Here is a 72,089-nt window from a genome sequence, read left to right as displayed (position 1 = left end):
AAAAAAGAGAGAAGATTTTTAAACTTGTGATGTAAAATGAGACACATATATTTTATGTGGCTATAAATCATTGCATAAAAGTAAATTGTTTCTAAATAAGGAAAGAGAACATTCTTTTTGACACAGACCAAAAAGAAAATAGATCACATAAATTGAAACTGAGGCAATATCTTTTAAAGTCTTGTCCTTGACTCAAAAAAAAAGATAAGTATTTAAGAAACAAAAAAAAAAAAAAAAGAAGATGGAAAGTCTGAAAGCTAATTGTGATTGACAGGGCAAAAAAGCTACTACAACGTAACTTGCCCACATACAAAGACCAAAAGGCTCAAAGTTTCAAGTCAACAAAAATAGGAGATAAAAAGATCTCAACATATGCAGAGGCTGACAAGTTTAATTTTGTGTCTCGTATAATTTACACTAGTTATATAAAGCGTTTTTTTGTTTTACAAATATATGGACCCCAATCTTATACTTCTAGGTTCACAGAAATTTGAGTTCACAAAACTGTGAGACAAAAAAATTGCCTCATATAATTAGTGTAGTTATATGAGACAACACCCCACACTTAAACCATTGCTCGTCCTCGAGCAATCAAACTACACTTTTTTTTATAGACACGACCTTTTTAAACAATTCTCATAACTCATCACACCAAGAGTATTTAAAATTGACTAAACACAAAAGTGTAACATCTTCACCTCAAGATTTGACTCACAAGTACCACGCATTATTCACAACTCACCTACTTAATCTAACATAGAGGTCACTGACATTACCTTTCCTTCATGAATCAAGTGCCCTCACACAAAAAAAGAGAGTAGTTCCACACAATAAAATTTAAGAACAGTTAGGAACTTAAGCACTCTCAGAAATAACATTCATATGCCACAAAAAATGCACCATAAGCTTGCCCGTAGTGTACTACTCCACTAATCGAACTCATTCAATCTTGGATCAATTAAGACTTTATTTGGTTGTAATGTAGGCTACGGGACGGGTAGAATACATTTAGATATAAGAGTGGCTACACCTCCCTAAGCACTTTAATACATATACTTTAACATTCAAACCTCATACTTATGTCAAGCCAAACTCTACCTTCACATCAATATATATCAACTCCCAAATTATTTAAGCACAATTATATCAAGAGTCACCACTATCAAAGAATATATTTTTTTTCACAGCAATGCAACTATTTTTTTTCTTCTTTTCTTTGTCAATTCAAGTGGCTCTTGCTCTTTCAAATCGGTGCACTTTTCTCCTTATTTCATTGGTTCCACTCAAAAGCCAAATCAACCAACCCACACTTTAACTTTTACAAAGTTCATAACAATTCAAGTGCTCATGAGAGGTTACAATGGTTCAAATAGATGGTTAATTCAAACAAATGGGTAAGGCTTGTAATGTGGTTGCCAAAAAAACAGGATTACAGGCTCAAAGGGGTTAACTACGATATATAACAATTATGCGGGTAAAATATACATATCTGGCTCAACAAAGAAATGCCTATATCACTTCCTAGACTGAATAAAACTACTATTTCGCTTTGCAACTACACGGGGCAAGTTCTAGACATCAAATGCAATGCACAGAATACAACAAACCTCGCACACATATGACATATAACTCACTCAGGATTGGATTCACGGATACTCTAGTCAAAGCAGTTAAGCAATTTTAAGAACATACAATTTAAAGTACTTATACAATAGTCAAAAACTGAGCTTAAGCGTCACAACCAAAGTACTCACTATTCTCAAGGCATAACAAAGTCAAGAGATATTGCTTCACTTCAAAACACAACACAATGGCTCCTACTCCCAAAAAAACTAACTACACCCGGTTCAAATAAAACCTTTGGAAAAGAACCGTGGTTTAAAGAAAAACCAAGGGGTAATTATTACACTACCTAACAAAAGAAAATCTTTTTGTACTTTTTCTTTAGACTTAAATCCCTCAAGAAAATTGTCTAATAGATCCATCGTCGAGAAAAGTCCATTCTTTTCTATTTAAAAAAAATAATTACTCAATTACTAACACAACTAAAATAGCATAGAAAGTCACTCAGACAATCTCCTCACCCCACACTTAAAATTATGCATTGTCCCCAATGCACACCATAACTAATAAAAGGGTAAAAGAGACTCCCTGATAGGCCAAAGGCCGAAGCATTAGCAGCTCATGGGTAACTCAGACTTCTCCCAAGCTTGGTCCTTCGTACGGGTACCTCACACTTAGTTCCAACCATTTGGTTTGCTGTTGCATTCTTCCAATAGCTTTGCTTTCCATACTCCTAGAAAATTAAAAATCGACACTACAAACATAATACAATTAAAAATAAAAAAATAAAAAAAATAAAGCAGTAAAGTTGGGTTGCCTCCCAACAAGCGCTTGATTTAACGTCGCGGCACGACACGAATCACTTTTTGCCTCCACTTTGAACATATGAATTGGACCCCTAGTTTTGATTCAAGCTTATGATCATGATCATGGGGCGGTGGAATGAATCTAACTGGCCCAAGGAAATAATGTAGTATTCTGCACTCCTTGTCCTTTGTATGAGGTATGTAATCCCGACTTTCAGGCAAGAAGAATTCCAGAATGTAAGCACTTTGTTCCTCATTCCTTGACTCCTCAAATGGCTCAGACGACTCTATTTCCATATCATCATCTAAACACAATGTGTAAAAATGCTTGGAGTGAGGACCAATGCGCTCAACTACATGAACATTGGGACTGTCTACATTCTCAACACTAATGACAATAGAGTCAACTAAATATGTATCCTCAATATCCTTGGTTGACTCTAGTATCTCTTCTATAACATCGACATCTTCAAAATATAATGCGATTGATTGTTGGTGTTCTACTCTAGCCTCTTCCTCTAGCTCATCCTTGTATTTTTTTAAATCCTCCAGTAATATGACAATTTCTACAGCCCTTTCTTGCTCATATTGGCTACTATCCACAATGTCAACTTGTTGCGCTTTACCAGGTTCAATTAATTTATTCGCTTGAGCCTCCAAGTTGTGAATAATTGCCCCTTGCCTTTGTACCCGCAGTTGTATCTCATTATATTGTTTCGTAAGGAACTTTAGCATATCCTCGATCTCTTTCAGGTCCTCATACCTGGGTTCTTTGTTCCTATTAACTTCACCAAAAAAAGAAGAACCATCAAAGTAAGGGGTTGGGGGAAGGTAAGCAAGGGGTTGAGGGAAGGTAAGAAATATAAGCACAACCGTGAAAGTGACCATCTTGACCACCACACATATCACACACATTCCACACATAAGATTGAGTTGGTGCACAAAACTCGCTCTCGGAAATATTTTGATAATTTTGTCAAGGGTGGTTTTCATCACAATATGCATAAGGAGGATTAAAAGTAGAATTACCAACATCAAAACTTTCATAATTCCATGATGCCATGTTTTTTTAAATCAACAAGTAAAACAAAAAATAAAAGAAAAAAAAATCAAATACAAAAAAAATAAAAATAAAAGTTCAAACTTGAAACCTAGCAATATGTACACCCACAACTACACTGTTAGTTCCCCGGCAACGGCGCCAAAATTTGATCACGCCCAACTATGCCTTATAAAAAGGACAATACGGTCGTTGCAAATATAATCCGGTTCACAAGTCCAAAGTCGAATCCCACAGATAACTAAGGTTTAGCTACAACTGTTCACTATCACCAAGAAGACAAGCTTGAACAATTCCTAACTTATAGATATTTAGATTCTTGTGTTTAACTAATTAACTAACAAATTAAAATACTAAATTAACAACTAAATATACTAAGGGTTAGAGACAAGATTAAGGAGGTCTAGAGTTATGATTTCTCCAATTGTCGGAATCGTTCCCGCTATGTCTTCTATAATTTCGCCTAAGTATTCTCTACCGATCATGAACACTCTTACTACTGTAAATATCTCCCGAGTAATTACGACAATTTACTAGACACACTCTCCTGAGCTACGCTAGCTGGCTTTTAATACAACTCACTTCAGATCGCACCCAAGGCTTTGTTATTCCTAATCCCGCCTTTAAACCCGCAGTTATAGATCCCTCTTATACTTTGGGAGTGATGTTGTTCAACACTTACCTAAATATGCACTCTCTCCCGAGTTATGCATATTAAATAGGCACAGCTAATTGGGAGCTCTTCAATCAACCAGAATATAAACGTAGTTGAACAAAAGAGAAAAGCTATGGCTCAATTATATAAAAACATAACAAGAATTTATCCTACAAAAGGTTCTATCAAAACTCTAGATAACAATTTAGCTATTCATAATAGTATGTAAAACTACAATACTAAAAGTCATAACCAACAATGAAAAATAGGAAGAAGAAGGAAAAACTCGTGGAAGAATTCTCCGCCTTGCTCCCAATGCGTTCTTGTCTCCTTAGGTCGAATCTGTGTCTCAAATCTATCCTCTTCTCTTTCTTGGCCGGCTTCCTTGGTTTAATATAGGTTTAGGGCTTAAAATCCCGTGTTTTGCACTTTGGTCCCTAAAATTTACACATCATGCTGCGGTCCCACCGCGGTTACGCCGGGACCTCGGCCAAATAGGCCCTCTGAATCTGTAGCTCTGCTCTGCCGCGGTCCTACCGTAACCGCGGTTTTTCACCCTGTTCTGTTTGGAATTTAGAAAAATGTAAAACATGAAAGTTGTAGCCCTTTGAGTTATATTTCTAATCATATATTATGGATCCCAAATAGAGTTCTGCGCAAAACGTTATGTCTATTTTACTAGACAGTGCGCAATATACCTCTTCGAGTCTTCGTTCGTACTTAATTATCAAATTTGACCCCCGAACGCGATCCCGGCTTAATTCCTTGATCTCTTACTCAGACTTCAAAGCTCAAAATTACTTAATTTCATTCTATAATATCTATATAGCTCGGAATCACTCCTACAAGGCATAAAACACACCGTTAGTGCAAAACACTAGCGATTAAAGTGCAAACTCAACTAAAGTGCAGTAAATTAGAGTATAATAGTCGACTAAAATACGTAATTATAGCCTATCATCAAGACATAAAATAAAATTTTACCCCAGACGCTCATGTTGTACAAAAGTACAATAATTTTCTACAGTGGTTAAAAAAAGTAGATCGCTACCCAACTCTTGATTAAGTGACAAATGTCTCTGTGCATCACTACGGAGATTGATTTTACGCACAGTTAAGGACAAATCTTGAAAATAAGATTAATATGGAAGCTAAAAGGTTGGTGGTATACTCTTCAAAAACCCCCAGAACATCCTCTGTTTCTCATTGTCTGTTTTTCTCTGCTTTGAGGCTTCCAGATTGTTGCGGAATATCGTGGGTTAACTAGCACACAATCACACATAAAGCAAATAGAGAAGAAAAATCAACACAAGGATTTAACGAGGTTCGGCCAAGACTAATCCTCGGGGCAAAAATAGAGAGAGTTTTCCACTATCAATGAGAAAAGAAGCACAATACAATCTATAGAATCCCCAACTACAACCCCTATATATAGATCCCAAAAGGTCCCAAACATATATGAGAAATGTTTCCCAATTTGACAAGGACTATAAGTTTTCCTTTTCCAAATCTATTAGGACAATGGGTTTTCCTAAACCTATAGGGACTATAGGTTTCCTAAAAATACAAGGAAATAATTCAAGCCACAAATAACAAATCTTCCCCTTGGCTTGAATTCTCTTCATCAACAGGAACAACGTCTCTCTACCTTGACCTCAGCCCTTGCAAGGGCTCTATCCATTTTCGCACGCATCAACCAAGTCTAGGAAACACCTAAACTTGTTAAGAGACTCAATCTCTTTACTCATAGCACTAATCCGTCGATTTGGTTCTATACTCGGAATAGCTTCTAGATAGCTATAACACTCAAACGCATCAACGGTCTCTGCAACTGCCAAAGCAAATCCCACTGGATTCGTATATCCAAGAAGATTCCCATCAACTACGTTTGCAACCTTTGCGGTCGGTTGATCACTCTCTTCTCCCTGCCTGTTGCAATGCTATATGGTTGTTGTTGCGCAGGTGCATCAACATTATCATCTTGATCAATATTTTGCACCTCCTCCACTTCCTCTACTTTAGAACTACTAAGCTGAGCTAGTGGAGATTCAATTTCTAGCTCTATGCGGTCACTGACACCATGATCTGTTTCTGCTATTGCCTTCTCCCTCTGACAGTCTAGTGAGGCATATTCATTGAATGTTACATCCCTACTGATAATTACCCCTGTAGTCTTTTGATCTGTGCACCACAACTTATATCCTTTCACTCCAGTTGCATACCCTAGAAATATGCACTTCTTTGCCCTCGGCTCAAGTTTTCCATCCCTCACATGAGCATAAGCAGGACAACCAAATATCTTTAAATTTGAATAATCAGCAGGCGAACCGGACCATACCTCAAAAGGAGTTTTGAACTCAATAGCTGTGGATAGATATCTATTGACCAAATAACAAGCTGTATTGATTGCTTCAACCCAAAAATCTTTGCTAACACATGAGTGTGAAAGCATGTTTCGTGCCCTATCACAAAGCGTTCTATTCATACGTTCTGCAACACCATTTTGTTGTGGTGTTCCGACACAAGTGTGGTGTCTCACTATGCCCTCCCTGCTGCGGAAATTGTCGAACTCAGAATTGCAAAATTCCAACCCATTGTCAGTTCGAAGACGCTTAACTTTTCTTTCCGTCTGCCTTTCAACCATCGTCTTCCATTTAACAAATGTCGAAAATGCCTCATCTTTTGTTTTCAGAAAATACACCCACACCATCCTTGAGTAATCATCAATCAAAGTCATAAAATACCTGGCACCACTCTTGGAGGGAACTCTGTTTGGACCCCACAAGTCAGAGTGTATATAATCTAACTTGTCTCTAGTCTTGTGCTCGGCCTTCTTGATGAACTTTATCCTTGTCTGTTTACCAAACACACAATGCTCACAAAAATTCAAAGTTTGATTTTTGTACCCATTCAGCAAATTCTGCTTACTCAACAAAGACAATCCATTATCACTCATATGGACAAGTCGCAAGTGCCACAACTGAGACTGATTCAGATCACTTTTCCCCGAAGCTACAACAGCTTCCCCTTCAACTACACTAGCCTGAAGATGATACAATTTAGAATGTAGTTTACCCTTCATGAGTACCATGGAGCCTTTACACACTTTAAGTATTCCATTCTCGGGGTGAAATTTATACTCTTGATCATCCAAAGTCGAAAGAGAAATCAAATTTCTCTTTATCCGAGAAACATGCCAACACTCAATGTTTCTGATGATTCCGTCGAACATTCTCAATTTGATATTACCAACCCCCTCTACTGGTAATGGATTATCATCTCCCATATAGACAGTCCCACTCATTTGTTTGTAAGTTGCAAACCAATTCTTGTGTGGACTCATGTGGAAAGTAGCACCAGAATCACGAACCCAAGAATTTTGCCCATGACTAGAACTCACAGCACAAACTTCCCCTACATAATCACTATCATCAGAATTATTACCAGTGTCAACAATATTTGCCGAATTATCTATTTTCTGCTTCCCTCTTTTCTCCTTCAGCTTAGGACAATCTCTCTTGTAGTGACCTTGCTCCCCGCACTCATAACAGTTTTGCTTCTTTGCTCTAGACTTTGATCTTGCAGTTGACTTTTTCCTGTTAAAGTCCTTTTGTTGTGTTCTTCCTCTAATCACAAGACCCTCGCCCTCAATTCTGTTGTCTAGAAAGCTCTTTTTCAACTCTTTAGATTTTAGTGCATTACTAACATCTTCTAGTGAAATGCTATCTTTCCCATATAGCAGTGTATCACCAAAAGTATCATAAGATTGTGGTAAAGAACATAACACAATCAAGGCCCGATCCTCACTCTCAATTTTGATATCCACATTCTTCAGGTCCATTATAATTGAATTAAACTCATCAAGGTGAGTTTTAACAGGTCTATCTTATTTTATTCCTACTATTTTTTCAGATTAGTGGATACCATTTACTAGTGCGTGTTTTCTTTTTCTTGCAAGGTCAAAATTCGAGGACGAATTTTCTTCAAGAAGAGGGGAATGATAGCATCCTAGGAAGCTCAACTCTATTCAAGGACATGGATGAAGCTTTTGAATCTCAAAGATGGCCTTTAATAAGAGTTCAAGCTAAAGAATTACAAAACAAGATCATTAGACTTCAAGTGCAAATGAAGAAGTTATTAATTGGGAGGAAGAGCTCAAGGATAAAGGATGTGAATTGGCTAGGTGATAGCATCAAGGACAAGGATAGAGTTTTGGAAGCTCCAAGGCCATATACAAGATCTCAAGCTAAAGAGTTGCAAACTAAGGTTGCTAGACTTCAATGGCAAATAAAGAAGCTTTTAATTGTAGAGGAAGAGCTCAAGCCCAAAGGAGATGAATTGTCCAAGTTTTACAATTATTTGGTAGTCCAAATTGAAGTCCAAGAGGAGGAAGATTGGGTTACCAAATCAGCCCTTGAAGTCCACCAATAGGGCTCAAAATGACCTTAAAAGAGGTCCAAAAGGGGGTGTTTCAAAAGGAGCCCAATTGGAGTCCAAACCAATGGCCCAAACTAATAGTTTTAAGGCCCAAATCTGCCCCAAAAGGATTTGGCCGCCCCCACTTAATTTTGATGGCTTTTGTTACCCCTTAGGAGCCACCTACCTAAGTTTGATAGCTATTGTGACCCCTAACAGCCCCCTACCTAATTTAAATGACTTTTTAACAACCCCCTACATTATTTTAAGTGCTTTTAACTCCTATAAATAAGGAGTTCTTCTCATTCATAAGACACAACATTTATTGATTAAGTATATCATACTTTGAGAGTTCTTTTGAACCTTTGTTACTTGTGCTTTGAGATTTATCTTTCAACCTTTACTAGTTCTTAGTTCAAGGTAGTAAGATTACTTCTCTTTTATGATATCTTTGATTCCTTTGTGGTATTCTTAGAAGGCGATTAATACTAGTTATTAATTGTTGTCTCAAGTTACTCGTAAAGTGGTCAAGATCCGAATCTATTGTTTTGATTTGCTTTTTAAGTAAAGGCGTTTGATTTCTTCCATAAATCAAGACGTTGTTACTTTGATCTTGTCAAGGCTATAGAACTTGCGTTCTTGGAAGTTCTTGGAATTCTTTCCTTGAATTCTTCCCATATACTTTATTTTCATCTCTTTAATTCTAGTTGTTCAATTCCTTGTTGTTATTGCTTCCGCATTTACTCCTCAAATTCTTACTCTAGTTTGGATTTCCGACCTAGTTGTTATCAGTAACATCTCTTTAATTCTAGTTGTTCAATTCCTTGTTGTTATTGCTTCCGCATTTACTCCTCAAATTCTTACTCTAGTTTGGATTTCCGACCTAGTTGTTATCAGTAACGCTCATGAAGATCGCACTCAAAGCCCTCTCCTTCCGGTCTTCCTTCTTTGTCTCTTTCATATCTTCAGGAAAATCCTCATCAATTGCTTTCCATAATCCTTGTAACGCCAGAGACGATTTCATCCTAATCTTCCATAGACTGAAACTAGAACCTCCGTCAAATTTCTCTACTTCGTACTTTGTTGAAGATGATGAAGACATCTTAACCCTAATTATGTGTAGAAATCCGAACCTTGCTCTGATACCAATTGTTGCGGAATATCGTGGGTTAACTAGCACACAATCACACACAAAGCAAATAGAGAAGAAAAATCAACACAAGGATTTAACGAGGTTCGGCCAAGCCTAATCCTCGGGGCAAAAACAGAGAGAGTTTTCCACTATGAATGAGAAAAGAAGCACAATACAATCTATAGAATCCCCAACTACAACCCCTATATATAGATCCCAAAAGGTCCCAAACATATATGAGAAAGGTTTCCCAATTTAACAAGGACTATAAGTTTTCCTTTTCCAAATCTATTAGGACAATGAGTTTTCCTAAACCTATAGGGACTATGAGTTTCCTAAAAATACAAGGAAATAATTCAAGCCACAAATAACACAGATTTTCTCATCTCAACCTGGTAAGTTTGTCTTCCCTATTACGTTTCTCTGTCGTCGTGAATTTTTTGTGTTACGTAAACCCGCCAAAAGCATTAATATGGAGGAACAAGATAAGAAAATTTTCAAATCTTGTTGCACATTTCTCTCCGTGTGTGTTTTTTGGAAGTGAAGAAAATAACATGAAACACATCAGCAGTAATATTAACAATCCATTTTGCTTCTCTCTGTCAATAAGTTTATTTTGATTTCATCTGATGGTCAATAATACTGAAGAAAATTACAATGTTTTTGGAAGTATTTAACTTTTAGAGAACTATTCTTTTGGAGGATATTTGAAACTTTAACTGTTTATCTTAACCAAATAATTCGCACATATGATCAAATTACACTTACTCAATTGTGAAGCTCATAATGACATGTATAGTTATTCATTCTACTTTCCTTGGTTCCTTTACCTTTTCTTTGTGTGTTCTGATTCTTGCATTTCTAAATTTTTTTAGTATTAGTTCACGGTTAATTAAAACATAAGGAACCTCAAGTGACTAAGAATGTGTATTCCAATGGTTATACTACATATATAGTATACTAAATTATTTTATTCATTACTGTGCTTATGTGTTATTTTGGAGCTCAGTATCTACTTTCTTCTTAATTTTCCTACTAAATGGGGTCCATTGTGCCCGGTGGCGGAGCCACATGCATTCAAGGGGTGTCAGCCGACACCCCTTTGTCGGAAAATTAAACTGTGTAGTTAGGTATTTAAAAAAAAATATGTATATATACTATGTATTGACACCCCTTAATTTTTTGGTGAGTTTATTTTTTTATATTTTGACCCCCTTAATGAAAATCTTGGCTCCGCCACTGATTGTGCCACTGAAGGTTTGATTACAGTTTGAACGACATCTATCAAAGCGATACATTTTTACTGAGATGGATCGTGCAAAACAAAATAAAAAGTTTCTTTCCCAAACAAATAGGAATATCAAATGGCGTGAAAAATACAAAAACATGACAGCAGATGAAAAGCAAGCTTTGTCATCACAACGTAAATTCAAATATCAGGAATCAAAAAGACGTAGACTTCTTGAAAATGCAACTCCTCATAACCCAACTAGAATGGTACCCATTTCTGTATGTCCTATAAACTCTATAGAGCATCCATTTTGCACCTACGAAAAAGGTGAGTGTGTACAGTCCCGCATTACTCGGCACAATGTCGGCTAATATTTGGGCATGTTAAACAACTATCTTCTTGGCTTTAGGTTCAACATCAACGGCATCTGATAGACAACAAAATATAATATCCGAGCTAGCTATGTCGGGGGGTTTGTGTTGGTTCTCTGACCCAATCAAGACATCCTTCGCGGTTTGGTTTACTTTGTGTCTGATGTTATTTCAAATATACAGGCTGTAGGAGAACTATAGCGTTCCCTCCGAACATCTGTCGTCGACGATCAACTTATGTTCCACTTAAAAAAGTTCTTAATTGTAAATTTTTGTCGTGCAAAAAGATTTGAATATGAACCTCCTGGATTTTGTTGTGACAATGACACAGTCAAATTAACTTCTCATAAGATGCAAGTAAAATTACTGTATTGGAAAAAAACTGAATTTACATTGTAGGTGACGTGACATGACACGTGGACTGGTCAAACGGTCAAAACACAATAGATAGCCAAGAGGCACGGGCGACAACAGAAAAGGGAAAAAGAAAGCAACATAGGCGTGGACCGTTACTAAAATAGGTACGAGTCTCGTACCTATCCAAGTCATTTAAAGACTGAAGATCGGAAGAAGTTGAAGATACAAATCTGATGACGTAAAAGGGTCTAAATACAACATTAAATATCAAATACGTTAGAATATTTGAATTAAAAAGAAATGATTGTGTAACGTTTCTTTTAATGTCATTTATTGCTCATAATTGCCTCATTAAGACAAAGGCATTACATCTTCTCCTAGAATTAACTATAAAAGGAGAAGAACTCACCATCTGTAAGGATACGAAATACTATTGAGATCTTACTGAAATACAAAATTATTTACTGCTTTACCATCATTCTCAAAAACATTTTATTTTCGTCTCCTGATTATCAGTAACCCGAATTTCTTTTTGGCTTTGACCAAAGACTCAGATTTTTGGTTAAACAAATTGGTTCCGTTACCGGGAATCTGATAATCTTTTCTTTTGCGCTATATCTTGTCCATTGTTATCACCATGTCAAACAAAACCGACAATAACAGTAATAACCCATTGGGAAACCATGAAAATCAAATCCATCAAAATCAAGGTGACGTGGTCCCCTCCCCTCCAAATTCCCCACGTCAATCTCGTGAAGGCACTCATGTTACTGAATCCCGTGCCGATCAACAAGAACAATCTGAACACTTTGAAGGAGGCACAAATGATGCACATGTCGGCAAAGTTCTTCAGGCTCTAGTTAGTCGATTGCCTGCTGCACCACCCATACCAACTCCTAATAATAATACATTGGAGAATCCTCGTTCTGGTCTTGTTAATTCTGGAAATGGAGGAACCACCAGCGAACCACAGGAAGGGGGACCAGGTAATTTAAATAATTTCTATTTGCAAAATTTAGTACTAACCTTGCAGAAACAGATTAAGGAACAAAATGAGCGTATTGAGCAAATCCCTGGAGTTCCGCCTGTAATAAAAGGAGTAGACATAGACAAATACTCACAACAACCTTGGAAGCCAAGTGCTGCTCCCCTTCCAATTCCGAAAAAGTTCAAAATGCCTGACATCCCGAAATATGATGGTACTATAGACCCACGTGACCACGTGACTGCATTTATAACAGGCGTGAAAGGCAACGACTTGACCAAACAAGAAATAGAATCAGTACTGGTCAAGAAATTTGGAGAAACAATCACCAAGGGTGCATTAACCTGGTATTCTCTTTTATCTGAAAATTCTATAAATTCTTTTGCTGAGCTTGCAGATTCATTTATTAAAGCACATTCGGGAGCACAAAAGGTTGAGAAAAGAATGGAAGATATTTTTAAAATCAAACATGGGGATTCGGAGTTGCTTAGAGATTTTGTTGATAGATTCCAGCGTGAAAGAATGACTTTACCCCGTGTGCCTGACAACTGGGCTACAATAGCCTTTGTGAGTAATTTGAATGACAAAAGTTCTGAAGCCACGAGACGACTCAAAGAAAGCCTTCGAGAATTTCCTGCAACCACGTGGAATGATGTTTACAACCGGTATAGTACGAAGCTGCGAATTGAAGAAGATACCGTACCTAAGTTTCATCATGAAGAAAGGGGTGGTTCCAGAAGATCAGAAACTGAAAAAGATCGGGTAAAAACAGGTACGATCCATATATGGGACCCGCAGGAAAAGACCCACGGTCAAAACAAGATAGCCAGCAATATGATCAAAAATCGAGGAACAGGGACTCCGGTTCTTCTTCGAAATTCAGGAATGATCGGAACAGACAAGAGTCACGAGATGATGACAGAAGTTTAAAGGCACGATTCAGCGGATATAATTTTAATGTTTCTACCTCCGAGCTCGTGGCTGTTTTGAGAAGCATGGGAGATAAGGTACGATGGCCAAAATAGATGCGGTCAAATCCAAATAGCAATCCAGATCATTGGTGCGAATTCCACAATGATCACGGGCACAAAACTTCAGAATGTAGATTCTTGCAGAGTGAAGTAGATCATCTATTGAAGCAAGGGTACCTCACTGAGTTATTTAGTGAAAAAGGAAAACAAGCCTATACGAAAAATAGGCAAGAGCCACCAAAGCCTCCTTCACCCAAGAGAACGGTGAATGTAATAAGTGGGGGAGAAGATATTCACGACATAACCTACACAGCCTCCAACAAGGTTTCTAAAGTAACAATTACACACGGGAAACGGGTGCGGCAGGTTTTAGAAAATGAAAGTATTTCGTTCGATGATGCAGATACCGAAGGAGCGATAACTCCACATAATGACGCTCTAGTAATATCTTTACTTGTACATGATACTAATGTAAGACGAGTTTTGATTGATCCAGAGAGTTATGTAAATATTATACTACTAAGGGTATTACGTGAAATGCAAGCTGAAGACAAAGTGATACCCAAGGCGCACACCTTGTCAGGCTTCGACAATTCAAGTGTGATAACAAAAGGAGAGGTAATTCTAACAACTTTTGCTACAGGTGTTGTTAAAGAAACTAAATTTCAGGTAGTTGATATGGAAATGGCCTACAATATGATCATGTGGAGACCATGGATACATGATATGGATGTTGTCCCATCAACTCTACATCAAGTTATTAAATTCCCATCACCATGGGGAATTTGCCAAATTCGCGGGGATCAGCAAACAGTTAGAAGTATCAACACTGTAACAGGAATGAGCACCATAAATAAAGAAAAATAGCAATTACAGGAAGCAGTTGAGGTTGTAAAAGATCAAACTTCAGCTGAACAAGAAAAGATAGATTTGGACTCGAGGCCTGATACGATTCAAGAACCTGAAGAAAATGAAAGCATCAAAACAACAATTGAAGAGCTTGAGGCAGTGATATTATTTGAGCAATGTCCTGAACGGAAGGTTTATGTCGGAGCCAATTTAAGCTCAGACATGTGAGGTATGATAATTGAATTTTTAAAAGCTAACGTAGACTGCTTTGCTTGGTCCCACGCTGACATGACAGGGATACTACCAGATGTGATGACTCACAAGCTCAATGAGGACCCCTCTTTCACACCAATAAAACAAAAGAAAAGAAAGCAAGGTGCTTTCAAGAACCAGGTGATTCAGGATGAGGTCCAAAAATTATTAAAAATCGGGTCGATCCGCGAGATAAAATATCCTAATTGGTTAGCTAACACGGTGGCCGTACCCAAGAAAAATGGTAAGTGGCGCGTTTGTGTGGATTATACCGATCTAAACAAAGCCTGTCCAAAAGATTCTTTTCCTTTACCGCATATAGACCAACTAATTGATGCAACCGCAGGTCATGAACTTTTAAGCTTTTTATATGTATATTCAGGATATTATCAAATTAAAATGGATCCTGGTGATGAAGAAAAAACTTCTTTCATCACAGACAGGGGGACTTACTGTTATAAAGTAATGCCCTTTGGTCTCAAAAATGCTGGGGCAACCTATCAAAGGTTGGTCACCAAAATGTTCCAAGAACATTTAGGGAAGACAATGGAAGTATATATAGACGATATGCTCGTCAAAACCCAGCAGTCTCACGATCACATTTCTCATCTATCTGTTACATTTGATATTTTGCGAAAATTTAATATGAAACTCAACCCAGAAAAATGTGCATTTGGAGTTGCATCAGGTAAGTTTTTGTGTTTTCTTGTTTCTAACTGTGGTATTGAGGTAAATCCTTCTCAGATCAAAGCAATAGAAGAAATCCCTGATATCCTTACTAATAAGAAGGAAGTCCAAAGATTAACGGGAAGAATTGCAGCTTTGGGGAGATTTATTTCCAAATCCTCAGAAAAGTGTTTCAAGTTTTTCTCTGCACTCAAAAAGCAAGATCATTTCAAATGGAATGAAGATTGTCAACAAGCCCTTAGAAATTTGAAAGCTTATTTGTCAAAACCACTGTTATTGGCAAAACCAAAGGTGGGGGAAAAGCTTCTCATCTACCTGGCTGTATCTGAAGTTGCGGTCAGTGCTGTTTTAGTCCGAGAGGACCAAGGTAAACAATCTCCTATTTATTATGTAAGTAAGTCCTTATTAGATGCTGAGACACGATACCCACAGCTAGAAAAGTTAGCATTAGCTTTGATCATGACATCTAGAAAATTAAGACCTTATTTTCAATGTCATCCTATTATTGTAGTTACTGCTTTTCCGCTTCGAAATATTTTACATAAACACGAACTTTCAGGAAAATTAGCAAAATGGGCTATAGAACTAAGTGAATACGAAATCATTTATCAACCCAGGACCGCTATAAATCTCAAGTACTAGCTGATTTCGTGGCTGATTTTAGTCAGGGGATGCATTTAGAAGCAGAAAAAGAATTACAAGTTTTTAATGGTGCAAACCCGGGGACTTGGGTTTTATTCACTGATGGGTCATCTAATGTAAAAGGGGCAGGCCTAGGGATAGTCCTCGTACCACCTACGGGTGAGACTATTAGACAGGCTATAAAATGTCATTCTATAACTAACAATGAAGCAGAGTATGAGGCTGTACTTGCAGGTCTAGAATTGGCACGAGAACTCGGCATAACGCAGATTATAATCAAGAGTGATTCTCAACTCGTAGTCAATCAAATGCTGGGGACTTATACAGCCAGGGAGACGCAAATGCAAGAATACCTCGCGAAAGTACGGGAGTTAATAAAGCAATTCCAAACTTGGAAAGTAGTGCAGATCCCAAGAGATGAGAATGTAGAGGCAGATGCTTTAGCTAATCTCGCATCTGCAGCAGATATAGCAAACGATACAAATGCTTCAGTCATACATTTATTTCATTCCGTTCTCGAACCTGATAAAAATGAGGTAAATTTTAATCATTTAACATGGGATTGGAGAAACAAAATTGTTGTCTTTTTGCAGCACGGTACCGTGCCTAATAACAAAGGAAAGGCTCACGCGCTTCGCAAAAAAGCTGCTCGATATTGTTTATATCAAGGAAATCTTTATCGAAAGATGTTCGGTGGACCACTAGCAAGGTGTCTCGGACCCTCTCAAACAGAATATGTGATGAGAGAAGTGCACGAAGGACATTATGGAAATCATGCAGGGGGGAGGTCACTGGTAAGAACATTAATTTGCGCAGGATATTATTGGCCTAAGATGGAAGAAGAGGAAAACAGTTTCATGTCCAAATGTGATAAATGTCAAAGATACGGCAATAATATGCATAGACCAGCTGAGTTACTACACCCTGTTATAGCCCCGTGGCCCTTTATGAAATGGGGAATGGATATCGTAGGTCCACTTCCACTAGCAAAAGGTCAGGTAAAGTTTCTATTTGTACTTACAGATTATTTCACTAAATGGGTAGAAGCAGGAGCATTTAAACAGGTACGAGAGAAGGAAGTTAAAGACTTCATATGGCGAAATATAATATGCCGCTTTGGAGCACCAAAGGAGATCGTGTGTGACAATGGACCACAATTCATAGGAGCTCAAATCACAGAATTTCTTCGAAGTTGGCAGATTAAAAGGATAACGTCTACGCCATACCATCCAGTGGGTAATGGACAAGCGGAATCCACTAACAAAGTCATTATCAACAACTTGAAGAAGAGGTTACAAGATTCAAAAGGTAATTGGCCTGAGGTGTTACCTGGAGTATTATGGTCTTATCGTACAACGACAAAAGCAAGCACTGGAGAAACACCATTTTCAATGGTTTATGGTGCGGAAGCCTTAATTCCAGTTGAAATAGGTGAGCCAAGCACACGGTACGATTGAGCAACGGAGGAATCTAATGATGAAGATATGCGGGTCAACCTTGATTTGCTTGAAGGAAGAAGAGAAGCTGCATTTGATAAGAATGGCAGCACAAAAGTAAGTAATTGAACGATATTACAATAGGAAAGCACGCCTCAAATTTTTCAAAATTGGGGACTTCGTGCTTAAAAAGGTGCTCCAATCTGCAAAGGCTGCTAATTCAGGAAAGCTAAGTCCAACGTGGGAAGGACCGTACAAAGTTTGTGACATTGCGGGAAAAGGAGCATACGAGTTGGAGACAATGGACGGCAAAGTTTTACCCTCACATTGGAATGCCGTCCATTTAAAAAGATATTACTTCTGAGAAAGTACCCACGGTCAGGTATCACCATGTTAAAATTTCTCTCTTGAATTATTAATGTTTTACTAACGATTTTAGATGCTAGGCAAAAACCCTAACTCGTGCCAAATGATGAGTCACAACCTGCAAGGCAAAATGGAGTATTCTTAATTTCCTAGCCCAGGGTTACAATTAATATGATGGAAAAACACACGAGTTAGGCAGTCTTCATCTATAATCGCACCTCCGAGTCCCGTATATTTTTCTGTTTCAGGAAAAGGGCCAAAGTAAAATAAATAAACAAGTGCTCGAGGCTTCATACTTCACCGCTCAAACACTTGGGAGACTACATATTATACACAGATATATGTAGAAAAATAGATACGAATATCGAACAAAAGTTGGCCACAAAGAGACAAGTGTTGAGAAAAAGTTACGAAGTCTTCAGCATTCATGAGAACAACAGAGTCATCTCTCAAACTCATAAACAAATTCACCTCTCAAACCCTTCTTAATATGTAAAGATAGGGTCATGACTATATACTGAAACAGGTTATGAAGAAAAACCTTGTTTATTTTATGTTATGTACAAATCTGTTACAAGAAAAACAGTTACGAGAAAGTTATAGATGTATTGTAATACATGTAATAGTCAAACACTTGTTAAAGTTCATGAATAAAAACTTGCCAAAGTTGTTTCATACAAAAACATGTGTATTCCTATTTCTTTCATCGTATTATAACACCATTATGAAGTTGAGACGTCTTCTTCATTAAGTGTCGATAAGATAAAAGGGTCCTCTTTTATAAAGCCTCATGTTGATAATCCATGAGAAGAATCATAAAGCATTTTAAAAGGATAAAAATGCTAAGCTATTCTATAAGTCCTAGATAAATAGGCAAGAATAAAATATACAGAAGTACCGATAAAACCTCTTAATATAAAAGACTAAGTACGAACTTAGTCAGCAAAATATTTCTTTTTTACAAATGCCCCATTATGGTAACTGGGGACTTCGTCAAAAGATCCCTTAAAGTTGCCAAGGGATAACACCACCAATTTAAAAAAAACAGTAAAGTTTAAAATACATTCAACTAGTCACTGAAGGGGTTGGAACATCAGAAGTTGCAATCTCATTTTCAGGGGCAGTCACAGGCACGGTAACAACTTCTGAGGGAGCAGCAATAGGAGCGGTTTCAACTGGTCCTGGAGTGTGAAAATCACCGAGGGAAGCAAGAGTCACGGGAGCTTCAGCTTCCATGGACTGTGTCATAGAAGTTTCACCCTCGGGAGCCGGAATTGCAACTCCAATCGCCGTAGTATCCACTTCTTCATTTAAAAGCTCTTTTGTTACAGGAGCATCAAGTGTAGGAGAAGGAGTATCAACAGGTTGTTGACTTTTCTCGATAGTGTCTAAGACTTTGGCTAATTCAGATTGCAAATCAAAGCTTTCCTGAGCAGCTTCCATCAAAGTATCACGGCGAGATTTCAGGAAAGGCCAACTTACCTCTATGTTGAAGTTCTCCTCCAGAAGTCCATATTCCCTTTCCCACATAGCAAGATCGTTCTTCAATATTTGGTGTTCAGCTAAATGGGAATCAAGGGAAGCTTCAAGGGAGGCATGATAACTCTTCAAAGCTCGAATCTCGTCAGAGGAGGTCTGTAAGTCAACTTGAGCTTGAGTCAAGCTTTGCACTAATTCTCCTGCATACTCTTCTTTCTTGGCTAAAAGTGTCTTAAGCTCCCTGACTTCTTCACTAGCCTTTGATAGTTGTTCTGACAATGAGCACTCCAAAAGCTCTTTATCTCTTTTAAATTGGCTTGAAGAAGCCTTGGTAGTTGCAAGTTCAGAAGTCAAACCACGCTTTTGCTGCTCCAAGAGATTTCTACTTTCTTGCAACTCCTCTATGGTCCCCTGAGCATTCTCAAAGTGTTCTTTCCAATTAGCTGCTTCAAGCTGGGCTCCCCTGGCTATTTCCTCGGCTTCATGGATAGATTTTTCAGACTCACGGGTTTTTCTTTCCAGAAGGGAAATTCTTCCCATCAATTCTGTACTAATGAGGTTAGCCTACAAATACAACTCATAGAAATGAGGATTTGTAGATTAGAAACAAAAAACTTGTTGGTAAGGGAAAAATACCTTCAAAGTAGAATGAACTATGTCATTCATCAGAATCAGGCAGCTGTGGCTCTCCATCTTCTTCTTCTCAATATCACCGATTAGAGGCTCGAGCCAAACATCAGCTCTACCAGTCTTTCTCAAAAGGCTATGGTTGGCAGGAACTTCAAGAGTAACACTTCTCATAGCCATGGTTCTACTGCTAGAACCCGCCTCTGTATGCTGAACGAAGGGAGGAAGAGCCATGGAAGGAGGAGTAGTAGAAAAGGTAAACACATCAGCAGGAGTCATAGGAGTCAAAGAAGGGATGGAAGGAGAAGATGAAGAAACCAACACAGGAATGGAAGCAGGTGCAGTTGAAACTGGCAAAGGAATGGAGGAAATAGGAACGAATGAGGAGAGAGGAGCTTCATCAAAAACAGGGCCGAGCTCGCCACTCTCAAAACCACTATAAAAAAGACGTAGAATTGATTCATTAGTATCTCTTGGCACGGTATCCTCGTCAGAATGAATCAAAACAGGCTCGACGGATGAGATTTGAGCAGGGGTATCTTCAATTTCATCATTATTAATGACTCGTCTCCTAACTCTTGGCTTGGCAATTAAAGAGGTATCTTCCTCTTCCTCATTCTCAGAACTTTCTCCTATAGCTTTCCTTTTGGGAAGCGAAGCTCGAGCCTTATTCAAATCAAGAGCAGCATTAGCAGACATGCGAATGGCCATAGCTACATCAGCTGCCATTCCTCTAACACCAAATCCTGATTAAAAGAAGGATACATAATCAACATTGAGAAAAAGGTGCTTAACATGTAAAAAGACAAAAAGGAACATACCATGTGTTTTCACCTTTCAGCCATGTAAAGAAGAAATTGATTTCCAAGTTCTTTGATCCTTAGGAGCAATCTTCAAAATTGAATCTACCCAACCACGGAAGTCATGAATAAGTTCCACATCTCCCATGGTTGCTACAAAAAACCAAAAAGAGGCAAAGTTAGAAAAAGAATAAGAATTCTCAAAAATAGGTGCGGTAAATAAAAGGAAACTTACGTGCAAAATTCCACTTCTCAGGGAAGAGAATATTTGTTTCACCAAGTAAGTCCACCGTACGTACAACAACGTACCGGGTATATCATCCACGATCTCTGTCATCTTCAGGGTTTACCAAAACCTTTTTGCTTCTTGCAGTTAAGGTAAAAACCCCATGGCGCATTAAGTTGGGATGGTATAAATGAATAAGGTGAGAAAAGGTAAAGTTGACATTGGCTTTGGCAGATAAGTATCTCAGACAAGCCACTGCTCTCCACACTAGGGGACCGACTTGGGCCAAACAGATTTTAAAGAAACGGCAAAAGTCAATAATGACTGGGTCAACCTGAGGATTAAAACCCAAAGTAAAGGGGTAAGTATAAACAAAAGAGTAACCACTTTTAAAGGAAGAAATTCTTTGATTTGGGGAAGGAATTGACATTCGAAGACTATTGGTCCAGTTACAATCCCTTCTGATTGTAGGAATTGTAAGCTCGGTTACTAATGAAGGATAAGTGTCAGCTTTTTCTAAATTTACAATTTGCTTTTGAAGAGACGTTCTATCACTCCCAAAAGACAAATCACTAGGAACAATTTCATCGACTAAAGGTTCTTGAGAAGAATCAAGGATTTCTTTACCTTTAGAAGAAGGGGTCTTCGGAATAGAACTCCCGATACTAGGAGAAAAAGAAGCAGGACCAGATAAACCATCACGAGCGGACCCTAGGCCCAAGCTCCGAAGCCTACCTCGTCTGCCTCTCCTATGTCTTGTGGGGCCATTGGGGAAGTGATCGAGAATTGAAACTTTTCTAGGGTTAGGGTTTGGAGATAACATTGTTAAAGAAGGATGTACTAAAGGGGAGAGAAAATACAAGTAAGTAAGAAATTGCTTGTTGAAGATCTATGAAGAAGAAGGTAAACGAAAGAGGATTAAAAATGCTTATAATGACAACCGTCAAACTTAGAAGTGCAATGATGAAAAGCCTATTATAAAGGCAACTATCATTTTGTGAATAGTGTGAATGAAGAAGTCTCAAAAAAGGGTGTAGAATTGCAGAACCAATCAGAAGATGACACGTATGTAAAACATTAAATGGAAGGGACAATTGAAGCGTCCGTATTTGTCATAATATTAATTACGGCAAAAATTCCCTTTTTATAAAGATCCACTTCCCAATTATTTACTTGATAAATAAATGGAAAGTGGGGGGACTATCTGTATTGGAAAAAAAACTGAATTTACATTGTAGGTGACGTGGCATGACACGTGGACTGGTCAAATGGTCAAAAAACAATAAATAGCCAAGAGGCACGGGCGACAACAGATAAGGGAAAAAGAAATCAACATAGGTGTGGACCGTTACTAAAATAGGTACGAGTCTCGTACCTATCCAAGTCATTTAAAGACCAAAGATCGGAAGAAGTTGAAGATACGAATCAGATGACGTAAAAGAGTCTAAATACAGCATTAAATATCAAATACGTTAGAATATTTGAATTAAAAAGAAATGATTGTGTAACGTTTCTCTTAATGTCATTTATTGCTCATAATTGCCTCATTAAGACAAAGACATTATATTTTCTCCTAGAATTAACTATAAAAGGAGAAGAACTCACCATCTGTAAGGATACGAAATACTATTAAGATCTTACTAAAATACAAAATTATTTACTGCTTTACCATCATTCTCAAAAACATTTTATTTTCGTCTCCTGATTATCAGTAACCCGAATTTCTTTTTAGCTTTGACCAAAGACTCAGATTTTTGGTTAAACAATTACGGAATCTGTATTTTGGAAATAGTAAAGAGTGTAAACACTTCTGAACGTATATAATGTCATGGGCTGCTTTCCAGACACGCACCATGACCCCTTGGCCGCGCCCCATGGCGGGCTAGCAAGCCTCACAATGCCTAGCGCCATGGTTGGCCCCGTGGTCTTGGCTGCGCCAAGTGACAAGCGCGCATGCGCCTCTGTCGCCCCACCGATGCCTCTCGCCAGCGCCCAAGGGCTGGCCATTAAAAACAGTGTCGCGCGCCCTGACAATGTCGCGCGCGCAGATCCTGATGCCTCGCCAGCGCCCAGCTGCAGGCCCATTCCAGCAGCGCCTCGCGCACAGACCCTGATGCCAAGCACCAGTGCCCAGCCTCAGGCCAGCACATCAAGTGTCGCGCGCGCCCACAGCAACGCGCGCGCAGACCCGCAAGACAAAGACAAAGATGCTGCCATCGGACTTAGTTTTACCTTGTAATAATCTAAGTCCTTTTCATTGTAATCATAGGCTAGTTTACATCATTTTCATTTCAGTGTGCTTCTACAGCTTTATTAGGACTAGTCTTGTAATGTTGGTTTATTTTTTTAAGCATTATTAAGGGGGACCAAACAATCAAACATTTCAAGCAAGCATTTTCTGGTGTCTCTCCCCCTCGACACCACATCTTTGTAATCAGCATTTTCATTCATCAATAAAATCATCATCATCATTCAAAACCCAATTCTCTCTCAGCTTCCGCAATTGCTCATGACATTGGTTTTCCCGCACGACACTGACAATCTAGTCTAGCGTGCGGAGGGGACCTCATTGGCGGACAACAACCGCACTGACATCGGTTGCTTAGCCTTACGTTGCCCTTCCAAAGAACATCAGGAAGGCGTTGCGTAACAATAAGCACGTATATAATAACCTCTTTGCATTTACATCGCTCGGTGCAAAATATGATAAAGATCTAGCTAAAAGAAACCGTGGTGTATATATTTTCAAAGTTCAAGGACAAATGTATCATTTGATGGATAATTTGTATTCACGAGATGGAAAACCAAAAAACCTACTACTGTACTTCTACGATAATAGTAATGAATTAACATACAGAATGGCTTGTTCTAGTAAAGTCCATGAAACAATAGTGAAGGAACTGATGGACATTTTATCAATCAATCCATATTCTATCTTTCTACGATCTCTGGTAAATATTTCTAACCTTGAGGACTTGTATATTGCTCTTAAAAGTGACTCAGGTTTAGACCAACGAGTATATAATCTGCCTACCTCAACTGAGATTGCAGCAATATGGGTTGAAGGAAATGATGGTAGTGCTATTCGTGCACCGCACATTCAAATCTATACTCACATCAAATATATACAAAGAGTAAATTATTACTATGGATGCTATGATGCTTTACAATACTTGTTGTTATTTCCGTATGGTCAAAGTGGGTGGCATTGTGGTATTAAGAAGATTTATATGACAGAAAGCATTTCTAGATATCCTAGAAATTTTGAAAATGAAGAGATACCAAATATAAGAAATGTTTGCTCTCTTGACGAATATCTTGAAATAGAGGCTGAAATTCTACAAAAAGGAAAGCGAAAAAAGGAAAACAGTGTCTGTCCATGAATATTATTGTTACAAACTACAAATGAGAGATGATGAAATCTTAACTGGAAGAATATTTCAACAATATACGGTCGACGAATATATAAAACTTGAAACACAAAGGTTGGATTTTATTTGGTTTAATCAGGATTTATTCAGAACAAATGTACTACAGAGACTCATTGATATTTTGAGATTTGGTAAAAGAGATGCTTCAAATATCGGGAAAAAGAAATTTCTTTCAAATTCTTTTATTGGTGGGCTTAGAGATATGCATCAACGGTATATGGATGCTATCGCGTTAGTTCAGCACTTTGGTAAACCTGATTTATTTATAACCATGACATGTAATCCATCTTGGCCAGAGATAAAGGAACATTTAGCATTAGTGGATGAAGCACAAAATAGACCTGATCTCATTAGCCAGGTGTTTAGAGTAAAAATAGAAGAATTAAAAACGGATATCCTAAAGTGAAATGAAAGGTTGCAGCTTTTATCTATGCAGTAGAATTTCAAAAACGTGATTTACCTCATGCTCATTTCCTTCTAATACTAGCTAATGAATACAAGTTGCTAACGCCAGAAGATTACGACAATATTATTATCGCAGAAATACCTGATGAAGATGTAGAACCAGATTTATACTCATTCGTTATTTGACACATGATGCATAGTCCTTGTGGTAATCTTAACCCTACAAATTCTTGTATGAAAACAGACGGTAGTTGTAAGTTTAAATACCCAAAAAGCTTTGCTAATCACACTTCAAAAGGAGTCAATTCTTATCCAGTTTACAAAAGGCGAAATACAGGAGTAAGTTTTAATAAGAGAACAATTTTTGGACAACTCTTGGGTTGTTCCATACAACCCTTTTTTGCTTGGTAAATTTGATTTTCATATTAATGTTGAAGTATGCTCTGACATTAAGGTCGTTAAGTACCTTTACAAGTACATTTGTAAAGGACATGACAAGATTGCATTTTATATGCATACCAACGAGACAAATGTAGAAATAGATGAAATAAAGGAATATCTATCATCTAGATGGGTGTCGCCACCGGAAGCTACATGGCGCTTGTTTGGTTTTTCTATTAGTGAAATGTCTCCGAGTGTATGTTCTCTTCAGGTTCATCTTGAAGGACAACAATTTATTTCATTTAAAAGCAGTGCCGATATACGTACTATTGTAATAACCCAATGAATAAACAAACTATGCTAACAGAATTCTTTTACATGAGTAGAACAGACAAGGATGCTAAAGAACTAAAGTTGTTGTATCAGGAATTTCCTGAATATTTTGTATGGTCGTCTAAAGATCGAACTTGGACACGTTGACAAAAAGGATGTACTATTGGTCGTGTTGTGACATGTCATCCGACAGAAGGCGAGCGATACTATCTCAGGTTGTTATTAATGAATGTTAGAGGCCCAAAATCTTACGAAGATTTACGATATGTCAATGGAGAACCATGTAATACCTTTAGAGAATCTGTTGAAAAACGAGGAATGTTACAATGTGATAACAGTTTGATTGAATGCATGTTAGAAGCAACAAGTTACCAAATGCCACACAGCTTAAGAGGTTTGTTCGCTACGTTATTAGTATATTGTAATCCTGTGAACCCAAGAGAATTGTGGGAACAATTTGAGGAACCAATGTCTGAAGATCATAAGCTACTAGCCAACATTGGAAGAAATGAGATCCGGCTTCAAGTTTTAAACCATATTAATGACATATTGCATTCTATGGATGCTGACATAAATGACTACAAAATTGTTCAAGAAACAATCAGGCCTTCGACCACTGCGAAGGAAGCAAAGGAAGTTCATTTTGAGAGGACGATTATTGTCAATGAACAAGACATATTATTTTGCAAGAAGTTAAATAGAGACCAAATTAAAGCATACAATACAATTATTGAAAGAATATTCTCATGTAGAGCAGGAGCATTTTTCATTGATGGTCCAGGAGGAACATGAAAAACATTCTTATATCGTGCTTTACTTGCAACTATACGGTCTAAAGGATATATAACATTGACAACAACTACTTCTGGTGTAGCTGCTTTCATTCTTCCTGGTGGACGAACTGCACATTCACGGTTCAAAATCCCAATAAATATTAATAATAATTTCAGTTGCAACAGTAGCAAACAAAGCGCACTTGCCTGCTTAATTCGAGAAGCAAAATTGATTGGATGGGATGAAGTGTCTATGGCAAATAAAAGAACGATTCAGGCTTTTGATTTGCTCTTGAAAGACCTCATGGATACAAATACAATTTTTGGTGGAAAAGTAGTGGTTTTTGGAGGTGACTTCAGGCTTTTGATTTGCTCTTGAAAGACCTCATGGATACAAATACAATTTTTGGTGGAAAAGTAGTGGTTTTTGGAGGTGACTTCAGACAAACGCTTCCTGTTGTTCGTAATGGGAAGAAAGAAAATTTTATTAATGAAAATTTATTATACTCTGATATTTGGGAAGAACTTGAAAGATTGAAATTATCTGAAAATATGAGAGCAAAGACCAGATCCTCTATTTTGTGATTATTTAATGAGAATTGGAAATGGACAAGAAAAACCAAACTCTACAAATATAATTGAGATACCAGATACTTTAACTATTCCATTTACTACTGAAAGAGAATCATTAGAAAAATTATTCACAGTAACGTATCCAAATATGCACACATTCTTTTCAGCATCATCTTACCCAAGTTCTCGTGTTATTCTCACAACGAAGAATGATTTCGTCAATGAAATGAATGATATGCTTATAGATCGATTTCAAGGGACACTAAAAACTTTTGTTGGTATTGATGAAACCACTGAACCTAATGATCAGGCACAATTTGAGGACCTACTGCATACTTTTAATCCCGCTGGTTTGCCACCGCATAAATTATCTTTGAAGGAGAATTGTCCGATTATATTATTAAGAAATCTAAATTCATGTGAGGGCTTCTGTAATCAGAGGCGGATCTAGGATTTGAAGGTGGCAGGTGCCACCATAATTTTTTTAATGTACACTCTGTAATAATTAATATAGAGTTTGTTCGGTTCATTTTTTTGGTTTATTCGGGTAATTTAATAGGCATTTTTTTATTTGAAAATATGAAAATTACATCTCTATCTCCTACCCTACTTGTGAGATTTCACTAGCTATTTTGTTGTTATATGAAATTACATCTCAAACGTCAAGAAGCAAATGTAGTTAGCATTTTAAAAAAAGAATCACACCTTTACTATTAACAATTCAAGTACAATTAATATTTTCACTTGGGAACTACATCTTTTTGTGTGCTAAAAATAAATTTGCACAAGTAAAATAACATCTTCAAAAGGGAATTTCACCAATCAAAATTAGAAAAATATAAAAAATATATATCTCCAATAGATGCAGAATTAGATAAACTACAAGATCCGAAAAATTAAAATGATAAATCTCATATTTTTCTAGGCAATCCTTGCAACATAGTCATCATAATTTAATAGTAAAGAGATTTAAGTTGTATTTAATAATTATAGAATCACATGATTTTTTATGTTATAATTAAAAATATAAAAATTAAATTTGATCTCAATCCAAAATTCCGATCAAGACCCAAGTTTTTGATTTTGAAAGGAAAAACTTAAATGATTTGAAATTAAGAGAGATGCTTATTTTATGAAATTTTAATTTTTGGAGGCTCTTTTTTGAGTGTTCTTGTTAAAGATTACAGATAAAATAATAGAATACAGGGAAAAACTATAAAAAATAATGAACGAAAAATAGGAAATTAGGAGGTAGCCAAAAAGAAAAATAATTGGGACAAAGGAAATAAAAAGCACAACGAAAAGGGAAAGTGAGATAAGGTTCAAGATAAATTCGAACTTGAATTTTGCACACGAGAAATTAAAGCTTTCAAAAAGGTGTACTAGCCATGACACCTTTGTTTAGTCTGCAATTAAGGGTGACAGGATCAAATATTTAACCTAATTTAAAAAAATTTCTACATAAATATATAATAATTTTACCAACATAGCGGGTGCCATACCACCCCCACCTTAAAGGATGGATCCGCCACTGTATGTAATGGTACACGGTTGACTTGCTGTGACTTTAAAATACATGTTATAAGTGCTAAAATTTCATCAGGTGATTTTAAAGATACACATGTATTTATACCAAGAATTCCATTATTATCATCTTAAGATGAAAAATTTCCTATTCCATTTAAGAGGACCCAATTTCCTATACGATTATGTTTTGCTATGACTATAAATAAAGCACAAGGTCAAACATTAGACTTTGTTGGAATTTATTTGCTAGAACCTATTTTTTCGCATGGTCAATTTTATGTTGCTTTATCAAGAGCAAAGAGCTCAAACTGTGTGAAAATGCTAATCTGACCACCAATAGCTTCTAACCATGATGACCACTCTACATATAATGTAGTTTACGATGAAACCATTCAAAAAGCTGTTTTGCAAAGTTGATATAGCGTGACCAAGTATTGCTTTGTTCTTTTCCTGTTTTATAATTCTTTACATGTTTACTATTCAACATACTAATCATAGCTTCTTTTACTCTTTTCCTTCCTGGCAGTGACTGCTACAAAGTATGGAGTATAGACTTAATATAAGTGACATAACTCCACAAACTAGCGAGTGGACCTGTAAGGTCCAGGTTATTGAGAAAGCTAGAGCAAGGCAGAGTAAGGATGGGCGAACAAGATTTCAAATTGCGATTGTGCAATATCAGATGGTAATCTAGCCGCTATAATGTGTAGTTGCAATTCCAATATTATATAAATACTCTCATTTTTTCCACAGTAAATATTACATAAAATATAAAAGAAGACAAAATTTGTCCTTTTAGATGAAATGAAGAAAATAAAGTTATCTTGATATTGGAAAAAATATTCTGATTTGGCACTTTATTTTGAGTTGTGCAATTGGATTTATACATACTAGAAAAATAAAATATATTCAGTTAAATGTTGTAGAATATTTAACTAATTACAATAACAACTGTAGGAAGAACAAGTTGCTGTTGCTTTGTATGGGGATGACATAGAAAAATATCAAAACAAGTTCACTCCCTTTTGCACATATCTGATATCAACTGCAAAAGTTAGAACCCCTTTGCCGTATGGAATTCCTGTCAATAGATTTGAATGAGTTCTGGACAGATTCACAGTTGTTGAAAGAATAAAAGAAGACAACATGGACGATCCGCCATTGCCAGCTCCAACGAGATTAAACATAGTATCTTTGGCGAATCTGGACCAACAACCACGGAATGCTGAATTTGGTAAGTAATATTTTGTGTAAACTGTAACAAGTAATACAACAATATCATTATATCATATTATTTTAGGTCTTATATATGTTGTATTGCAAAATAATATTTACAAGCCCCTATAAACAGACATCCTTGCTATTGTTGTAAGTTGCGGTGCCATAAAGATCGCTGGCGTCCACGGCAATAAATGTCGACAAATCATTGTTATGGATACAGAGTAAGTTTAAAACATTCAACTTATTTAAAAAATTTCAGTGGCTTTAGGCAATGCTAAAGCAATTTAGCCAATCATATTGAATTTACTATTATACTTGATTCAATATATTCATGTGTTGAGCTTGTGATTTGAGTGGATTATTTGTGGATCTCAGAACTAAATTTCAAATGCGACTCAGTTACTTTTTACAAGATTTAAAATGATTTGAGATCAATTTTCTGCAAGTTTTTGCTTATTGGATTGCAGATTTCCCGATAGATGATATTGTGTGTTGCTACTTCTTTTTTCTGCCTTTTCTGAGCGTCAAAAAATAACATGAGGACATGTTTGTGATCCTCCTTTAGTTAGTCATTTTATGGACTATAAATTCACTAAAAAAGGAGAAGCATCTTAACTGATTTAATTATGGTTCAAATAACATGGACATTTCTTTGATACAGAAAGAGAACCCAAAATGTATCTTAGATTTAGAACATGTACTAATTTAGGCTGCGAAGTTTCTGATAGAACTCGACAAAGGCATTTTTCAACTTTTCTTCAACCACGTTTAGTTCCTCTTGACTAAAGCTACACTCTTTCTCTGTGGTACCAAGTAATAGTTTTTCTATCGATGATTTCGGACCATCATATGTATTTTGAATTTGGACACATTCAAGAACATCCTAGGGAGTTCGTCCACGTTCTTTTAATGAAGGATCTTCATTATTGCTCGAAGAAGCTAGTATTATGTTGTTCTCACAAGACATGTCCGCTTCTTTTGTGAAGTCCAGTTAATCTTTCTCTGCATTTAAACATCTAATTAGTGCAAATTTAATCATATGAAATAGAAGCTTATAATTAGAATGTCAACAAGCCACTACAAGAAGGAAGGCTTTTGTCAACAATATTTTGTTGAAGTTTGGCAAATTCTTTGTCCCACATCGGTGGGCTCTTGAGTTTGGGGGGGATTTTCCCCCTATAAAAGAAGACCTAATGTTTAGGATTTAAACACACCTCTCATTTGCCTTCTCATCTGTTTAAGGCATTTGTATCTTCTCTCTTTAATATTATTTCACTTGTATTTTTGGAGTGGAATAAAATATTGGTTGTGTCCGAGGAGTAGACAAAATTAGCCGAACCTCGTAAATTCTGGTGTTCCCTTTATTGTTACTTTATTGTCTTATTTATTATTTGGTGGCTGTCATAATTTTTGGTATAATAGTTGTGACTTATTCACACTATATTCATTTGGCTTCCGCAACAATTGGTATCAGAGCCAAGATACTGTCTAAGTATTCTCTATGGTTGCAGCATAGTCTGATCTTCCACATCAGAAAAGATTTATCTTGGTAACTGAGTCAAAGTTCTGTCTGAGTATGCTCTGTGGTTGCAGCTTAGTCTGATCTTCTACATAAGAAAGGAAATAATCTTGATTTGTGTCGTCAGCTATTAAATAATATTTATGTCAAATATGGGAGACAATAAACAAGAAGAATCTACATCAAGTGTCAACAATACGTCATCATTGACATCTTCGCTTATGACAAGAATTGTGTCAAATGCGAAATTTGCGGTAGAAATTTTTGACGGGTCTGGGCATTTTGGGATGTGGCAAGGTGAGGTTCTAGATGTCCTTTTTCAACAAGGGCTATATCTTGCCATTGAAGAAAAAAAACCAGATGTTATTGGAGAAGAAGATTGAAAAATTATCAATCGTGTTGCTTGCGGTACCATTCGATCCTACCTTGCTAGAGAGCAGAAATATCCATACACAAAGGAAACTTCTGCAAGTAAATTATGGAAAGCACTGGAGGATAAATTTTTGAAGAAAAATAGTCAAAATAAATTGTACATGAAGAAGAGACTGTTTCACTTCACCTATGTTCCTGGTACCACGATGAATGAACATATCACCAGTTTCAATAAGTTGGTCACAGATTTGCAAAATATGGATACAACTTATGATGATGGTGACTTGGCCTTGATGTTGTTGGCGTCACTTCCTGATGAGTACGAGCACCTTGAAACTACTCTACTCCATGGAAATGACGAAGTTTCTCTCAGAGAAGTTTGTTCGGCTTTGTACAACTATGAACAAAGAAAGCGAGAAAAACAGAAGGGCGGAGAAGGAGAAGCACTATTTGTGAGGGGTCATCCTCAAAATCAAACGAGGACAAAGAAGGGAAGATCCAAGTCAAGATCCAGACCCAGCAAAGATGAATGTGCCTTTTGTCGAGAAAAAGGGCACTGGAAGAAAGACTGTCCGAAGTTGAAGAATAAGGCCAAACATAACAATGGAAAGGCCATTATGGATTCAAATGTAGCTGATTGTGATGATTCAGACTTCTCATTAGTTACAACAGAGTCATCAACATCATCAGACATATGGTTGATGGACTCGGCTTGTAGCTATCATATGTGTCCCAACAGGGACTGGTTCGTGGAATTTCAAGAAGGAGAATATGGAGTCATCCACACAGCGGATAACAACTTTCTTACCTCATATGGCATTGGTTCAATACGATTAAGGAACCATGATGGAATGATCAGAACATTAACAGATGTTCGATTTGTACCGAATTTGAAGAAGAATCTCATCTCTGTAGGAGCCCTAGAATCAAAAGGGTTCAAAATCATTGCAGAAAATGGAGTGATGAGAGTATGCTCCGGTGCACTAGTGGTAATGAAGGCTAATCGGAAGAATAATAATATGTACCGCTATCGTGGCAGTACAGTTATTGGGACAGCGACAGTGACATCCAGTGACGACAAAGAGGCAGAAGCAACCAAGCTATGGCACATGCGCTTGGGACATGCTGGAGGAAAATCCTTGAAAACTCTATCAGATCAAGGATTGTTAAAAGGAGTAAAGGCTTGCAACTTGGAGTTTTGTGAGCATTGTGTCAAAGGGAAACAGACAAGGGTTAAATTTGGTACAGCGATCCATAATACTAAAGGCATTTTGGATTATGTACACTCTGATGTTTGGGGTCCTTCCAAAACACCTTCATTGGGTGGGAAGCACTATTTTGTAACCTTTGTTGATGATTTTTCCCGAAGAGTATGGGTGTATACAATGAAAAACAAAGATGAAGTGCTGGGAATTTTTCTCAAATGGAAGACGATGGTGGAGAATCAAACAGGCAGGAGGATCAAGTGTATTCGCACAGACAATGGAGGTGAATACAAAAATGATCATTTCAATAAGGTCTGTGAAAATGATGGCATCGTCCGACACTTCACTGTTAGACATACACCACAACAGAATGGAGTGGCAGAACGTATGAACCGGACCTTGCTGGAGAAGGTACGGTGTATGTTGTCCAATGCTGGCTTGGGCAAAGAATTTTGGGCTGAGGCAATTACATATGCATGCCACCTCATTAATCGTCTACCATCTGCTGCTATTGATGGCAAGACACCATTTGAAAAATGGTATGGAAAGACTGCTGTAGATTATGACTCTTTGCACGTGTTTGGCTCAACTGCATATTATCATGTGACAGAGTCAAAATTGGATCCAAGGGCAAAGAAGGCTATTTTTATGGGAATTACTTCTGGAGTCAAAGGATATCGCTTATGGTGTCCTATGACAAAGAAAGTAATATTCAGCAGGGATGTTACCTTTGATGAATCTGCTATGGTAAATAAGGTAACAGAAGATACCAAACAAAATGAAGGTGCTTCTAAGCAGGTGGAGTTTGAGGGAAAATTTATTTTTCCTACACAAGAAGCAGAGGAGGAAACAAATGAAGATTACCCTCTGGAAGGAGAGCCAGTAGAGGAGATTCCAACTCAGGAACCTCAACAACAACTTGAATCAATAGCAACCAGCAGGCCAAAAAGAACAATAACGAAACCTGTTCGTCTCATAGAGACGGTTGCTTGTGCAACCTCAATTGTAGCTGATGATGTTCCTACCACTTATAAAGACGCTGTCCAAAGTTCAGAAGAAAATAAGTGGAGGATTGCCATGAATGATGAAATACAGTCCCTTCATCAGAATCACACATGGAGATTGGCCAATCTCCCGAAGGGAAAGGAAGCAATTGGGTGCAAATGGGTATTTGCAAAGAAAGAAGGATTTCCTAACCAAGTAGATGTTCGCTACAAAGCAAGATTGGTGGCCAAAAGATATGCTCAAAAGGAGGGAATTGATTACAATGAAGTATTTTCTCCAGTTGTAAAACATTCCTCCATTAGAATTATGTTGGCTTTGGTAGCACAATTGGATTTGGAACTAGTTCAGATGGATGTAAAAACTGCGTTTTTACATGGAAACTTGGAGGAGGAAATCTACATGACTCAGCCAGAAGGATTCAAAGTTGCTGGAAAAGAAAATATGGTGTGCAAACTTGAAAAATCGTTGTACGGATTGAAACAATCTTCTAGACAATGGTACAAGCGATTTGACGAGTTTATGTTACGGCAAGGGTACAAGAGAAGCAAATACGATCATTGTGTGTATTTGCACAAGCTTAAAGATGGTTCCTTTGTATATCTTCTCCTATATGTTGATGATATGTTGATAGCTTCCAAGAATTCGGAAGAAATTGATAAGTTGAAGATTCAACTGAAGAAGGAGTTCGAGATGAAGGATTTGGGTGAGGCAAAGAAAATTCTTGGCATGGAGATAATTAGAGATAGACGTTCAAAGAAACTCTGTTTATCTCAAAAGGAATATTTGAAGAGAGTACTTCAACGTTTTGGCATAGATGACAAGACTAAGCCAGTTAGTACTCCACTTGCTTCCCATTTTAAGCTAAGTACTACTATGTCGCCAATGGATGAAGCTGAACGAGAGTATATGTCAAAGGTACCATACGCAAATGTTGTTGGTAGCTTGATGTATGCAATGGTTTGCACAAGGCCTGACATTTCACAAGTTGTTGGAGTTATTAGCAGATATATGCACAATCCAGGGAAGGAGCATTGGCAAGCTGTGAAGTGGATTCTACGGTATATTCATAATACTGTAGATGTCGGGTTAGTTTTTGAGCAGGAAGACAATCAGTCTGTAGTTGGATATTGTGACTCAGATTTTGCGGGTGATCTGGACAAACGAAGATCAACTACTGGTTATGTGTTTACTTTTGCAAAGGCACCAGTTAGTTGGAAGTCTACTTTGCAGTCAACAGTTGCTTTGTCTACAACAGAGGCAGAGTACATGGCTATTACAGAGGCTGTGAAGGAGGCAATTTGGCTTCAAGGATTGCTTAAGGAGCTTGGTGTTGAACAAAAAGGTATCACAATTTTTTGTGATAGTCAAAGTGCTATTCAATTAGCGAAGAACCAAGTTTATCATGCAAGGACGAAGCATATTGATGTTCGGTATCATTTCGTACGAGAAATCATAGAAGAAGGAGGAGTCACAGTGAAGAAAATTCATACTACGGAGAATCCTGCTGATATGCTGACAAAGGTGGTGACTGCGATCAAGTTTCAACATTGTTTGAATTTGATCAACATTGTTGAACACTGAAGATTGAAGATTTAGACACAATCAAAAATTTGAAATTTGTTATTGAGAGAAAATTGAAGATGTGGAATTTTGCCAAGGTGGAGATTTGTTGAAGTTTAGCAAATTCTTTGTCCCACATCGGTGGGCTCTTGAGTTTGGGTGGGATTTTCCCCCTATAAAAGAAGACCTAATATTTAAGATTTAAACGCACCTCTCATTTGCCTTCTCATCTGTTTAAGACATTTGTATCTTCTCTCTTTAATATTATTTCACTTGTATTTTTGGAGTGGAATAAAATATTGGTTGTGTCCGAGGAGTAGACAAAATTAGCCGAACCTCGTAAATTCTGGTGTTCCCTTTATTGTTGCTTTATTGTCTTATTTATTATTTGTGGCTGTCATAATTTTTGGTATAGTAGTTATGACTTATTCACACTATATACATTTGACTTCCGCAACATATTTTATATTGCCTTATGCTAAATAAATTTCTGTATAAATTTCAAAATCTCTCCCTAGCTTCTAAATATTTTTCTTCTCCCTTCTAAAGTCAGGATTAGGATTTTATATATTCAGTCCACTCTTATTCAATTTACTAAACTTCTCATTCTTTCTTCAAACTCATACAGTTTAGCGCATCTTCTTCTATTCCGTTAATTTCAAAGGATTCATTGGTACTCAAAGATCAATATAACTAATGTTGATTCCGCTTGTAAAGTGTATTTATGCAGATCTGTAGCTCTATGCAATAAATTGCTTTTCTTTGTTTCCTGTAGCATCTTTCAATAGTTCACTTAGGCATTTGATATGATGGCACAGATGGAAATCGAAGACTCTTAAGTAGTTTTCTAAGTTCTTGGTTTGACAATGTAGTCACATATAAGATGTTATGGATACTTTGTCAAAACCAATAAAACTTGTTTGTCAGTCAAACAAATCGGTAATAGGTATATTAAAAAAAAATGTAGGTGTAGAGTACAACTAAATACCAATATAGCTTATCCAACATAAAGAAAACATTTAGTTCTCAATAACACTACAACTCTCTATGTGATTAAGTTTAAAACAAGCTATGGAAGTTGATAAAATTGGATGCATTGCAGTGTAAAGGATATTTCAGTGCAACTAAATAGTAGGTACAGGCGGTGGAAAAATTGTTAATTTCTTTTTTTGAGTTTGTTGTGATGGCAAAGATTAAAACTTCAGTATTGTTAGCTTCTACAGTAAAATGGCTACTTTGTTTCTTATTTTCCATTCCCATTAGTTGTTAGCAGGGAATTTATTGAACATTTGGAGACAATTATCAGTATTGTTGACAATAGATTTTGGTGATTATATGTTTGTCATTTTAATGTGAAGATGCCAGTTGAGCACCTTTTTAGTTTGTTTATCATATAAAAGATAAGGGAAAGGTCTAGCTCATTGATACTTATTTCTTTTCTCTCTATAGTCCGCACCATTGTATTTTTACTTTGTGGGAAGACTTTGCTGAAACTGATGGAAATGAGCTAGCTACACAAGTTGACAAACATCTAATAATCCTAGCAAAGCGAATTGCACGGTCTTCTTATGCTGGTATGGACTAGATTTCAACTTTCTTTTATACATTAATGAATTCAGATTTTTTCATACTTATAGATGACAACACAGGAACATCGTTGACAACAAGATATAATTCTGCAATATTGGTAAACCCATTCTATCCGCAGGCTGCGGAACTGATGAACTGGTATGAGATAAATACACGAATGTACTACATCAATATAGTCATGGACAAAAAGATAATTATGTAAATCACCAAAAATGATATATATCTGTGTTTATTTATAGGGTGAAAGATAATGAAGAAACGTTGAGAACATATGCGCAGAGTAGTTCCTCAGAGGCAACTTCATCGCCTCTTCTAATGTCGCTACATGATGAGGCTGTACCTATTGCAAATATTCAGTCACAACCAGCGGTATGCGTGTAACATATACCATTATATATTGTGGTTCAACATTATAACAGTAGCTCAACTAATCATCAGCTCTCCTTTATGTTGAACAGATGCAATCTTTTCATGTAGAAGCTAAAATGTTGCTGCTGGATGATGAGCAGCGGTTTTACGAGTTAATGTGTTCAAAATGCAAGCAATTTGTTAGAACTTCCATAATAAAAGCTGTCGACTGTGTGAATTGCGATCAACATGCGATGTTACCACCCAGGTACAATAATTTTGTTTGCTTTTCAAATTGAAATTACTCTCATAGATTTTGTGAATGTATAATAACGTGCAATGACATTGTATAACAGGTGTCGATTTCAAGTTGAAATTGCAGATAGAAGTGGATCGGCAATTGCAACAATATTTGGTGAATCTGGAGAAAATCTTCTTTCAATGAAAGCTGAACAGATCTATGAAATAACTAAGATAAAGGTACAAACGATAATTAAAATTTGGTTAAATTCGTTACTTCAACTGACATGTTAGAGCTTGAGAGCTCATTTTTGAATACAGAATGAAGTGATGCCCCTCCAGCAACGTCTTGCTAACAAAGTGTTCAAAGTACAACTGAAGAAATTACTTTCCAGGGCGTCAGATGAAACACCAGCAAAGCTGTTCATTCTGTCGTATGTTGAAAAGCAAGATGCTCCCCAATTGCCAGCACCATCAACTTTTACAACTGCTGGAGAAAGCAGCAAAAGAGAGCTTGGCAATCTGTCCTCCCCACAGGAACAAAAGGAGCTGATCACAGAACCTACATCATCTAGCAAAAGACAACAGATTGAGCGGACAACTCCAACTAGAAAAAATGCTTCTTCTAGCAGAAAACAAAATATTGAGCCTGTCACTGCTGCAAAGAAAAAGTGAAGGTTAGTAAACCATCTTGAATAAACCTTGTATTGAAAAGTAGGTTGAGTGTAGACAATAAAAGCTAAAACCGATGAACTATTAAAATTCCTCCCTTTAGAATTAAGTGGATTATTCCTCATTTAAATACCAAAATTTAGAAGACTCTCCAACAATTCTTTGTTTCACTAGAAAATAGAACTACAATCTATACAGGTACTGTGTTGGAAGTTATCGAGCCATTTGATTTATCTTTGTCACTAGGAACTCTAAGCTGAGAAACCAAAATTAGAATTTGCCAATAATTATGTCACCAAAATCACAGTTTTCTCTTTTATTTATTAATAGATTGTTTGTATGTGTCTGTTGAAAGCTTTAGGAAATTGGAATGAAGAGCAGAAAGTTATTAAGGCAAAAACTTACTTATGATAATTTTCTAGAACCACTTGGATGCCAATATTTTGCTGAAAATATACGTCGTTAAAGCAGAATTTCAGACACCCTTATTTTGTAGTTGACCCAAACTTAAGAAGCGCATTCAGCTTTTTTCTCCCGCAATTGATGTTTTGTATATTTGAATCATGTCATCAAAATTTAGCAGGCAAGTTTCATTGTCAACCTGTTGCGGAAGCCAAATGTATATAGTGTGAATAAGTCACAATTATTATACCAAAAATTATGACAGCCACCAAATAATAAATAAAACAATAAAGCAACAATAAAAGGAACACCAGAATTTACGAGGTTCGGCTAATTTTGCCTACTCCTCGGACACAACCAATATTTTATTCCACTCCAAAATACAAGTGAAATAATACTAAAGAGAGAAGATACAAATGCCTTAAACAGATGAGAAGGCAAATGAGAGGTGTGTTTAAATCCTAAACATTAGGCCTCCGTTTATAGGGAAAAAATCCCAACCAATTTGGTCTTCCACCGATGTGGGAGTTTTGGCATTCAACAAATCTCCACCTTGGCAAAATTCCACATTTTCAATTCTCTCTCAATAACAAATTTTGGTTGTGTCTTCATCTTCAATCTTCAGTGTTCAACAATGTTGATCAAATCCAAACAATGTTGAAACTTGACCGCAGTCACCACCTTTGTCAGCATATCAGCAGGATTCTCTGTAGTATGAATTTTCTTCACCGTGACTCCACCTTCTTCTATGATTTCTCGTACGAAATGATACCGAACATCAATGTGCTTCGTCCTTGCATGATAAACTTGGTTCTTCGCTAATTGAATAGCACTTTGACTATCACAAAAAATTGTGATACCTTTTTGTTCAACACCAAGCTCTTTTAGCAATCCTTGAAGCCAAATTGCCTCCTTCACAGCCTCTGTAATAGCCATGTACTCTGCCTCTGTTGTAGACAAAGCAACTGTTGACTGCAAAGTAGACTTCCAACTAACTGGTGCTTTTGCAAAAGTAAACACATAACCAGTAGTTGATCTTCGTTTGTCCAGATCACCCGCAAAATCTGAGTCACAATATCCAACTACAGACTGATTGTATTCCTACTCAAAAACTAACCCAACATCTACATTATTATGAATATACCGTAGAAACCACTTCACAGCTTGCCAATGCTCCTTTCCTGGATTATGCATATATCTGCTAATAACTCCAACAACTTGTAAAATGTCAGGTCTCGTACAGACCATTGCATACATCAAGCTACCAACAACATTTGCGTATGGTACCTTTGACATATACTCTCGTTCAGCTTCATCCATTGGCGACATAGTAGTACTTAGCTTAAAATGGGAAGCAAGTGGAGTACTAACTGGCTTAGTCTTGTCATCTATGCCAAAACGTTGAAGTACTCTCTTCAAATATTCCTTTTGAGATAAACAGAGTTTCTTTGAACGTCTATCTCTAATTATCTCCATGCCAAGAATTTTCTTTGCCTCACCCAAATCCTTCATCTCGAACTCCTTCTTCAGTTGAATCTTCAACTTATCAATTTCTTCCGAATTCTTGGAAGCTATCAACATATCATCAACATATAGGAGAAGATATACAAAGGAACCATCTTTAAGCTTGTGCAAATACACACAATGATCGTATTTGCTTCTCTTGTACCCTTGCCGCAACATAAACTCGTCAAATCGCTTGTACCATTGTCTAGAAGATTGTTTCAATCCGTACAACGATTTTTCAAGTTTGCACACCATATTTTCTTTTCCAGCAACTTTGAATCCTTCTGGCTGAGTCATGTAGATTTCCTCCTCCAAGTTTCCATGTAAAAACGCAGTTTTTACATCCATCTGAACTAGTTCCAAATCCAATTGTGCTACCAAAGCCAACATAATTCTAATGGAGGAATGTTTTACAACTGGAGAAAACACTTCATTGTAATCAATTCCCTCCTTTTGAGCATATCCTTTGGCCACCAATCTTGCTTTGTAGCGAACATCTAATTGGTTAGGAAATCCTTCTTTCTTTGCAAATACCCATTTGCACCCAATTGCTTTCTTTCCCTTCGGGAGATTGGCCAATCTCCATGTATGATTCTGATGAAGGGACTGTATTTCATCATTCATGGAAATCCTCCACTTATCTTCTTCTGAACTTTGGACAGCGTCTTTATAAGTAGTAGGAACATCATCAGCTACAATTGAGGTTGCACAAGCAACCGTCTCTATGAGACGAACAGGTTTCGTTATTGTTCTTTTTGGCCTGCTGGTTGCTATTGATTCAAGTTGTTGTTGAGGTTCCTGAGTTGGAATCTCCTCTACTGGCTCTCCTTCCAGAGGGTAATCTTCATTTGTTTCCTCCTCTGCTTCTTGTGTAGGAAAAATAAATTTTCCCTCAAACTCCACCTGCTTAGAAGCACCTTCATTTTGTTTGGTATCTTCTGTTACCTTATTTACCATAGCAGATTCATCAAAGGTAACATCCCTGCTGAATATTACTTTCTTTGTCATAGGACACCATAAGCGATATCCTTTGACTCCAGAAGTAATTCCCATAAAAATAGCCTTCTTTGCCCTTGGATCCAATTTTGACTCTGTCACATGATAATATGCAGTTGAGCCAAACACGTGCAAAGAGTCATAATCTACAGCAGGCTTTCCATACCATTTTTCAAATGGTGTCTTGCCATCAATAGCAGCAGATGGTAGACGATTAATGAGGTGGCATGCATATGTAATTGCCTCAGCCCAAAATTCTTTGCCCAAGCCAGCATTGGACAACATACACCGTACCTTCTCCAGCAAGGTCCGGTTCATACGTTCTGCCACTCCATTCTGTTGTGGTGTATGTCTAACAGTGAAGTGTCGGACGATGCCATCATTTTCACAGACCTTATTGAAATGATCATTTTTGTATTCACCTCCATTGTCTGTGCGAATACACTTGATCCTCCTGCCTGTTTGATTCTCCACCATCGTCTTCCATTTGAGAAAAATTCCCAGCACTTCATCTTTGTTTTTCATTGTATACACCCACACTCTTCGAGAAAAATCATCAACAAAGGTTACAAAATAGTGCTTCCCACCCAATGAAGGTGTTTTGGAAGGACCCCAAACATCAGAGTGTACATAATCCAAAATGCCTTTAGTATTATGGATCGCTGTACCAAATTTAACCCTTGTCTGTTTCCCTTTGACACAATGCTCACAAAACTCCAAGTTGCAAGCCTTTACTCCTTTTAACAATCCTTGATCTGATAGAGTTTTCAAGGATTTTCCTCCAGCATGTCCCAAGCGCATGTGCCATAGCTTGGTTGCTTCTGCCTCTTTGTCGTCACTGGATGTCACTGTCGCTGTCCCAATAACTGTACTGCCACGATAGCGGTACATATTATTATTCTTCCGATTAGCCTTCATTACCACTAGTGCACCGGAGCATACTCTCATCACTCCATTTTCTGCAATGATTTTGAACCCTTTTGATTCTAGGGCTCCCACAGAGATGAGATTCTTCTTCAAATCCGGTACATATCGAACATCTGTTAATGTTCTGATCATTCCATCATGGTTCCTTAATCGTATTGAACCAATTCCATATGAGGTAAGAGGGCTGTTGTCCGCTGTGTGGATGACTCCATATTTCTCCTTCTTGAAAATCCACGAACCAGTCCCTGTTGGGACACATATGATAGCTACAAGCCGAGTCCATCAACCATATGTCTGATGATGTTGATGACTCTGTTGTAACTAATGAGAAGTCTGAATCATCACAATCAGCTACATTTGAATCCATAATGGCCTTTCCATTGTTATGTTTGGCCTTATTCTTCAACTTCGGACAGTCTTTCTTCCAGTGCCCTTTTTCTCGACAAAAGGCACATTCATCTTTGCTGGGTCTGGATCTTGACTTGGATCTTCCCTTCTTTGTCCTCGTTTGATTTTGAGGACGACCCCTCACAAATAGTGCTTCTCCTTCTCCGCCCTTCTGTTTTTCTCGCTTTCTTTGTTCATAGCTGTACAAAGCCGAACAAACTTCTCTGAGAGAAACTTCGTCATTTCCATGGAGTAGAGTAGTTTCAAGGTGCTCGTACTCATCAGGAAGTGACGCCAACAACATCAAGGCCAAGTCACCATCATCATAAGTTGTATCCATATTTTGCAAATCTGTGACCAACTTATTGAAACTGGTGATATGTTCATTCATCGTGGTACCAGGAACATAGGTGAAGTGAAACAGTCTCTTCTTCATGTACAATTTATTTTGACTGTTTTTCTTCAAAAATTTATCCTCCAGTGCTTTCCATAATCTACTTGCAGAAGTTTCCTTTGTGTATGGATATTTCTGCTCTCTAGCAAGGTAGGATCGAATGGTACCGCAAGCAACACGATTGATAATTCTCCAATCTTCTTCTCCAATAGCATCTGGTCTCTTTTCTTCAATAGCAAGATCTAGCCCTTGTTGAAAAAGGACATCTAAAACCTCGCCTTGCCACATCTCAAAATGTCCTGATCCGTCAAAAATTTCTACCGCAAATTTCACATTTGACACAATTCTTGTCATAAACGAAGATGCCAACGATGACGTATTATTGACACTTGATGTAGATTCTTCTTGTTTATTGTCTCCCATTTTGACACGAATATTATTTAATAGCTGACGACACAAATCAAGATTATTTCCTTTATGGTGTGGAAGATCAGACTAAGCTGCAACCACAGAGCATACTAAGACAGAACCTTGACACAGTTACCAAGATAAATCTTTTCTGATGTGGAAGATCAGACTATGCTGCAACTACAGAGCATACTTAGACAGTACCTTGGCTTTGATACCAATTGTTGCGGAAGCCAAATGTATATAGTGTGAATAAGTCACAACTACTATACCAAAAATTATGACAACCACCAAATAATAAATAAGACAATAAAGCAACAATAAAAGGAACACCAGAATTTACGAGGTTCGATTAATTTTGCCTACTCCTCGGACACAACCAATATTTTATTCCACTCCAAAATACAAGTGAAATAATACTAAAGAGAGAAGATACAAATGCCTTAAGAAGATAAGAAGGCAAATGAGAGGTGTATTTAAATCCTAAACATTAGGCCTCCTTTTATAGGGAAAAAATCCCAACCAATTTGGTCTTCCACCGATGTGGGAGTTTTGACATTCAACACAACCAACCTCAAACTTCATACTTCTCCTTCTCAGAAGAATAACACAACTACTTTTTGAGAATTTAATTTTTTTCTTAAAGTATTACGTACACTTTTTTTGCAATCAATTTAGAAACAGTTTTTCCTATAAAAGGTTGTGATCGGTAATCTATTTTTTCACAAATTTAACCCAAATATTTGAACTTACATATAGAGGTAGAGATATTCACCAAAGGGAATGTTCAAAGATTAAGACTTTTCTGGAGCATGAAGTCGTTGATTTCCAAATAAACATACTGTTAAAAGTTGTGCATTCCTTGGCCCATTTAAGTGCTTCTGCTTCCCATGTTTCCTGTATATCTCCTTAGAAGAAGATAGTGTTCACCATACTATGCACTAGATTAGACAAGAGTGTTGCACTTGGCAGTTCTGTCCTCACAACTGTAGTGTCCTCATTCTCTAACACATATTTGAACCTTTGATGATTAAAAAATAAAATTCACGATGTTTTCTTTGCTTCATCAAATTCACTTTACATTTTGACTGTTCATTGTACTTACTATGTCCATGACCATCTTCTTCAGTCCCCACTGAACTTTCCTTTAATTCCCACTTTCTCCAAACTTTGTTCCCTTGTTTTCTCTAACTTTTAAGATGTTGTTTCTTTACTGCAGGTGGAGACTTAAACCTTTTGATCACTGTACATATTAACTCTTCAGGTGAGGACTGTAATAAATGAAACTTTGAAGTTCGTCACACTTTGCACAATAAGATTCAGAGGAATTAAATTGTGTCATGTAAAAAGTAAATTATCCAAAGCTCCAAACACTGAATTGCTTCGTCAGTGTTGCTTACATCCATCTACCATAACAATCCAAAGGATACAATGTTACTCAACAACTTCTTCGACCATCTCCATTGCTCTGTGGTTTCCTGGAAATTTTGTATTACTTTCCTTTTCCTGAATTCTGTTTTCCTTCATAATTCCTTTTAATGCCTCTAAGTTGAGTATTTTTGGACTACTACACTTTTGCAAATATGTTCAAGGTGATAAACAAACTTACTATAGGATAAAAGTGGCTCTAAAAGCTCTCTATAGTCATAATAAGAAGCTAAAAAAGAAAATTATATTTTATTCTTTCACATTCGATAATGACTACATGTCTGTTTTTAATATTTACAGTTTACTGACTATGTGGCCTGCCGGTACATATGTTTTTTTATGACTTGTATCAGTGGCTAAGCTAGGAATTTTCTAAAGGGTGTTCAAACTTGAAATAAAAAAAAATTCCAACAAAGGGTGTTCAATATGTGTTACGTACCTCTAAAACCGAATATTTTATTTATATACGTAATGTAATTTTCCGACAAAGGGTGGTCAATTGGCCACCCTAACTTAAAGTGTGGCTTCGCCTCTGGCTTGTACATACACTACTTTTGATGGCGGTGCAGATGGTTATGGATCAACGGTACAACTCGGACAATATACATGACTACACGTGCTTTGTTTTGAACTTTAGTTTTGTCCCTTGTGTACACGTGTTTTAGACAAACATTACAACTTGAGAGTCCTGTAAGTCTATAACTAAAGATCAAACTTCTTGCTGGAAAAAATGCAATAGTAGATCTAAACTACCTTTTTGGTTTGAATTTACTTGTGCTCTCTGGTTTGCTCTATTTTTTCAGTGGTTACAACAGAAAAAGCAATACCTGGTATTTCTTAAGGAGTAGACAAATAGTATCATCGGACTTGCAGTGGCACTTCAATATATGCATTAGAATTTATCGCTTTATGTGATTTCTCTTATTCAGATTCTGTCAGTGGAAGTAGTTGTGCAAAGTATAGTACCTGCATAGAATTATAGAAAGTTACTTACCTATGCATGTTATTTGTTTGAGCAACATTCAAACACTCTTCATAGTCAATCATTATGTTTGAATAACAGATTGGGCTTAGTTTAGTGGACGACCAGATTACAAGAATAGGCAAACCCCATGCCCACACAACCTTAGGATGAATCCACAAAAGGGTCCTTAAAAACATAGAGAATCAGAGAGAACATGTATTGGTGATAAAGTCCAATAAGGTTTTCACCTGAGAACTTGCTCAACCAGCTCGTACTGTGGGTAACAACTAATTACTAATTAGTAATGTATTAGCTGAACATCGAGAGAATGTTGTTGGATGAAAAAAAAAGTAGAGAATGTAGTTAACCAATTTGTAACTGCAAAGGTGAACTAGCAGAGCATTAAATCAGAACATGCCTACTAAAGTCTAGAAATATGTTTGGAAATGCGATTATATAAATATGCATAAATATGACCATTTTGCACAGTGATAGACATGAGCAAATTAATCCAATAACCTTCAATTCAATTTACTTAACTTTTTAAGACTTCCTTACCGCTTTCATAAGATATAGACAGATGTTAGTCTACAATCAAGCCTGCCTCTCCTACTAAATAGAATCCCATAAAAAAAAATTCTCTTAGAATTATTCAGTTTGCCTACATAATTTTAACAACCTAAGATTACTTAGTTTTATACTTGTTCCCTCATTCAGAAAAAGTGTCAAAAGTTAATGCTTATACCCTATTCAAGAGAATTTTTTTTAAAACAGAAAAGAAAAGGTTGATTCAAGTTCAAGTTGGCTATAGGATTATAACTTCTGAGATTATCCTTGATTGTCTGCATCATTTGTTGTCTCTGTTGTACCATATCTTCTCTTATGCCATATTTTGTTCTGCTGGTAAAAGGGAAGGAGGCTGTTCTTGTCCAATGGACAGCCATATCCAGCAAAGTGTGATGGTCATTCTGCCAATAAATCCACTTACACTATTGCTTTGTCTTTTTTTTTTTTTTTTTTTTTTTTTTTTAAATTTTATGAGTTACACCATTATTTTGACCTTTGAGATTTCATTGCCATGTGGTAGCCTTTTAAACACCTATTAATCCTTTCATTCATTTGTTTACATACACTGCATACTTTCCAGTCCTCTGTTTGTGGCCTAAAGGGAAATTGAGACCTGGCTCTTTCAACCATAATTTTATTCTTACCTTTACCTCCTATTACACGACAATTAAGAGTAATTGACCCACTGCCTTTTGTCTCTTTGATTTCTCGTCTTTCATTTTGTATGTTCTTCTTTCATAGTTACTCCTCATGTGCTGATAAATTGTAGTGAACGTGAAGTCCATACCTACTTACTTATTTTAGGTATACAACATATTCGTCTCCTCATCCTAAGTAACCATTTTCGTTTTCTCCTCCTCAAACTCACCTAAAAGCGAGCCTCAAGCCAGTAACCATATTTTTAGTATCACACCAAGCATATACTGATGGCTCAACTTCTACAATATTACAACCCCCGGTGAAACTACATAACATACATTTATAATATTCGGACTTTCGAAAAATATCGCCGGGTGCGTGTCGGATTCTCCAAAAACAGTGTATTTTAGGAGAATTCGACATGGGTGCAGCAATATTTTGGTGAGTCCGCGCAACATAGCTTAATGCTATAATAATTTTATCTTAGCCCGGGCCATCTTTAACTAGAGAGTGTGTGTGTGTCTATATATATATATATATATATATATATATATACTAGTTAAATAATATGAGAAAGATTATGAGATTTTCTTTATGGTAAAGATAGAAATTATTTTCACACAAGAAAAGAAGGTTATCTTTTTACCATTTTAAGAATTACGCGTACGAAAATTTGTACTCTTTATAAGAGATTTGGAAAATTAGAAGTTGAGAAAATATATGTATTTTTATATGGATGTTTTAAATAATAGTGTATGTATTTATTTTATATGGTACCATATGGCCGTAATAGTAAAGTTATATAAAGCGTGTTAAAAGTGAGTAGTATTTTAAGTAAGTTGAGATAATTCTTAATTATGTGAATATTTGATTAATTATGAATTTTTGGTGAAACATTAACCATGTAATTAAGGAAATTGGTGGATAAAATTTGGATAGTTTTAAGTGTAAAAACGTGGCAGCATAGAAAATACTTGCGTGTCTTTGCTAGTATGTATATTTATCTTGTCAGGCAAATAAAGTTAAAAATAAAATAATGATAATTGTGGGAGATCACCCCAAAAAAGTATATCTTCTTCATGCTATGTTGGTGAAAATGCCCCAGTATTCTTGTTTATAAATGTATTAATATATTTTCTTTGTGCCTTCCATGATCTTTATTTTGATCTATCATGTGCACTTTCTCCTTCTAAAAGGAACCTACATATGGTGAATAATAGGAAGGTAGGAGAGATAGAAAGAGTATACAAATTAGTTTCTGCACCTTTTACAGTACATATATATGGCTTCTTCAAAGTGTTAGGGGCTTATGATCTTGGACACTTTTTGAGCCTTCCCTTTCTGCTTACACAATAGGCTTTTATGCTAAATTAAGCTTGGGTAAGCTTGTTTAGAGAGAGCAGCCTAAGGTTTTCCTGGTTAATGCTTATGGCTGAACCTAGAACATTGCTTCTCAAACCAAAGTTGAATCTGCTGTTGGATGAAATGAACGAATAAAGTACAAAAGTTGGAAATCAACAAGAAAGCTTGATATGGTATTTTTCAATAGGGTGAAACTTTAAAGAATGACTAAGGTAGGTTAAGGCTAAACCTTTCCTTCATTTTAGCATGATCTCATAATTTCACAAGTTTTATAACGAGTTATAAAGAGAAATTCATATTCCTGAATTTATGTATATTTTTCTACTCTCATAAGTTACAGTATTCTCCCTTATCATATTCAATTGAGTATTGTCTTCTTTCAGTCAAGAGAGCAGAGAGTTTATATATATACGGTATTAAAAGTATTTTCATTCCCATCGAGCTATAATCGATGGGCAGACCCCTATTGGGTAACCTCTGATCAGATGGTAAGTTATATACCGAGTCTACTGTGGCCGAGCACGTATGAGTAAGCCCAGCATGACCGAGATACAGAGCCTAGTATGGCCGAGCGCATACTAGCGAGCCTATTACAACAGAGCAGTTATATATATATATATATATATATATATATACCGAGCCTTATAGGGCCGGACAACTATTTTACTTACTATACTGAGAGAGTTGAGTCAGTATCAGCAGGTAAGCATATCTTCAGATTATCTTTGACTTCTAGTTATTATATTATAAGTTTAGTTTCAGCTTTCAGTATATTGCCTTGCATACTCGGTATATTATTTGGTACTGACGTTCTTTTGTTGGGGACGCTGCGTTTCATGACCGCAAGTATAGACAATCAGTTTGACGATCCCTCATAGTAAACGAGATTGACATTCAACAAAGGATCGGTAAGACTCCACGTCATTCAGAGTGCATCCGAGTCTATGAGTCATCATGTCAGAGTTTTACCACATACTTATGGGTTAGCCGGTACCCTGTCCCATTTGATGTCAAATACTTTTAGAGGCTTTGTAGACACGCATAGGTTCAGTTCGTATAGTATGTCAGAGGCCTTGACGACCCATATGTATTGATGTCTTAAGAACGATAACTTATTGATACAGTGTTGCCCACTTACAGTTATGCACTACGAGTGGTTGCCATGTTGGCCCACGATGGTCACAGAAAGAATGAGTTACAGAATGGTTCGCTCGGGCCAGTACGACACCGGATTCCAGCCACGCCTCCCTAGGTTCGGGGTGTGACAATTCAGCCTCGAGTTATATCGAACCATGATGCAAAGTTAGGTTGTCGAGCTCGTGGCGCTGAGACCGATCAAGATCGAAATCGACCAAGATCGAAACCAAACAAGATAGAGATTGAAGGAAGCTTACCGAGCCAAATAACGGAAAGTCGAAATATCTGCAATCGAGCGAGGATCATGGGGCGAATCTCGGCACGTATCAAGAAGAGACCGATTAATTAGCCAATCATGAGATTTCTTACCTCATATAGAATTGTATCTAAAGTAGGACTCCCCTACTATATAAAGGGGGGTGTGATCATTTGTAAATCACCATCATATTCACGCAATACTAAGCAATATACCGTCATTTTCTAACTTTCATTATCTTGTTATTCTGTTCACAAGCAAGTTGAAACATATTTGGTTCGAGGGTAACTGAACTCAAGAGCCAGGCTGTTCAATTCGTGTGGTTTGCATTTATTCTTTCATAGTCAATATCAATATTAATTTATTCTTCTTAATTTGTGCCAAGTTATATCACGTGTCCTTAAAACCTCGTATAAATTCAATTGTTATCTGTTTTTAGAGTAAACACAAGTCTCAGCCAAAATGCTCCGATGGTAATTAGCGCAGGCTTCCTATACAAATCTGTGAGACGTTTAAGGAAAGAAATGGAACCGTAGATACACCGCCATCTCTTCTAGATGGCTTGGGAAAGGGTGAAGCTGTGAGGCTAGTGTTGTTAATCATCTTGGTGAGTCAGTTAGCTATGGCTTGACACAAGGTCTGCCTCTGCCAAATCCGTTAATTGCAGAAGGAGTATTCTCCAAGGAAGGCACAAAAGAAGAAAAACTACATATTTTTCAAGAGTCTTTTAAGTACAATATGCATCTGAGTATTTTCCTTTTTAGCTAGTTTTCTTAAGGTTTCTTGAGTAATTATCTTCTTTTTATAAATTTCTTGGATAGCCGACTTGTTTCTATATTTGAATCTATCAGTTTGTAATCATAATATTAAGCTACAAGAATATCCCTCCGGTGCAAAAGAAAAGGACAAATTCAATCTAAGTCCGAGGCTTGTACTTGTGCGTTAAAAGGAACGGGATAGACGAATGTAGTCATGTTGTCTTCTCTCTTTTCCTTTTCATAAATATTATTACAAAAATTTATGGGGAAGCATTTTATATGATGTATTTGTTTCAATTAATAATTTTCAACTATGTATATTTTTATTTCTTTCAATTGATAGTTTTCAACATCACAAATTGCTTGTCATTCTTCTAATGTTATGTATGTTTTGTTTTATGACAATTTCATTCTTCCATTGAGTACGACTTGGCAGTTTAAAAGGGTAAATACTTGAAGTCAGACCCCCCAATTGAATTCACAACTCACAAGAATATTGAGAAACGCAATAACCTATTGCGAATTAAATAGAGCCGTCTGGTACAGAGATGGAAGAAGAGATGTCTGAAACAGAAATTGAGATCGAGCTGGAAAACCAATTTTTTTTGCAGATTTTGAGACTGGAGTGGGAAGGAATAGAATGAATTCTTGATTCCACAATGATTTAAGTGTTAATAAATAAGAATGAGCCAATTAGATACAAATAATGAATCGTAATGGAAATAGAAAATAAATTAAGTTCAGGTTCGAATTCCATAGAACAAATAATATGAATGGGATTGTCTATAATGATAGACAAATTAATGAAAGACTTTCTCAAGATTGTGATTCATTCGCTTGAGATTTTAAAATTAAAATAGGTTGGGTGGACTTGCAAATTCACTCGGTCTCAGTGAATAAGTAAACATGTTAATTCCCATTTTATTGAATTAACCGATCGACGTGCTAGCGAACATTTATTTTTGAATTCGATAATTTTTGCAAAAATATTTTGACATATTTATTTATTTTATTATTATGAGAATCAAGCCTACTACTTCTGGTTCTAGGCTGTCCACGCTTGAAAAAAGAAACCGGGGGCGTGTCGTCCAATTGAAGAAGAGCAAAACTACTAGGAGAACTTGCATAAGAGGGATGAGGTCAATTCCTCTTGGTGAAACATATTGGTATAATGACATTGTGAATTAGACATAAATGCAACACTTAGCCTTGAAATTAAAATAAAACATCAGATATCTTAATTCCGAGCTCAGTTGCCGGAGGCAGTAGAATAATATAAATAAGCAAGAAAGTAAAATGTTAATAAGCTTTTGATAGAATTTAGTGTATGCTTGTCAGAAAATTCGTATCCCCTACAATAATGGTAGAGCTCGCTATTTATAGTTATATCTAGGGAACAAGGTTCGAGGATCAAGCCTCTCTTAAATGACAATTATGAGGGTTATTGAAGAATATGTAACGGTGGACAATGAATGCCATATTTTCTGTAATGGATCATGCACTTAATGCTATAGAATATTCTTCATTGAATGCTACTGAGTGACCGATATTTATTTTGTCTTTATGAATATCATTTTCTCCGATGGCAAACGAGATCATTGCCTCCCGGCCCGACTGTCTTCTCTCTTCAGCTCCACATGTCGCTTTCTTATGCGATCATTAAATATGAACATATTTTACTATATATATAGTCCCCATGCTTTCCGGTGGCATAACTTTGTGTCACCGGGAAGTTGGTAGAGATAACTTTTTTGGCGGGAAATTCTCTAACCCCCTCCGAAAAATTTCTGACAGTTTATTAAACGCACGTCTCTCCGTATTTAGCCGCCTATTCTTTTACTTATACGCATCAAACTTCTTAATTTACACTTCATAATTATCCAAATTTTTCCAAACTCTCTTTAATCAGCTCGTACTTTGTCTTCAACCTCTTTTTCAACCTTCTTCTTGAGAGAAAAACTTTTCTTTTTTTTCTGATAAAAAATGACCTCCTATTCTAAAAACCCTAGTTCCTCAAAGAAAAAAGGTAAAGCTAATGATGCTGCTCCTCCTACGGTGAGCTACATCATCCCAAAGAGTCTTGTCACAACTAAACACTTTGAAGAGAAGTATCCTTCTGCTCACCCTCGTACATGGGCCATTAACGTAAACCCTTCTTCCATCCGTTCTTCTTACCATTGCGAAGATTTAGATATTATCTTTTCTTACCTGGCGGAGCGGATAACCTTATCGAAGAAGGGTTTTACGTATTTTTAAACGTATCCCTTCACTTTGGGGCCGTTTTCTTTGAGTGGAGAGCTTGACTCCGTCATCATGGAGTTCTGCATCCGCTACTAGGTATGCCTGGTACAACTAAGTCCATATGTGTAGAGGACAATCACTTGTCTTCGGCATCTGTTGCGTAGCGTAGGAGACGGGTAAGATGACCGTCAACTGACAAAAGCCTCTCATTATTATTATTTCACTTTTATACTTTAATCAGGCCTATATTCGCATTTGAATGATACCGATTTCAGTTATAGTTTTTCGTGCGATGTCCTAGGACAAGGCGGTACTTGTGATATTTTAGCATGGGATGCATTTTATTTGGCAGTTTTTTGGATGTTAAATACCATTGGATGGGTTACTTTTTATTGGCATTGAAAATATAAAAAAGGAGTCAAAACTCGTCTTTATTGAAAAATCGAAGAAAAGCCCTTCCGTTAGAAGTAAGAAAGAACCCAGGAGATGAGAGAGGAGCTAACCCTTGCTCGATTGATGAACCTTTATTCCCCCAAGATCTTCTGGGGGGGGGCATGATAAATTTCAGCAAGTGTAGGCACCATGCTCTGCTGTCCAGCATGGATGATGATATCAACCGAGGGTAGATGGAACTATTCATTGTAGTCGCCACCAGTGACATCATTCCAGCCACAACTTTATCCTTTCCGGAATTGTGGAATCGCACTCGTAGTTCACTATCTGTCTTTTCTTTAATTTATTATCGTCCCATATCGTTAATGACCCTTATTCTTTAATTATTTTAGCAACTCGGCGGGTACCCTCTAGGGTTGAAGTCTTGGACTAGTGGGTCCAAAAATGTTTGGATGTTACTACGCCTAAGACCCGCACGTGGAAAGAACTATCCCTCAAATACGGGTGGAAGGCCAAAAATCATGGTAGGTTAAACTCACCTTGCATTTTCCCTTTTGTATAAGGAAGCCGACTAACCCTTTTTCCTTTGTCGAATTCAGGTCTACCCCGAGGCTCAGTTGTCATCCCCGAGGAGGACGTTTTGGCTAATCCTACTAATGTAACGAGGCTGCTTCAGGAGGCTTTTACACGAATAGGTATCTCTGAGCTTGCTTCTAGTGCAAGTACTTCTTCTCGGAGTCCTCGGCCGAAGAATAAGCAACAAAAAGGAGACGTTCATTGGTGGCTGGAGGAACAAATAGAAAGGCAAAGAGCGCAGTGCCCGAGTCATCTTCAGATGTTGTGGTGATGAGCGTCGTGCCCAAGCCGGTCCCAGAAACCGTGGTGATTGACAATGATGGAGAAGCTAGTGATGATAGGGCTTCTCTACATAGAAGGCGATGACATTCATTAATTATACAGAATGCTTAGTCTATTGAATTAGCTACTCGAACTGAGGACGATGCCTCAGCACTCTGGGGGAGTTTGATGTGGTGGAAGATGCCAATTCACGCTTTCGAGTCCCAGTTTCTATGCCCGGTACTGTAGGGCTAAGTACCAGGCCTCTTCCTTCTTCGGTTGACAAACAACCATTAGCCAACACTGCACTTGCCGCAGTTGCTTCTCACCCTACATCGCCATCTTTTTTATCTCCCTTTTCTCCAACTCTACCTTCGTTACCAGCAACTGATACATCATTTTCGCCGGCCGCACCTGCCTGATAACTAGGGATTATAGTTCATTTTATACTTCTTTAATTGATTTTTGATTAAAAATGTATACAAAATAGTCCCAAAGGCTTACATGTTGTACTTGTTTGCAGGGTTTGGTAAATAAGGTGACAATTAGTCAAAACCAGCTCAAAAGGAGTGAAACATGCACAAGTACCAAGAACAAGTCAAAGCACAGTTGCAACAGAACCACCGCGGCTGCAATTCATTTAGTGCGGTCCGCAGTGAGGAGATTCAGAGAGGTGCAATCTTGGAAGATCAAGCACTGCAGCCACAAGCCATTTTGTGCGGACCACAGTAGCCTCACTGCGGCCGCAATCGAGTTTATGCGGTCCGCGGAGCAGAGATTCAGAGAGGTGGGATTTGAATTGTTGGAGCCAATGCGGTCCGCCGTCCTTTTTGTGCGGATCGCAGTTGAAGCCACCGCGTCCGCGATGCATTTTATGCGGCCCGTGGTGGCCGTATTTAGAGGATTATGAATCAAGCCAAGAAGCCTCGTTGCGGTCCGCGGTGCATTTTATGCGGACCGCACTACCTCGTCAGGGGTATTTTTGTCCAAAACATTCGGCCTAGTATAAATACTTTCTTTTCACATTTTAGGGTATCCTTTGTAATCTGTGAAAGACCAAAGCATGTGAACGGCGTTTTATGTCCATTATGAGTAATTTGTAGCTAGATTAACACCGAATCTTCTTTATCTTAGTTTGTAATTAAATCATATGGGTTATTCTTCATCTATTTCTATGTTTTCTTCCATTATTATGAATAGCTAGACCCATTAGCTAGGGTTGTGGCTCAACCCTAGTGTGGGTATTTGATGGGTCTTTTAATTTAAGGCTTAGATGTTTATGGGTAGTTGATATTTTGACTGATTTGTATTTTTCATGTTGAATTGGTGGTTGCAAACACTAATTTGTGCCTATTTGACTTGGGCTCTTCTTGAGAAAGAGATCTTGAGTCTAGGAAAATCAGTCCAACAAGGAATTGAGGTGTAATCAAGAGATTGATAGCCCCAATTAAAGGGTTAAACCTAGAGATAGTAATACCCGACTTGAGCCTATATTGCTTGCACAATTTTGACACCCAATTGGTCTTGAGAAAGTCAATTAGAGCAAAGTCACTCAAGCTACCAAGAGCTATAGAGTGAGTAATTCCGTGCATTGGCTATATCACAATCCCCAACATAACGTCTTTGACTTAGGCTTTAGATCCCATCAAGTATTCACCTAGGAGAAAGTCACTTCCCTAGTGCCCCTTTAACTATTTAGAAAACCTTACAAGCAATCATTCTTAGTTTAATTTAGCTTATCATTAGCATAAATATTAGAAGTAATAACCAACCAAAAGATGATTAGAAGAGTAATTAAGAGCACTACACATTTCTAGTTTAGATAGGAATCTAATTCCCACTTCTATCTCCCTGTAGATTTGATCCCGATCATCTCGGGTAAAAACTGCTTCGACCGCTCTCGCCACTTTGTAGTGGTGTAGGGTTGTCCCCGATCACTTTTTAGCGCCGTTGCCGGAGAGCTAACGGTTTTGGCTATCTATCTAAATAGTTTTGTGTATTGTTCTTCTTTCCTTCTACATTACTAATTTGTGTGTGTCGCATATTCAGGTACAAAATGGCAGCAAAACAACGCACCTCTTGGAGATTTTCCACCGGGGGAGGAGGTAGATGGCAATTTTGATGATGAGGTTCCTATTGTACCTCAAGGACAAAGGAGAGGCCGTTAGGCTAATGATAATGTTCCAGACCCTCCCCCGCCACCTCTAAGAGTGGCTCCTTGAGTGCTTCCCAACCAAGGATATGCTAGCGCAATTGTCCCACCCCGGATTCGGGTAGGCAATTTTCAAATTACTAATATGATGTTGATGTTGTTGGAGTAGCGAGGGTATTTCACGGGTGCTCCCAATCAGAATGCTTACAAACATCTCAAGGGTTTCGTGGATACCTATTGGGGGAGCAAGCAAACTAATGTGTCAGCAGATGCACTTCGGTTGAGATTATTCCCTTTCTCATTTTAGATGGAAGGCATTGGATTGGCCTGAACAACTTCCCAACTATTCCATCACTACTTGGGATGAGTTGGCAGATAAATTCATTGCAAAGTTTTTCTCGCCGGGGCACATGGCAGCATTGAGAGATGAGTTCTTAGCTTTCAAGAAGGAGCCCACCAAACCATTACATGAGATATGGGAGAGATACAAAACTATGGTAAAAGAATGTCCCAACAATGATATGACCGAGGCAATGATACAACAGACATTCTACCGGGGGATTAACACCACAAATCAGTGCATAGTGAACCAACTTGCTGGGGGTAATTTCATGAAGCTGTCTTATGATGAGGCTTGTGACATTCTTGATGAGATGGCTGAAACGTCCTTCGCTTGGCAAAGTAGAGCCAATGTGCCACTGTGTGACCCCACAGTCACTCACTCGCACAAAGAGCTACATGATCATGGGCAAGCAATAGCAGAGCTAGCAACAATAATGAACCAGCTAGCAAATGCATAGTTACAGCAGGTTCAAAATTCACGCCAAGTAAATGCCATGGAGGGTGTCAATATGCTAGTGAACAAAAGAAGAAAAAGAGGCCAACAGAACTAAGGGAGTTCGGATCAATATGACAATGATTGTGGTGGATTCCAAGATGATGGTTATGATGGGCAAATGAAGAAGTGCAATATGTGAACAATTATCAGGGCTAAAGGGGCAATTCTTTAAACCAACAACAATGGAGACCCCAAGGCAATTGGGGTAATCTACAACAACAAGGGAATAGTAATTGGGGGAACAACAACCAAAATTCCAATTGGGGCAATCAGAACAATAATCAGAGCAATCAGGGTAACTGGAATAGCAACAACAACAACTGGGGTGGTAATAACAATCAGGGTGGTAGGAACAATGACAATCAAGGAAATTGGGGGCAAGGCTTTCAAATGCCCCCAATGTATCAACAATCGAACAACCACTCCAATTTCCATCCCAAGGTCCTAGTTCTTCCAACAATGAAATGGGGAGAATTGAAATGACGTTTGAATAGATGATGAAAAAGAATGCGGACTCTGATGCTCAGTTGGCTTCCCATAATACTTCAATCAGAAACTTGGAGGTTCAATTAGGCCAAATCTCACAATCCTTGAATACTCGCCCTAAGGGGACTCTACCAAGTGATACGGTAGTAAACCCGAAGGGTGGGAACAATTTCGGGCATGTAATGGCGGTAACTACAAGAAGTGGATGAAGTAGTGATGTAAATGCCTCCAAGCAAAAAGAAATTTTGAATGATGGAATTGAGTTTCAAAAAGATGAGATTCTTTTGGTGGTTGAAAATGTAATTGATGAGAACATGAATGAGGAAGTGAGGATTGATATCCAAGATGCCGAGGTGGAAACTCAGAATGACGTGAACCCGTCTAGGGAACACGTAATAGACATACCAGAAATGGTTGTGCCTAAAGCCAAGGCTCCTTTGCCAAGGCCACCTCCACCTTATCCTTAAAGGCTCGCGAAGCAGAAAAATGAGAATCAGTTTAAGAAGTTTATTGACATGATGAAGAGCTTATCCATTAATATGCCTTTGGTGGAGGCTCTAGATCAAATGACGGGTTATGCTAAATTCATGAAGGATTTGGTGACAAAGAAAAGATCCATGGATTGTGAAACTATCAAGATGACCCAATAACTGAGTGCAATAGTGCACTCAATGGCCCCGAAGCTAGAAGATCCCGATGCTTTCACCATTCCTTGCATCATTGGGAGTGAAGACTTTGCTAAGGCTCTATGTGATTTGGGGGCAAGTATCAACTTGATGCCCTACTCAGTTTTTAAGACTTTGGGTATTGGGCAACCGAGGCCGACTTCCATGAGATTGCAAATGGCAGATAGAACTATGAAGAGACCATTGGGTATTATTGATGATGTTCTTGTCCGGGTGGACAAATTTATCTTGTCAGTTGAGTTTGTGATCTTGGATTGTGAGGTAGATTATGAGGTTCCAATCATATTGGGAAGACCTTTCCTTGCTACTGGGAAGGCCTTAGTTGATGTGGAAGTAGGGGAACTCACCTTCCGGGTGGGTGATGAGAAAGTGGTCTTTCATGTGTGCAAGTCAATGAAGCAGTCCAATAGTTCTAAAGTGTGCTTTTTTGTGGACCTTGTCACGGCAGTGATAGTTGACGACACTAGTGCAATGATCAATGTGAAGGACCCTCTAGAGGCAGTATTGTTGAATCTGGATGTAAATAAGGATGAAGGCCGAGTGGAGTGTGTGAATGCTTTGCATGGAATAGGCTCTTACTCTTATAAGCCTAGGAAACTCTCTTTGGATCTTGAGAATCGGAAGACTCCACCAACAAAACCTTCAATCGAGGAACCTCCGATGTTAGAGTTGAAGCCGTTGCCTCCACACCTCAGGTATGAATTCTTAGGCCCTAGTTTAACTTTGCCAGTTATTCTTTCCTCTTGTCTTACTAACATGCAGGTTGATTCCACATTGGCGGTGCTTCAAAAGCAGAAGAAGGCAATTGGATAGACTTTAGCTGTTACTCAGGGGATAAGCCCTGCATTCTGTATGCACAAGATTATTCTGGAAGATGGTGCAAAACCCTTCTTGGAACATCAAAGGAGGTTGAATGAGTCAATACAAGAAGTTGTGAAAAAGGAGGTGATAAAGTGGTTGGATGTCGGGGTTGTGTACCCCATCTCTAATAGCTCTTGGACTTCACCGGTGCAATGTGTGCCGAAGAAGGGTGGTATGGCCATGGTTACAAATTCGTAGAATGAGTTGATTCCAACAAGGACTGTCACCGGGTGGAGGGTATGCATGGACTACCGCAAGTTGAATAAAGTGACCCACAAGGATCACTTTCTCATTGCCTTTTCTTGATCAGATGTTAGACAGACTTGCTGGGCGTGCCTTCTACTATTTCTTGGATGGGTATTCTGGGTACAATCAAATTTTGACTACTCCGGAAGATCAGGAGAAGACCACCTTCACTTGTCCATATGACACCTTTGCCTTTTCTAGGATGCCTTTTGGGTTGTGTAATGCACCGACTACATTTCAGCGGTGTATGATGGCCATTTTTACCGATATGGTGGAATATATTTTGGAGGTGTTTATGGATGACTTTAGTGTTGTGGGTGACTCGTTTGATGAATGTTTGAAAAATCTTGATAGAGTGTTAGCCCATTGTGAAGAAACCAATCTTGTGCTTAATTGGGAGAAATGCCACTTCATGGTTGAGGAGGGCATAATTCTTGGGCATAAAGTTTCAAAGCATGGTATAAAGGTGGACAAAGCAAAAATTGATGTGATTTCAAGGCTCCCTCCCCCAACTTCTGTCAAGGGAGTTAGAAGTTTTCTTGGGCATGCAGGGTTCTACCGAAGATTTATCAAAGACTTTTTGAAGGTAGTGAACACCTTATGCAAGTTATTGGAAAAAGATGCCAAGTTCGTGCTCGATGAGAGATGTATGCAAGCCTTTGAACTTCTCAAGCACAAGTTGACCACCACTTCTATTATTACCGCACCCAATTGCCTTTTGAGCTCATGTATGGTGTGAGTGATGTTGCGGTTGGGGCGGTCTTGGGTCAAAGATTGAACAAAATGTTTCATCCAGTGTACTATGCGAGCAAGACAATGAATGATGCTCAAGTGAACTGCACGACGACTGAGAAAGAGCTTTTGGCTATTGTATTCGCAATAGATAAATTTCGGCCGTATCTCATGGTGCCAAGGTCATAGTTCATACCGATCATGCCGCACTCCGGTACTTGATGATGAAGAAGGATTCCAAAGCTAGACTGATGCGATGGGTCTTGTTACTTCAAGAGTTCGATTTGGAGATTGCGGACTGGAAGGGTAGTGAAAACCAAGTGGCGGACCACTTGTCTCGCTTGGAGGAGGATGGGAGGCCTCGTGATGGCCTAGAGATCAATGATTCATTTCCTGATGAGCAACTCCTTTCGGTGTCGGTGAATGGTATGCCATGGTTTGCGGACATTGCTAATTTCCTTGTGACTGGTATAATCCCGTGTGATCTCTCTTCTAACCAAAGGAAGAAGCTCAAACGGGATAGTTTGGACTTCTATTGGGATGAACCGTACTTGTTCAAGATTTGCACGGATGGTGTGACCCGAAGGTGTGTCCCACAGGAGGAGCAATTGAGTATCTTAGAGGGTTGTCATTACTCTCCCTATGGTGGCCATCATGGCGGGGCGAGGACGGCTTCAAAATTTCTTAGTTGTGGGTTTTATTGGCCAACTTTGTACAAAGATGCAAGAGAACGTGTGAAGAGATGCGACGAATGTCGAAGAGCGGGTGGAATTTCGAAGAAAGATGCGATGCCTCTCAATACCATTCTTGAAGTTGATATTTTTGATGTATGGGGCATTGATTTTATGGGCCCACTTGTTATTTTGTGTGGGAACACATACATTCTAGTGGCGGTTGACTATGTTTCAAAGTGGGTTGAATCCATGGCTTTGCCCAACAATGAGGCCCGGAATGTTGTTGTATTTCTCAAGAAGAGCATTTTTACTAGGTTTGGCACTCCTCGTGCAATCATAAGTGATTGGGGTGTCTCATTTTTGTAATCGAGCATTTGACACTTTGCTTGCAAAGTATGGTGTCAATAACAAAGTTTTTGCTCCTTATCATCCTCAGGCGAGTGGCCAAGTTGAAGTCTCAAAAAGGGAAATCAAGAGTATATTGTCAAAGATGATCAATGCAAATAGGACCGATTGGTCAAAGAAATTGGATGATACTCTATGGGCTTATAGGACTGCTTACAAGACTCCGATTGGTATGTCTCTGTACTAGTTGAGTTAGAGAACAAGGCCATGTGGGCTTTGAAGAAGCTAAATCTTGAATGGGATGTGACAGCAAATCTTCGTGTGGAAAAGCTTAATGAACTTGATGAATTCCAATTCCATGCCTACTCCAATTCGTCCTTGTACAAGGACAAGATGAAGTACCTTCATGATAAATATGCTCGTGTCAAGGAGTTCAAAGTGGGTGATTTGGTTCTCTTGTTCAATTCTCGGTTACATCTGTTTTTAGGAAAGCTTAAGTCGAAATGGAGTGGACCTTTTGAAGTGGTGTTTGTGACTTCGTTTGGTGCACTTTACTTGAAACACAAAAATGGGGAGGTTTTTAGAGTTAATGGACATAGGGTCAAGCACTACCTGGGCAAAATTGATGACAGCCATATGGTGGCACTGCTCCATCTAAAGTGATTTGATGGTAACCCGCGTCGTGCCGCGATGTTAAATCAGACGCTTCTTGGGAGGCAACCCATGTGTTTTTCTTTTTGTTTTTTTTTGATTTTCTTTGTAGTATAGGATTTACTTTTGGACTAACTGGTTGTGAGATGTGTGTAGGATTGTTTTGATGCAATACAGGACCAAGTTGGGAAAAATGTGCACTCTCTGAAGTTTGCACTGTAGCCGTATTGCATTTCTTGTGGCTGCAAAGGCCTTAGTGCGAGGGCAACATTTTAATGCGGTCCGCAGAGTTGATTGGTCAAAAATGGGGTTCTATAAAGTTTGCCACCGCGGCCGCAATGCATTTTGTGCGGTCTGCGGTGGACCACTACGGCCGCAGAGCATTTCTTGCAGTCCGCAATGGACGTCTCCCCAGGGCTTCTGACTTGTGAGTACTGCAGACTGCAGTGCAATTTTGTGCGGTCCGCGGTGGGTAGGTGAAGTGGGCCCCAGGTTTTTTTTTCTATAAATAGGACCTGAGGCCTTCATTTAAAACTTTTCGCTTTTCTTCACACTAAATAGGACAATATTGTTCATCCACGCCCTAATTGCACGAATTCAATCACTCACTCTCATTCATCTGTGTTACATCCCGTTACTGGTACTTTTAATTTTCTCTTAGTTTTTAATTGTGTTTATTTTCTTTTAATTGATTAGTTATACGTCTTCTTCTTCCCTTTTTCTTTCAACTTTTAGCTTAGGGTTGCATAATGTGTTTAGATTAGGATTAATTAGTTAAATACAATAATTAACTACCTAGTGGGTTCACAATATGTGCATTTAGGCTTAAAATGAGGAAAATCTAAAACCCTAGGTTGGTATTACTACTTTTGGCTTACCGCGGTCCCCGGTGCTTCTCTGCGGTCCGCAATGCCATTTTGTGTGGACCGCGGTGGTGAAACTTTATAAAGTCACAAATTGAGGACCGCAGCCGCGGTGGATTTTCTGCGGACCGCAATACCATTTTGTGCGGTCTGCGGTGGCCTTTATCAGAGAGTGGGTAGTCTGACCCCCACCTCAATGCGGACCGCGGTGCTATTTTGTGCGGTCCGTGGTGGTCACTTTGCGGCTGCACTGCATTTTGTGCGGACCGCAGTCTACTGTCTGCATCTATTTCCTTATGTTTTCTGCAATTATCTCATTCACTGATTCTTCTGGTACTATGATACTAACAAGCTTCAATTGAATTCCACTTACAGATAATGGTGAAATTAAGAGGCGGAGGTGACAAACAGAAAGGCAAAGGAGAGTCCACCCGAGGTAGGGGACGAGGTATGATCAGATTAACCCCCCAAGTCCGGTAGTCAATCAAGGACACTAGGAAGTCAATAAAGGCTGCGGATAGAGCTGCTTCCCATTTGGGAAGCGAGTATGTGCCTTCCCGGGAGGCATCCGACTCTGAGTCAGTGCCAGAGTATGTTCCTGACTAGCCGGAAAGGTGAAGATTGAGAGATACACCTCCGGGCACTCCTACTGCTCAAGCTTCAGTGGCAATTTCTTATGAGTCGTCTGAGGGCTCAGCTGAGAGCGGTGATGATGTTTTTTCTACCTCACCTACAGCTTAAACACCAGGTGGGGATCCTATAGAAGAAGAAGAAGGAGGGGGTGACCCCCAAGTAGGAGGGGTGGCTAGAACCAGAAAACCAGAAGCTTGGTAAGATAGATTTGTTAGTGAATTGGCATACCACAAGTTCAGAGAATGGTGGCCCGATAGGAAGTTAATACTTGAATTGAGATTCATAGACAAGGACCTTCTGCCTCACAACCCAAATGCAGAGGCAATTCAGAGAGAGGTCTAGCTAGGATTATTTCATAGGCAATGTTGAGGATGCAAATGTGCACCTGGTGAAGGAGTTTTACACTATTGTGGTCCACATCAAAAAGGGCACTACAGTGACTAAGGTGCGAAATTTGAAAGTACAGTTTGATGGAAAAACAATCAATGACTACCTGGGCTTCCTGGAGGAGGATGAAACTTTATACTTAGAAAAGGTAGCATTGGGGGAGGATACCCGTCCGTGGTTAATAGAGTACTTAGCAATCCTAGGTACCACCCCAGCATGGTTGACAACGAGTGTCAAAATTTTGAGGAAATCCCTGAACTTCGAGGCGAAAGGGTGGGAGGCATTTGTGTGCAGCAAGCTAGACCCCACCACTCACAAAAACTCCCTTCCTATCTTCCGGGCTATATTGATGGCATCTATCATGGCGGGGTACCCGATCAACATTGGAAATGTTATGTCTAGGATGATTACACGGGTGGTGAATGAAGGTGATAAATCCTACCCCTTCCCGAATTTTCTTACTATGTACTTTAAGGATCAGGATGTAGACAAAAGGAGATTCGATGTGAAGGTGAAAGCAAATGCACCTTTTTCCTGGTACAACCTATAGGGTGATGACAACCCCAAAGGAAAAGCTCCTAAAGGCAAATCCACTACTTCTACTAGTCAGTCTGAAAAGCCAGTGGTATTAGTAGCTCCTATTCAGCCTCCTTCAGCTACCCCAGATATGGCCCCAAATCCTTTTACTGCCTCTACCCCAGATATCCCCTCCTCTTTAGCCTACCCATTGACTGCCCACCGTCTAAACCAGACCCTTACCAGTATGAACAACTAGATGGTTGACAACCATCCGTGGTTAACAGAGTACTTAGCAATCCTAGGTACCACCCCAGCATGGTTGACAACGAGTGTCAAAATTTTGAGGAAATCCCTGAACTTCGAGGCGAAAGGGTGGGAGGCATTTGTGTGCAGCAAGCTAGACCCCACCACTCACAAAAACTCCCTTCCTATCTTCCGGGCTATATTGGTGGCGTCTATCATGGCGGGGTACCCGATCAACATTGGAAATGTTATGTCTAGGATGATTACACGGGTGGTGAATGAAGGTGATAAATCCTACCCCTTCCCGAATTTTCTTACTATGTACTTTAAGGATCAGGATGTAGACAAAAGGAGATTCGATGTGAAGGTGAAAGCAAAGGCACCTTTTTCCTGGTACAACCTATAGGGTGATGACAACCCCAAAGGCAAAGCTCCTAAAGGCAAATCCACTACTTCTACTAGTCAGTCTGAAGAGCCAGTGGTAGTAGTAGCTCCTATTCAGCCTCCTTCAGCTACCCCAGATATGGCCCCAAATCCCTTTACTGCCTCTACCCCAGATATCCCCTCCTCTTTAGCCTACCCATTGACTGCCCACCGTTTAAACCAGACCCTTACCAGTATGAACAACTGGATGCAGGCAGCTACTTATAAGATATCTATACTTTCTGCCTCGGTGGCAGCCCAGTTGGTACCCCCTCAGCCACATGTCTCACAGTCAGTGGAGGACACTCTCAAGGAGCTTTTGAACAACCAGAAAAAGCTCCTAGAGAACCAGCAGTTGATATTGGAGGCTGTCGGTACACATGGAAATGCATTAAAGGAGCTCACCAAAGAAACAAATAAGTTGAGAAACACTCGAGCTTCCAAGGAGTCGGTGAAAGAGTTGAGGGTGGAGGTAGAGAAATTGAAGGCTGATCACTTACCTTTGGATCTTTTATTGTATGACCCGGCTCCAACAGCCTAGCCTGAGCCAGAGTAGGAGGTGGAGAGGCCAGCAAAGAGGAAGAGGGTGATTCCTCGTGCTGATGATGCTGTGATAGAGTTGGACCCGCAGGGAGGTTCCTCTAGCCAGCCTCAGGCCCCAGTGCAAGCCTAGGTCCTAGTGGAGACACATGTTAAAGGGATCCAGTCACAAGTTCCCGAGCAGTTCGAGGACCCAGGCTCATGATCCCATACAGACAGAGGGCTAATAGGGAGTTTCTCTTTACTCTCTATCTTTTATTGATCTTATTTTGGTTAGTTAGCATTGAGGACAATGCTAGCTCTCATTTGAGGGGTAGCCCTATTTGGATGATTTGGGTTGTATATATGACACTACTTTTTTTTATTTTATTACTATGCTTTCTTTTTATTTTTGGTATGTACATAATTTTACCATTTTAGTTCATTTTTCGTACTTTGCAACTTTGGTCTGTATATAAAGTTACTTTCTGATGTATATATTCATTCCCCCTTATGTATATTCATCTAAATCCCCTCGTGTACATATTCATTCTACTTTCCGCATTTTTTCTTTCATAGCTTCTTACTTCACTTTCGTAGCTTCTTATTTTGAGTTTTTGTGTTCAATAAGCCTTTGGTTTTCTTAATGCCATGGTTCTTTCCAAAGGTGGAGTTTGTGTGAACCGGGTGGCTCTTCCCGATTATGGATGGCATGACAACCTTCTTAAGGGTTTGAGTCTGTTTTCTTTTTGCTTTTTGTGTATATAGTAGCTAGTGAGTAATGGTTCCTCAAACAAAGCTTCACTTGGGCCTAACACATTTGCCTTTGATCCTATGGTCAAAAACAAATTGTTATGTATAGAATGGTGAAAGTTGTGACCTTGAGACTCTTGTGTTGGCCGATAATTATCAAGTGGTTTTTTAGTACCATTGTGTGCTCAAATCTTATCTAAGATTGTTGTGGGCCCCCGACTCTATCTCTTTAGCAACCCTATATCTTGTGTGGTGAGAATTTGAATTGCAAGTCCAAGTCCCGAGCCATTAGTCTAGAACTTGCCCTGAATGTTTGTCTAGACAAAATTCTAAGTGTAGTTTGACTTGAGATGTGATTATAGGCTCTCCTTGATCCGAATGATATTTTGAAAACTTCCATAACCTACCAATGATAATATCCATAGATAACCCTTTTGAGCCATAGACCTTTTTCTTTCAAAAAACCACGATACAGGCCTTTACCCATTCTAAAAATACCCTCTCTTAGCACCCGATCTTTTCTTAGCACAAGGCAAAAACATAAGTTTTTTGGGGGGGGGGGAGACGAGAAATGAAACAAAGTGGTAAAAGGTACAAAATAAAGAAAAGGAAAGGCAATGAAAAAGAAAGCAAATCAAAAAGTCAAAAAGAATGATCAATATAGAAAAAAAATGAAAGGGATTCAATAAAAGTAAAGAGATGAAAGGTGTGAAAAGTTGAGAATGGAGAAAAAGTTTTGAAATGAACAAGAAAGAGTGACAGTATGTCTCTCTAACCCCTAAGAAATAAGTTAATGACTCAAAAACAGAAAACAAAAAGTCAAGAGAATGTGTGCCAAAATGAAGCAAATGAAGTGCTTAAGGGAAGATGAAACCTACTTAGACCAAATATTTCCTACCCTGAACCAAAAGCCTTCACTATATCTCCACAAAAGCCCTATATGATCTTGAGTTGAATGAAGCTTATATTAGTGGTGACTCACATAAGGGGCAAGCTTATGGTACTTAAAGCCGGACTTGTGACCTTTTCTTGAGAGAGATGAGTGCGTTTGTCCACAATCCTTATTTAGAGTACTACAACCTAAAAGTGAGATTTGCTTAAGGAGAGTTAAGGAGTATGAGTTTGGATTCCATAATGACCAAAGTAGCAGAAAGAGTTTCTTTGATGGGTTTAGTCAACTCTTGATGCTCTTGTGTCGCACTAAATCCATGGTGCTTAGAAGGTCGAATGTTGTTAATGATTCATTTGCATTGAGGGCAATTGTTAGTCCCAATTGATGCTAGATTAGGTCACTTTAGGTCAGCTGAATCTTTTTGGATTTACTCTTAAGGAGGCGGGTCTTATTTTATTTGCTTGAGGACACGCAAAAGCTTAAGTTTGGGGGAGTTTATAACTACGGATTGTAGTTCATTTTACACTCTTTTTTACTTGAGTTTTGATTAAAAATGTATACAAAATAGTCCCAAAGGCTTACATGTTGTACTTGTTTGCAGGGTTTGGTCAAAAAGGTGACAATTAGTCAAAACCAGCTCAAAAAGGAGTGAAACATGCACAAGTACCAAGAATAAGTCAAAGCACAGTTGCAACAAACCCACCGCGGTCGCAATCCATTTAGTGTGGTCCACGGTGAGGAGATTCAAAGAGGTGCAATCTTGGAAGCTCAAGCACTGCGGCCGCAAACCATTTTGTGCGGACCGCAGTAGCCTCACCGCGGCCGCAATCAAGTTTATGAGGTCCGCGGAGCAGAGATTCAGAGAACTGGGATTTCAACTTTTGTAGCCGATGCAGTACGCACTCCTTTTTGTGCGGACCGCAGTTGAAGCCACCGCGGTCGCGATGCATTTTATGCTGCCCGTGGTGGCCATATTCAGAGGATGATGAATCAAGCCAAGAAGCCTCATTGCAGTCCGCGGTGCATTTTATGCGGACCGCACTACCTCGTCAGGGGTATTTTTGTCCAGAAAATTTGGCCTAGTATGAATACTTTCTTTTCACATTTTTAGGGTATCTTTTGTAATCTGTGAAAGATCAGAGCACTTGAACGGTGTTTTATGTCCATTTTGAGTAATTTGTAGCAAGATTAACACTGAATCTTCTTTATCTTAGTTTGTAATTAAATCATATGGGTTATTCTTCATCTATTTCTCTATTTTCTTCCATTATTATGAATAGCTAGACCCATTAGCTAGGGTTGTGGCTCAACCCTAGTGTGGTTATTTGATGGGTCTTTTGATTTAAGGCTTAGATTTTTATAAGTAGTTGATATTTGGACTAATTTGTGTTTTCCATGTTGAATTAGTGGTTGAAAACACTAATTTGTGCCTATTTGACTTGGGCTCTTCTTGAGAAAGAGAGCTTGAGTCTAGGAAAATCAGCCCCACAAGGAATTGAGGTGTAATCAAGAGATTAATAGCCCTAATTAAAGGGTTAAACTTAGAGATAGTAATACCCAACTTGAGCCTATATTGCTTGCACAATTTTGACACCCAATTGGTCTTGACAAAGTCAATTAGGGCAAAGTCACTCAAGCTACCGAGAGGTATAGAGTGATTAATTCCGTGCATTGGCTATATCACAATCCCCAATATAACGTCTTTGCCTTAGGTTTTAGATCCCGTCAAGTATTTACCTTGGAGAAAGTCACTTCCCTAATGCCCCTTTAACTATTTAGAAAACTTTATAAGCAATCATTCTTAGTATAATTTAGCTTATCATTAGCATAAATATTAGAAGTAATAACCAACCAAAAGATGATTAGAAGAGTAATTAAGAGCACTACGCATTTCTAGTTTATATAGGAATCCAATTCCCACTTCTAACTCCCTGTGGATTCGATCCTGACCATCTTGGGTAAGAGCTTCTTCGACTTCTCTCGCCACTTGGTAGTGGTGTAGGGTTGTCCCCAATCACTGTCCGAGTGGAGGATGTCCCTCTTCTCGAGTCCCCGGTTCATGGAAACCTGGGGTAAAATTATGCTCCCATTAGAAGATTCCCAAATGAGAAGGAGTGCCACCCTCTCGGTTTCCATCAGATGCAATATGTTGTATTGGCCGGTGGAACTTGCTAACTATTTAAAGCCCTTGGCTTCAGAGAAAGATTGGGAAAAAAATACTAACTCTCTCGGGAGAGTGTTTGTTGAACAATGCCATGCACAACGCAGCGGTGGTATAGTCTTTGTTTTCTCTGTTGTTTCTTTTTTTGTGTTATGGCAAGGTTTCGAATTTGCATTCTTGTTTTGTAGGCCAACTTCCTTGCTTCTGAGGGCCTACGAAGGTTGATCCGTGATAAGGAGGAACTTACTTTCGAAAGTGATCAACTTTTGGCTGAGCGAGACCACAATGTTGCTCGCCTTTTAGAGCTGGAAGCGCGAGCTACTAAGGCTGTTGAATTGGAGGCTCGATTGCAGCAAAGCTAGCAAGAAGTGGTAACCCTTAGCCAGGAGGTTTCCCATCAAGGGCACAATTTGAAGAAACTAAACCTAAATGGGTTGAAGTCCATAATGCCATTCTTGCTGCATCCGATCGTGAGGCTTTTTGCTGAAAGATTGCATAATTTGGAGGCAGCCTTGAGCTCCAAAGTTGAAGAACTCGTTGCTCCCAAGGTGGAGTATGCCCGGTCAGAGGAGAAACATAAGAGGACCATCGAGCACAATAGAGTTATCAGCTCCACTGTCCGCGAGCTTGATGTCAGCCTCCCTTCCACCAGATCCGTGCGGGATGCCTTTGTGCCGAGGTCGATCAACTTAAAGAAGAACTCCAGCACCAAGCGGCTTCCCTCATTTTTGAAAAAACATATGCTATATACAACATGAGGAGAAAAACCTTGGAAGAGGGCCAAGAAAATGTCATTGACTTTGATGCCGAAATCGCTAATGCCCGTGAGCTGTAGTTAGCTGCAAAAGGGGGTCTTCCAGACCGACCTAATGCTACCAATTCTTCTGGTTCTGGTTCTGAGTTATCAGGAACTGAAGAAGAACCGGAAGGTGATAATGCTGAATGCCAAAATGTTAAAGGCCAAAATATTGAACCGGCATCGGATCTACCTTCTTTTCATGGGGTGCAGATACTTCTCTCCCTCCAAGTTCCGGAGATGCAACAGCTTAGTTTTTGCTTTCTTTTTCAAAATTTTGTATTTGTGCTGTTTGGCACATTTATTGTAAATAGAAACACTTTTTTGTTGAAGTCTATGTTTTTTGTCTTTGCGTCCTTTGTTTTAGTATTTGCGCAAGTTTGATCTTTGCGTCTTTTTTCTCTTAACTGTTTGCGCAAGTTTACTTTTTTAATCTAATTGTGCAAGGATTTGGGTGTATTTTCGTCTGAAAGCATTTGGATTTCGAGCATAAGTTCTTCTCAGATCAACCCTTTAACGTGAGGGTTTTTACAAGAGAGGGTCCTCTTATGTTTACCGTGCTCTTGAAGAGGACGTCTCCTGTTCATTATGGCACTAACATTTGAAGTACTTGTTTAACTTTCAAAATGATAAAGTCAATTCATTGTTAAGACAAGAAACAAGATAGAAATAAAAGGACTTTACTTTATTTCTTCCATTTTCAAAAGTACATAAGTATTCGTTGTGCTAAAAAGAAATTACCATTTCTTGTGGCTAAACGTGTACAACTTGTTTCTGTGGGGCTAGACGCGCAGTCTCTGGTCTCAATGATACAACTATGTTTCCGGGTTTTGTATTTCGAACGAAGTGGAAGTTGTTATTTCTATATCCTCATATTATTTCCCACAATGTTCGAATGCGAAGAATGCAAATGTTAACTCTGGAAGTTTTACAACATCGAGGATTCCACTAGTGAATTGCTAGATAATATTCAATTCGAACCTTTACTTTCCCTTATGAATTTATGCTATCGAGCCAAAGATTATCTAACAATCTCCAGTGGCTTGCACTTTTGAACGGTTGGGTAATCTCTATTCGACAGCAAACTTAACTTCCTGGTAGGAACTTTGCTATCGAGCAAAAGACTATCTATCCGCTCAGCAGTGGTTCTTTGCTTGTATGTCTTCTAATTTAAACGTCTTATTGCTTCTGATGAAGCTTTCTTTGTAGTATGCTTTCCGTTGCTACCTCATTAAAAACCTTGCCAGAAAAACCCAATTGGGACAAAAACTGGACGAAGGGAAAAAGAGTGCAACACATACTTTCAGTAGAGGTGATGTTCATCAGCAGTAGTATCTCTTGATTCTCTATCTCACAAGATGCTTTCCCGGTGATAGCTGTAACCCGGTAGGGGCCTTCCCATGTTGTACCTAGATTCCCTACATTGAGCTCACGAGTCTTCTGAGTTACTTTCCTTATATCCAAGTCTCCCACTTTGAAATAATGGAGGTTAACTCTTCGATTGTAATATCTTTCTATTCTCGGCTTTTGGGTTGCCATCCTTATATGCGCCAAGTCCCTACATTAATCGAGCAGCTCCAAATTGACCAACATTGCTTCATTCTTTGCTTCTTCATTCGCCCAAAAATATCTCAGGGTAGGTACCCCTACTTCCACTAAGATTAGAGCTTCTGCTCCGTACACGAGAGAAAAAAAAGTCTCTCACGTGCTTGATTTGGCAGTTGTTCGGTACGCCCATAGTACACCTGACAACTCTTTAGGCCATTTACCTTTAGCTCCTTCAAAACTCTTCTTGAGATTTTGTATAATGACTTTATTTTTGATTGTGCTTGACAGTTTGTGCTTAGATGATAGGGTGATGATGTGATCCTTTTGATTTTCAAATCTTCAAGGAACTTCGTGATCTTTTCGCCTATAAATTATGGCCCGTTGTCGCAGGCTGTCTCTTTTGGTATCCCAAATCTGCAAATTGTGTTCTCTTATAAGAAATTTACCCCTTCACGCTCGCCGATCATTTGATAAGGACCTGCTTCAACCCACTTAGAAAAATAGTTAGGTAAAATAAAAAAAATGTTACCTTACCGAGGGCCGGTGGTAGTGGTCCGACGATATCCATTCCCCACTTCATGAATGGCCATGGTGACAAAACTGAGTGCAATGGCTCTGCCAGTCGATGTACCAATAGTGCGTAGCGTTGATATTTATCATATATTTGAACATAAGCTTTAACGTCTTGTTCCATCCAGGGCTAATAGTATCCTGCCCTAATTAATTTTAACACTAAGGAATTTTTGCCTGTATGATTTTTGGAGATCCCTTTGTGGACTTCTCGCATAGCATAATTAGCTTCGGAGGCTCTCAAACATCGGGCAAACTCCCGGGATGCCTTGGGATCTTCAGGAAACTTTCCGTGCTCGAGATAGTTAACGATCTCATTCCTCCAGTTCCAAACCAAATTAGTCATGTTTACCTCATAATATCTATCTGCATCAAGTACCGAGTGCATAAGTTTTACGACTATACGAGAGTCTGATCCTTTCATTGCCATAGATGGGCCAAGT

The 72,089-nt window shown here is 38.4% G+C and overlaps 3 protein-coding genes across 3 annotated transcripts; all 3 read left to right on the top strand.

The window, feature by feature from the left end:
- Nucleotides 1–25,686: 25,686 nt before the first annotated feature.
- Nucleotides 25,687–26,613, top strand: LOC138869002 (uncharacterized). The gene is made up of 2 exons (XM_070146588.1): nt 25,687–26,236; nt 26,336–26,613. Exons 1-2 carry the CDS (start codon nt 25,687–25,689, stop codon nt 26,611–26,613), a joined length of 828 nt encoding a protein of 275 aa, XP_070002689.1.
- A 213-nt stretch (nt 26,614–26,826) lies between these two features.
- On the top strand, nt 26,827–27,258 carry LOC138869001 (uncharacterized). The gene has a single exon (XM_070146587.1). It carries the CDS (start codon nt 26,827–26,829, stop codon nt 27,256–27,258), a length of 432 nt encoding a protein of 143 aa, XP_070002688.1.
- A 1,617-nt stretch (nt 27,259–28,875) lies between these two features.
- LOC104213421 (replication protein A 70 kDa DNA-binding subunit B-like) lies at nt 28,876–44,366 on the top strand. Its single transcript, XM_070146586.1, has 11 exons — nt 28,876–29,019; nt 29,292–29,404; nt 29,447–29,568; nt 29,686–29,776; nt 36,666–36,790; nt 36,866–36,944; nt 37,046–37,175; nt 37,265–37,422; nt 37,511–37,634; nt 37,716–38,071; nt 44,306–44,366. Exons 1-10 carry the CDS (start codon nt 28,876–28,878, stop codon nt 38,067–38,069), a joined length of 1,440 nt encoding a protein of 479 aa, XP_070002687.1. The 3' UTR covers nt 38,070–38,071; nt 44,306–44,366.
- Nucleotides 44,367–72,089: the final 27,723 nt, after the last annotated feature.

Source organism: Nicotiana sylvestris, chromosome 5 (assembly GCF_000393655.2).
Source record: "Nicotiana sylvestris chromosome 5, ASM39365v2, whole genome shotgun sequence".
NCBI classification, from domain to species: domain Eukaryota; kingdom Viridiplantae; phylum Streptophyta; class Magnoliopsida; order Solanales; family Solanaceae; genus Nicotiana; species Nicotiana sylvestris.
This window is presented reverse-complemented; position numbering and strand designations above follow the sequence as displayed.

What these genes read in the sequence shown, in the direction of transcription:
- LOC138869002 (XM_070146588.1), top strand. Translation starts at nt 25,687, where the DNA reads ATGAATGTTAGAGGCCCAAAATCTTACGAAGATTTACGATATGTCAAT. An exon ending in AGGAGCATTTTTCATTGATG is followed by an intron (nt 26,237 to 26,335) that starts GTCCAGGAGGAA and finishes CTTCTGGTGTAG; the next exon opens with CTGCTTTCATTCTTCCTGGT.
- LOC138869001 (XM_070146587.1), top strand. Translation starts at nt 26,827, where the DNA reads ATGAGAATTGGAAATGGACAAGAAAAACCAAACTCTACAAATATAATT.
- LOC104213421 (XM_070146586.1), top strand. Translation starts at nt 28,876, where the DNA reads ATGGAGTATAGACTTAATATAAGTGACATAACTCCACAAACTAGCGAG. An exon ending in ATATTCAGTCACAACCAGCG is followed by an intron (nt 37,176 to 37,264) that starts GTATGCGTGTAA and finishes TATGTTGAACAG; the next exon opens with ATGCAATCTTTTCATGTAGA. An exon ending in ATGAAATAACTAAGATAAAG is followed by an intron (nt 37,635 to 37,715) that starts GTACAAACGATA and finishes TTTTGAATACAG; the next exon opens with AATGAAGTGATGCCCCTCCA.